This window comes from Solanum lycopersicum, chromosome 10, assembly GCF_036512215.1.
Source record: "Solanum lycopersicum chromosome 10, SLM_r2.1".
NCBI lineage: Eukaryota > Viridiplantae > Streptophyta > Magnoliopsida > Solanales > Solanaceae > Solanum > Solanum lycopersicum.
Genome location: NC_090809.1, coordinates 7,595,404 through 7,667,492, shown reverse-complemented (window position 1 = coordinate 7,667,492; position 72,089 = coordinate 7,595,404). Strand labels below are relative to the sequence as shown.

The 72,089-nt window shown below is 32.0% G+C and overlaps 2 protein-coding genes and 2 long non-coding RNA genes across 6 annotated transcripts; 2 read left to right on the top strand and 2 right to left on the bottom strand.

The window, feature by feature from the left end:
• Positions 1-25,114: 25,114 nt before the first annotated feature.
• On the bottom strand, positions 25,115-26,312 carry LOC138338691 (uncharacterized). Its single transcript, XM_069289771.1, has 2 exons — positions 26,129-26,312; positions 25,115-25,515 (listed from the first exon to the last, which is right to left on the bottom strand). The coding sequence occupies exons 1-2, from the start codon at positions 26,310-26,312 to the stop codon at positions 25,115-25,117; spliced, it is 585 nt and encodes a 194-aa protein (XP_069145872.1).
• A 4,891-nt stretch (positions 26,313-31,203) lies between these two features.
• Positions 31,204-35,275, bottom strand: LOC104649551 (21 kDa protein-like). Its single transcript, XM_010329015.4, has 3 exons — positions 35,244-35,275; positions 34,748-34,908; positions 31,204-31,778 (listed from the first exon to the last, which is right to left on the bottom strand). Exons 1-3 carry the CDS (start codon positions 35,273-35,275, stop codon positions 31,204-31,206), a joined length of 768 nt encoding a protein of 255 aa, XP_010327317.2.
• Positions 35,276-37,710: 2,435 nt separating this feature from the next.
• On the top strand, positions 37,711-39,240 carry LOC104649552 (uncharacterized). Its single transcript, XR_743474.4, has 2 exons — positions 37,711-38,470; positions 38,566-39,240. It is a non-coding gene; the product is annotated as an uncharacterized lncRNA (long non-coding RNA).
• Positions 39,241-44,765: 5,525 nt separating this feature from the next.
• Positions 44,766-70,664, top strand: LOC104649553 (uncharacterized). 3 transcript variants are annotated; one of them, XR_011211980.1, is made up of 5 exons: positions 44,766-47,361; positions 53,311-53,830; positions 62,012-62,075; positions 64,775-64,800; positions 64,910-70,664. It is a non-coding gene; the product is annotated as an uncharacterized lncRNA (long non-coding RNA). The 3 variants fall into 3 exon arrangements; XR_003243961.2 differs by having other exon boundaries at positions 44,773-47,361; positions 53,375-53,830; XR_743476.4 differs by lacking the exon at positions 64,775-64,800 and having other exon boundaries at positions 44,776-47,361; positions 53,375-53,830.
• The last annotated feature ends 1,425 nt before the right edge of the window (positions 70,665-72,089 follow it).

The following is a 72,089-nucleotide window of genomic DNA, read 5'->3' as shown; positions in this document are numbered from 1 at the left end:
TTGTTGATGCGCAAGGTAAAAGTACTATTTCGATCAACATGAAAGGAAGCGGTAAGCAAATTCATTATGTTCTTTATGTTCCTGACTTGGAAGAAAATTTGCTTAGTGTGGGTCAACTCATGGAAAATGGTTATTCTCTTGTGTTTAGAGATAATTATTGCAAGATTTATGATAAAATTGAGCCAAATCAAGTCATTGTTGAAGTAAAGATGATAACAATAAACTTCCCTTTGCAATTTCATTACAATGCATTAAAAAATGAAATTATAGATGATTCATGGTTTTGACACAAAAGGTTTTGTCACTTGAATTTTCATGGTTTAAAGCTTCTCAAGCAAAAGGACATGGTGCAAGGTCTTCCTGAGATACATACTGAGGTGGATACATGTGAAAGTTGTATAATGGGAAAGCAACACAGGAAGTCTTTTCCAAAAGGGGTGTCTTGGAGAGCAAGTGTATTTTTGAAACTAATTCATACCGACATTTGTGGACCAATGAAGACTCCATCTCTTGGAAGTCAAAGGTATTTTCTAATCTTCATTGATGATTTCTCAAGAATGACTTGGGTTTATTTCTTGAAACAAAAGTCAGAAGCATTTGCTACATTCAAGAAATTTAAAGCCCTTGTTGAGAAGCAAAAAGGTTGCAGCATCAAAACCATTCGCAGTGATCGAGGAGGTGAATACACAAGTCAAAAATTTGAAGAATATTGCAAAAATGAAGGCATTCAGAAGCATCTTACATCAGGGTATACTCCTCAACAAAATGGTGTATCTGAAAGAAGAAATAGAACAATTGTTGAAATGGCCAGAACTATGATGAATGAGAAAGGGCTGCCAAAATATTTTTGGGCAGAAGCAGTGCATACAGCAGTTCACATCCTTAACAGGTGTCCAACAAAGGCACTAAAGGACAAGACACTTGTTGAAGCTTGGAGTGGAATTAAACCTTGTGTAAGTTATTTTAAAAATTTTGGGTGTATTTGTTATGCTCATGTACCTGCTGAGAAAAGAACAAAATTGGATGAAAAAAGTCAAAAATGTGTCTTTCTTGGTTATAGTGATGTTACAAAAGGATATAGGCTTCTCGATGTCAAAACTAACAAACTTGTTGTTAGTAGAGATGTCATTTTTTATGAAAAAACAACATGGAATTGGGAGGATAAAAAGATAGAGAATACTGCTATCATATCATCAAATCAAGAAGAGGATGAGAAAGATGAAGATGTCTCTCAAGGGGGAGAAATCCCAGATTCAAATAATGAAGAACCGCCTCCAAGGGGAACAAAAATGTTGAGTGACATTTATCAAAGATGTAATTTTTCCGGTGTTGAGCCAGAAAATTATGAAGAAGCAATAAAGCATGATGTTTGGAAGAAAGTCATGGAAGAAGAAATTCGAATGATCGAAAAAAATAATACTTGGGAGCTTGTGGCTATTTCTAAAGAAAGAGAAGTTGTAAGTCAAAAATGGATTTACAAAATCAAACTCAATCAAGAAGGAGATATTCAAAAGCACAAAGCAAGGTTGGTTGCTACAGGCTTCACGCAAAAACCAAGTATTGATTTTTATGAATTTTTTTCTCCAGTTGCTCGTCTTGAGACAATTAGAACTGTAATTGTTGTTGTTGCACAAAAGAAATGGAAGATATTTCAACTTGATGTTAAATCTGCATTTCTGAATGGAAAACTTGATGAAGAGATTTATGTTGAGCAACCTCAAGGATTTTTTGTTCAAGGGGAAGAAAAGAAGGTGTACATGCTAAAAAAGCTCTTAACGTGCTGAAGCAAGCTCCAAGAGCCTGGTATAATGAAATTTATACATACTTTCGGAAAAATAATTTTCAGAGAAGTAAAAGTGAAGCCACTTTGTATATGAAGAAAGAACATGAAAATATTATCATTGTTTGTCCCTATGTGGATGATCTGCTCTTTACAGGAAATGATGTTAAGATGATGCAAAATTTCAAGCAAGATATAATGCAAGCTTATGAAATGAGTGATCTTGGGTTGCTAAATTATTTCTTGGGCATTGATGTTTCTCAAATGGAAAAAGAAATTTTCATTTCTCAAAAGAAGTATACTAAAAGTATTCTTTGAAAATTCAAAATGATGGATTGCAGGTCTGTGGCCATACCATTAGCAGCAAATGAGAAGTTTAGAAAAGATGATGGAAAAAAGAAAGCTAATAGCTCAATTTATTGGAGTTTGATTGAAAATTTATTATATCTTACTTCAACAAGGCCAGATATTATGTTTGCTGCTAGTTTATTATCCAGATTCATGCAAGAACCAAGCCAAGTGCATTTTGGAGTTGCAAAGTGTGTTCTACGCTACTTGCAAGGAACAATGGATTATGGGATAATGTACAAATTTGGTGGAGATTTGAACTTAATTGGTTATTCTGATAGTGATTGGACTGGAAGTATAGATGACATGAAGAGTACTTCTGGTTATGCTTTCTTATTTGAATCAAGTATCTGTTCTTGGTTATCAAAAAAGCAAAGTATTGTATCTCAATCCACTGCCGAAACAAAATATGTTTCAGAATCCAAGGCTACTTCTCAAGTTATTTAGCTTAGGAGAATATTTGAAAACATTGGTGAAAAAAAAGGGATTGTTCTGTATTGTGATAACAAATCAACAATTGCAATTATCAAAAATCTAGTCAACCATGAAAGATCAAAGCATATTTCCATCAAGTATCATTTATCCGAGAAGCACAAGAGAAAGACGAAATTCAATTGAATTATTGTCAGACAGGAGAACAATTTGCTAACATCTTCACCAAAGCACTTACTAGAGAAAAATTTTGCTATCTTCGAGAACGCATTGGAGTTATCAAGCATATGTATTAAGGGGGAGTGTTGGAATTAATGCATCAATGCTTAGTCTTTAGAAATTGTCTCTTAGTTTTCAAGAAGTCTCTTTGGAATTTCGTAGCACACGTATCTAGTAAATTGTGATACATGTATTTAGTTATTTGTCCAAGACTTTTTGTTTTCTATTTTGAGTAGTATAAATAGTGATGTAATTGATGATTGTAATCATCTCAAATGAGCTTAAGTAGCCTATGATTAACTTGAGCATTCTCTAAATATAATATCTTCCTTCAATATTTGCAACATGATTAATACCAAAAGCAAATTTTAAGGCAATGGCATCCTTGAAAACAACTATCTCTTTTTCTTTAAAATGGCATCCTTTGAACCTCCTACCTAAGCAGGGCGTTGCAACTCGAGTACCCCAACAAAAGTATCTTTTGATACATTAGCTAAGTGCATTCTGGTTATTCTTCATATTGAAATTACTAACTTAATAAGCAGAAAATAATGTACTCATCTTGAAACCTTCTTGAGTAGATCTTTTCCCTGATCACTTCCATTATTAACCACAAGTTGAATCAATTATCAAGGGATAATGTACAAGTACCCCCTCAACTTATGTCTGAAATATCAGAGACACACTTATACTATACTAAGGTCCTATTATCCCTTAAACTTATTTTATTAATAATTTTCTATCCCTTTTCGACCTACGTGACACTAAATTGTGGGTCCAACGTTAGTGGACTTTTTTTTCCAAAACTCATCAACACTCATCAAAACAAAATAATGAATCAACTAAAATCGTATCAATTATTGAAAGGAAAAGATCACTTAAATAATATATCTCTAGCCTGAAATTCCACAATAAGACCATGGATCATCTACTAGACTTATATCATGACTTCAACTATCGGGCATGCAAACCCCAAGAAAGAAAGTCATAAGCTATAAATAGATAGAGTTGAAGCACTAGCCTCCACGAACAATGTGAAGGCTCACCTCAGTATCAGAATTCACACGAATTAACTCATCAACCACTAGTCTCACCCTCCGCAATAGTATCTACATTAATATACAAGTAAGGAGTGAGCTATATATAAAGATAACCCAGTAAGATCCTCGACCCGCTACTTTAACATCCCTGGAACATGTGTTAGAAAATATATCTTCACAACAAACACATAATAATATGCACATGGATTTTGTTTCTTAATATAATGATCAGTAAATCCAAATAAATGTACAAAAACAAACACTAAATGTCTCTAACTCAATCGACACTCAAAGTTTGTCATAAACGACAAGGAAGGAGATCAACCAAGCACCCCGACAAGTTCACCACGACATATATAATGCCCCAAAGTATACTACGACAATAGGTACAAAGCTCCCAACATCTTACGACAGCATATACATGCCCTTAACATATTACGACATCTATGTATGCTCCTAGTAACTTTGTCATGATAATGAATAATAAGTATATCTGACATCACGCCACGTATAAATTATAGGAGAATAGTTAGTATTTTGTGTGCTTGTCCCAACACAAGGACCTGACTGATAAAACACATTTTCAACGTAGGTTTGTATTGATTTGGAATGAGCGAATGCTTCTGTCTCTAATGTAGATTATAGTTATGGCTGGTGATGGAGACGAGGGTCAATACACTATGAATGAGTATGTTTTCTCGTGAAAATGATCAAAATGATTCTTATATCTGTGTAATGCTTTATTACGGTCCTTAATGTATTTGGCTTGATTGAAATGTATGATAAAAATGTTTATTTTGGTGCTTAATGTATTTGAGTTGATTGAAATGATACTTAATGTATAACAAAAGATGTTATTTTAATTTTGTTCTTTATCCTAAATTCAATTGATTTATCAAAAAAATGTTAAATTTAATTATGGATCCCACATGGCTAACAAAGTTCACCATTGTTGTCTTCATATTTAGCTAAAAAAATCACATAAAATCTAACAGTATTTTCTTTACTGTCTCTCTCTCTCACACAAAACTTTTCTCTTGCTTAAAGCAGAAATGGGTGTCAGTAGATTAATATTTTAGAAAAGAAAAATAGTTAATTTTGTTGGAGCAACTAGAGAAAATGATGTTAGATTTTATGTTCTTTCTTTAAAGCTAACCAAAAATAATAATGATAATAATAACAATGGTAAAGTTTGTTAGTTAGGGTCTCAATAAAATGTAACACTTTTTTAAAAATAAATTTGTATGGTTTAGGATGGATGATCAAAATGAACACTTTTTGTCATTCATTAAAGTTTCAATCAAGTGATATACAGTATGGACCAAAATGAATAAACTTATTATACGTTAAAGGCTATTTCAATCATGTGAAATATATTAAAAAACAAATTAAAACGTTTTTCTTACATTAAGGACCATTTTGATCATTGTCTCGTGTTTTCTCCTGCTCCCTCCTTACTTAAATGCACTGTCATATTTTTTTTTTTGCCAAAATACATACTTAACCCTCTCCCAACTTGTTACTAAATTTTGTTTTGATTTCAACTCAATCTTGTCGCTATTTTTAACGTATCATTTATACACAAAATTGATCTAGTTAATAAAAATTGCAAGTAAATTCGGATTATTTAGAGATAACACATGACATTACTTTATTGGAACTTTTTTAGAAGTTTTTAATGTTTGTCTAAGATGTGTTGAACACTTATACGGTATAAAATGAATTGTATTTAAAATGAAACAAGACTTACAGTGTTTTTAGTATGAAGGAATGCATTTTTCGGAAAATGTTTTTCAATTTTCTCATGTTTGGTTGGGACAAAAGTTTTAGAAAATTTTTTCTAAATCAACTCATTTTCTCCAAAATTGAGAAAAATGAATTTCATTCAAAAATTAAGAAAAACATTTTTCAAAACTTTCATCTAACTTCAATTTTTTTTTTCATTTTGAGAAAAAACATTAAGAATAGTTTTTAAAAAATATTTTCAATTTCAAAAATTCACTTTTTCACCCCCTATCCCTCAACCCCACCCACCCACTCCCTACCAATGCCCTAACCCCCAAACCCGTTCACATTTCAACCTTCATACTCAACTGGAGAGTTCATTTCACTCTCCCCTCTCTCTTTCAATTTGGCATGGAATATTGATCCAAAAACCCTTACTCAACTCATTTTGTATTTTTATCGGATACTGCAACAAATTGACCACTATATAATGCTTTAATTTTAATTATTTCTGAAATATTTTGAAGTTAAGAGTCGTAAATCGACCAATTTCACTACTTAAATTACAGGTATTTGTTTAATTGTTTCATATTGAATTTCGATAAAAAAAAAATTCAGTTGTAATTGAATAACACAGTCTTAGTCCGTAGAAACTGTCTTTTAGGTTTGTTGCAGGCGAAGAATTTCATCCACGACTAGCTTTTTATTTTTTTCAAAGGAAAGAGAACATACAAGGGGGGCTAGACTATACCTCTTTTATTACTTAACAAGCATGAAGAAAAAAAGAGTAAAGAAGACTAGATATTTTGTGATCATCATAGAGTTTATAATATTCTCTGTAATGATTATTACAAATGAAGATAATTAAGTAAGACAAGAATATAAAAGTTAAGAATAAGATTGAATTATCCCTCAAACTTTGATATATATGTATAAACTTAAAAAGATAGTTTGCCCATCAAAAGTAACCTGAAGTATTTTCTTCTTCTTCTTTTTCTTCAAATCTGCCCAAAATCACTTGATAGTTCATCAATTCTTCTTAGATTTATTGGATCTTGTTAAAGCTATTGACACTGTCATATGATTTTTCTTTAGCTAGTCGCATTGATAGGTGCCTTGGAACAAATACTCCAGTCACCTTACCATCCCAACTATGCTGCCTTCCATGTGCCTTTTTTTACGATTTTGTTGTTTCCACTTGTTTGTTCCCTAGGTGAGAGATGTCCTTCCTTGGACACCTTATTATAGCATATGTCAAACATCTCTTCCTCATCATCCCGATCAGACATGTCATTTCGCAAGTCAATATCATTAGCTATAGTTGGACCAAGTTCTGAAACTATAACTTCTGGATCATGACTCTTAGCCAATACTCCAGTATTCTTGATGTTTATGACCAAACTCTTTTTAAAGCTATCAATTGTCATTGCCATAGATGAATTTGACTTACTTGTAGGCACACATTCGGTGCTTGAGGACTTAACTTATTCATAGGAGGTGAAATAATGTTTTCCTTTTTCTCAACTAAATCTGCCCATTTAGAAGCATTCTTTCCTTTTTTTTCTCTTTAGAAACATTCAAACTATTTTTAGCTTCATCTGGATTCGAAAACAACCATGATATGTGTATTTGAATTGATTTCTTTACCAACTATCTTCTTTCTGTAACAGTGAAATCCTTTTCATGTGTCAAAAAAACTTGTTGATCAATATACTCCTTATTCCTGTTCAATTCTCGAGTAACAAGACCCAAATTGTTAACGCCTTTGTCAAACTAGGAAGAATTTCGTGTGTGATGAAGTATACTAGTAAAGGCTGGGATTTGCCTAAAATACTCCCAAATTCAGTAAATAATTTATACGTACCATGTACTCTTTCTTGATTTCCAATATTCCCATCTCGTTACATGTCAAATTGAGTACATTCAAGTACAATGTTATTTCTACCAAACTCAACCTTAGTAGAATTTTTTTGGTGCAAAATTTGATTGTTTGAGGAATTAGAGCAACCATTTTTTTAAGTGAGACTAATTAAAGTCCATTCGCTATTGGAGTTTCCTACAATGGTGTTTAGCCACAACTACATTAGGTGAACCTAACACTCCATCTTTCCCAAAACTCGCCTAGTGACCTCAATCATTTTGCCTTTGTTCTGCAGATTCTCTTCATTATTAGAGTTAAAAGTTGTAGCATCCCTAGCATTCTTGACAACCCCCAAATTGTTTCGAGAATCTTTTCCTTCACCAGAATTATCATCAGGCCGATAAACACACAACAACTATCTTCATCGTGCCTTTGTCGTTTGCAGTGTAAACAATATCTTGAGAGATTATCATGAGCGAACTCTTGATAATGCTCAATAACTTTGCCTGAATCTTTGTTCATAAAGAATAACGTTATTTTTTGGATGCTTATCAAGTAGATCTAGAATGATCTTAACTCTAGCCGTACTTGGCCTAATACGTTCTTGAGTGGCTTTATCTACAACAATTGGTTTCCCTGCGGCTGAAGCAATTGATAAAAGTGTTTTTTTTGGCAAACATATGTAGTGGCAGATCTTGAAATGATATCCATGTCAATGCTTTCAATGTTTCTTCCTTAGGATTGAACCATATAGTCCAAAGAAACGTTCTAAATAGGAACTCTTCACCATTGAACTTTATATAACCAGAGTTCCTCAATAAAACATAAACAAAGTCTTCATAAAAATCAAACCCGATTAAGAGATGACGAAATTCAAGTTGTCCAATGTTACAATGACCTTTAAGAGTTGCTTATGCAATTCATGTAAATCAGATTTTCCATAAGAAAATTTGAGGATAATGGCTTGATGTTGTCCTTCCTCTATGTTGAATTCATCAACTTCATCCATGGTGAGTTTTAAGATACAGGCCTAGTAGATGAATTGGTTTGAAGTTGTTCAACATAAGTTGGTTTATGTGTTGAATCAGTTGTATTTTGGATATGTTGTGGTGGTGTTTTGTCTCCAGCAGGAGGCTGGAGACACGACGAAAATAGCCGTAAGACTGCTGCTCTCAAACCTCCATGAGAGATCAGGAGAAGAGTGTGGGTTTATCCACGACTAGTTGATTTACTCTATGACAAATTTTATTGTTTCATATCTTCCGATTTCTTCTTTTCCATCGGCGGTTGAGCAATGAATTCACCAATATATACATATATGTTCTATGATAATCACCGATATGTTGATAACCAAGAGTATTGTCAACTTGAAGTTGAAAGATATCATTTAAGATACTATCATGATTTTGAGCAATACTAGTTCTCATATAGCTCATTGTTTAAGAGAAGCAAATGATGTGGCTGACCATTTAGCAAAATTGGTTGTTATAATAGGAGATGAAACTTTCTACCTATTGATACTAGCAATTACCAAGGGAGGTTAAAAGTTTAATACTATTGGACAAGGCCTAATACATAATTGTGTAATTTAACTTGACTTCGAATCACATTTATGCCCTTTAACTTTTGGTGTGCACAAATACACACTTAAACTTGTATAAAGTTGAACAAATAAACACACATGTACGTCCTACATGTCATCCTACATATCATTTTTTGTCCTACGTGTATTGGTGTCATGTAGGACTCAATGTGTTTATTTATTTAAAAGTTTGATTGTTAGAGTGTTTGTTTGTGCATTATGAAAGTAGGAGGTTAAAGTTAAAATTTGAAGTCAAATTGATAATCTAATATACGTATTATGCCATTGGACAAATATCAATTTCCCTCAATGCGAAGGGGATATGAAAAGTATAATTTTTTTTGATTGTTAATATAATATTATACAATTTTGATATATATAAAAAGGAACTTGTATAGGTTAATTATTTCATCATTATTTTTGTGCGGCTTGTTTCACATATACCATCAACAGGATAAAGGTTAAGTCCATATCCCCTTCTAACTAATTATAACTTTCTTTTATGAATGGGTCAAGCCTAACCCCCACATGACCTCAAGCCCGCAACCTAGGTGACAATTTATTAAAAAAAAATATAAAAAAAATCCTCTCCTACTTGAAAATAATCTATATTGATGTTTTCATTTCTTTACTTGTATAAAGTCAATACAAAAATTTGTGTTTACAAATTCAGTGAAGTTACATTATTAATTCTTGTTTGCATTGGACCAAATGAAAAGAAATTACATATGTTGTGACATACATAACAAAAAGAACTAAAAGCAAGACAAAGACAATTAATTCTATCATAAGTTTTATGGTTTGTTTTTGCCATAGCCAACATGATGAGAAGCCTTGTGTCTAGCAGCAAATCCATTAAACAAAGCCAAAGCATTACTTGTAACTTGTGCTACATTAAGAACCTTAGCTTTAATCATAGCCTTCACCTTATAACTAACCATAGAAACATGACCTAAATTATTCATCCCTTCCATACAAGTGTATGCATCTGTTAACACTGTACTTAGCCAAGTTTGAACATTACTTTGATGCCATTCAAATGCTCTTTCGCCGTCTAAACTCAAATGTTGAAGCTCTTTAACAGAATTTGTAAGTTGGGAAACACCATCTGAGATTTGATCTAAACAATCTTTTGCCGCTTGATTATTATTCTTATGATTACCCTTGTTGATTTGATTGAATTCTTTGCATACCTTCATGATGTAGTATTTTGTATTTATAGCCTTAGCTAAACTTACCTTTAAAGCAACTTGAGCTATTTCTTGAGGATCTTGTGAGGTAGAATTAACATAATTAGATAAAGTTCTCACACAAAGTTCTTGATATCGAGTACGTCTACATTGAGCCTCTACAAAAGTCATAGTACGAGGATTCATCAAACGATTAGTGTTGATACTCCCTGTTGCACCCTTCATGGAGAATATCGATAGGACAAGAATTAAAATGCAATGGACGATTTTCTCCATTGATGTGTATATAGTTGATGCGTTTTCTGTAATTGAACTGATACCAAACCAAATTAAACCAAATATTATCTGTCTGAATTGAATGAGGGGAATACAAAGAAGAAAAACAGGTTTGAATAGAGAATGGCTTGTAAATGTTTGCTACAATATGTAATTAAAGAAGGCATTAGTCTTATATATAGGGTTTTTAATTTATTTTTTTTTACATATAAGTATGATAGTTTGACTTTTTTTAATTTTATTTTACGTGTGGCATATGCATAGATTAATGAGACGTGAGTGTTCATTAATTAACAATTTTTAAGTTTCTGATTTATTTGATTTGCACGTGCAAGTAGCTTCCAAGAAGTGGGGTGGTGGTGGTCACTAGTCAGTCAAGTTAGGGTTACAACTTAAAAATAGGGAAAATATGTTTCGTGTCTATTGGGAGAAAGTATTTACACCACACAACCAGTGGCGGAGCCAGCATATATTTAGAGGGTTTATTTAAATCCTATTCGGTGAAAAAATATATTATTTTAATGTAGTTAAAACAATTTTTTAGATATATATAGTAGATGTCGAATTCCTTCGGCTACTTTGTATATTTATTTCTTTCAATTTTGAATTTTCTTATCAAAAATTCTGACTCCATCTCTGCAGTGACATAGACTATGGTTGTATATAATTAAGACCTTAATTAGGTTTACACATTATTATGTATAATGTTTTCTCAAACATAATGTTGTACTTCTTTTGTATCATTTTATATGATGTAATTTGACGTGATATTGTTCGTTAATGATGGAAGCTTAATGACAATAAGAATAAGAAGAAAACCAGCTAAGAAGTAGCTAAGACGAAGAAGAAGAAACAGTTTAAGAAGAAGAAGGAAGAGTAGTATATTTATTTATTAAGTCTTAAAAATCATGTACAAGAATGAGCTATATATATAGCTCTTTTACACAAACTATTAACAACTTTTGTAACTAACTAATTGAAGAGTAGTTATAACTAACTTTAAGTAAGAAAGACTATCTACCCTTTCTAGATTCTACAACTTTTCTATATTACAACACTCCCCTTCAAGCTAGGAGGTGAAAAGATATTCAAAACCCCTAGCTTGGATAACAAATGTTCATGTTGTAGTCTAGATAACCCTTTGGTCAATACATCAGCAGGCTGTTCTTTGGTATGAATATACTCCACTTTAATCAGTCCTTTTTGTAACTTTTCTCTTATGAAATGGCAGTCGATTTCAATACGTTTGGTCCTTTCATGGTATACTGGATTGGCAGCTATCTGAATAGCAGCCTTGCTATCACTGTAAACTTGGACTGGTACTTGAACCTTAGTACCTACTTCCTTCAACAATCCCAGCAGCCACACCAATTCTGAAACAGTTGAAGCCAAGCTTCTATACTCAGCTTCAGCTGAGCTTCTTGACACTGTTGTTTGCTTTTTTGCCTTCCATGATATTAATGATCTACCAATCTTAACCATATACCCTGTCACAGACTTCCTAGTGAGTGCACAAGATGCCCAATCAGCATCACAAAATGCAGTAACTTGTCCATCTGAATCACTTGCCAATAACAGTCCTTTACCAGGTTGATTCTTTAGGTATCTGATTACCCTTAATGCAGCATCCAGATGAGAACTTTTTGGTTGCTGTAAAAATTGACTCAGTGTCTGAGTACTGAATGATATATCTGGTCTTGTCATATTCAAATACAACAATTTGCCTATTATCTTCTGATATGTTGTTTGATCAATCAAAGGATCATCTGATTCTGCTTGCTTCACCTGCTCATCATATAGTTTAGATGTTAGTTTGACATTGATGTCAATAGGTGTTCCTGCAGGCTTAGCTGTTGTCAATCCAACTTCAGTTATAAGTTCCAGTGTATATTTCCTTTGATGCATTACTATACCAGTTGCTGATCTAGTAAACTCAATGCCTAGAAAGTATTTTAACTCTCCTAAATCTTTCATCTTGAAAGCTTGTTGTAGAGCCTTTTTTGTTTCTTCTATTAGTTTAAGACTACTACCAGTAATTAGCATGTCATCAACATACACCAATACTAATATAGTTCCCTCTTCTGACTGATTAATAAACAAGGAATAATCATGTTGGATTTGTTTGAACTTGAGATTTCTAAGAGCTTCAGTAAGCTTTTGATTCCATTGCCTTGGAGCTTGTTTCAGCCCATATAGGGACTTTGTTAGTCTACAAACTTTCTCCCCTTGACCAACAAATCCCTAAGGTAGTTGCATATAAATTTCATCATCCAAATCACCTTGAAGAAAAGCATTGAATACATCCATTTGATGAATATGACAATGCCTAGCTGCTGCAATAGAAACAATAGTTTTGACTGTCACCATTTTAACCACAGGTGAGAATGTCTCCTTGTAATCTATTCCTTCTTGTTGAGAATAGCCTTTAGCTACTAGCCTTGCTTGAGTCTCTCTATCTCTCCTGATGATTTGTATTTAACCTTATAAATCCATCTACATCCAATAGCCTTCTTCCCCTTTGGCAAATCAGTAAGCTCCCAAGTATGATTACTTTCTAGTGCTTGAATTTCCTGTTGCATGGCTTCTATCCATCTTTTATCTTGAGCAGCTTCTGAATAGGACTCAGGTTCTTTAATAACATAGGTGGCTACTATATAGCTTTGATATGTAGGAGAAAGATGAGCATAGCTCATGTACTTTCCTAAAGAGTACATAACATCTTTGTTAATATTCAAGGATACAAAATCCTTCATCCAAGTTGGTTTGAGTTTCTGTCTAGTAGATCTTCTATTAGTAGTTGCAGATACTTGATTCATCTCATTGTCTACCACACCATCAGTTTGAGCTTGTTCTGTCTCATCAACAGAAGACAAATTATGAGTCTCATGAGATACACTATCATCATGAGACACAGTAGTAGAAGGATACCTAGGAATCACAGGATTTATACACTGTACCTCACTACTTAAAATGTCTGAAATTTGCATAGGATCTACAAACACTCTTTCTTGTAATAAAGAATCTATCTTTGTAAAAGGAAACACATCTTCTCTAAACACCACATCCCTACTTGTGAAGAATGATTTATCAGTTAGATCAAGAAATAGATATAACTTTTGTAACTCTGAATAACCCATAAGTGCTGTTGGTCTTGATCTAGACATCAACTTATCATGTTGTGTTAGATTTTTAGCAAAACACAAACATCCTAGAGTTTTGACATGAGATAGTGATGGTTTACTACCATACAACCTTTCATAAGGGGTATTAAACTGTAGAACACTACTTGGTAACCTATTAATGATATATGCTGCAGCTAACAAACACTGACCCCAATATCTGATAGGAATATGAGCATGAAGTCTCAAAGCTCTGGTAACTTCAAGTAGGTGTCTATGCTTTCTCTCAGCAACTCCATTTTGCTGAGGAGTGTATGGACATGATCTTTGGTGTAAGATTCCCAATTTTGTAAATAGCTTGTGACATTCTGAGTTTACAAACTCAGTCCCATTATCAGTTCTCAACACTTTAACTCTCTTACCAAACTGAGTTTGAACATATTGTAGAAACAATCTAATGGAAACACACACAATAGATTTATGTGAGAGTAAAAATAGCCAAGTTACTCTTGAAAAATCATCCACAATTGTAAGAAAATACTTCTTGCCATCAACAGGTTGTGTATTATAAGGACCCCAAAGATCAACATGAAGTAGCTCAAAACAAGTAGTACTCTTAATGCTACTATTAGGGAACACATTCCTTGTTTGTTTAGCAAATGGACATACAAGGCACTTAGAAATGCTACATGCACTTTGCTTATTCACTGAAAACATTCTTGCAAGTACTGTTGATGATACATGACCCAATCTTCTATGCCATAACACCATATCAGTCTCCTTGACATCATGAGCAGCAAATGCAGTCTCAACTTCCTTTTCTTGATCATTATATTGAGTAGTCAAATACTTTATTAGCAAGTACAATCCTCCTTCCTCTTTACCAACTTCTTTCACCTTCCCACTGTAGAGTTCCTGGAAGACACAAAAATGAGGAAAAAAGGTAACAGAACACCCTAGTTCTTTAGTAATCTGACTTACTGATAACAAGTTATACTTGAAATCAGGTATGTGAAGCACATTTGATATAACACTCCTTGTTGATAGACTACAAGATCCAATGTGAGAAACCTGAGTAGTAGTACCATTTGGTAGATATACAGGCTTAGAGACTTCAAGTTCATGCACAGTATTTTTAGTCAACATATTCAAACTAGACACCATATGGTTTGTTGCACCAGTATCTATAATCCACATATTACTGTGTGCAGAAACAAAAGATGGTTTACCTGTATTGTTGACAGTATTACACACAGAAGTTGTAGGCTCAGCCTTTTGTTGAATCATTTGTAAAATATGATCATATTGATCCTTTGTAAATGTACATCCTTGAAGCAACTGTTGAACCTCTTTCTCTGCTGGACTCACTGTTCTATTAACACTAGGAGTTGAATCTCTGATGAAGATTGATACTGCTCAGGTACATTCCCCCATCCTGGTGGAGGAACATTGGTGTTTATTCCATAGGTGAGATTTGCACGAGTTGATTGTGCCTGACTGTAGTTGTTACTACCAGTATTACCATATGTAGGAGAAGTTCCTTGCACTTTCCTTTTGGACTTAAAATCAGGAGGATAGCCTACAATCTTGTAACAAAATTCTTTGTTGTGGCCCTTACATTTGCAAAAATCACATATCAACAATGTGTTTCTTTTCAATTTCTGACTTACATTGGAGCTGGTACTTGCTTTAGAATATAGAGCAACTGACTCCAAAGCAGCTGAAATGCTTTTAACACCACTAACTATAGCCTTTTGACTCTCATCACCTACTATCATAGCATAGGCATAGTTAATTGATGGTAATGGATCCATCATCAAGATTTGACTTCTTGCTTGATGATAGGAGTCATTTAAACCCATTAGAAACTGATACAACTTCTGCCTATTCATATGAGCAATAAAACCTTTGGATATTTCACAATTACAACAAGGCGATGGCACCAACACTTCAAACTCATCCCACAAGCTTTTCAATTTTGTATAATACATAGAAACAGAAACAGTACCCTGCTGTAGTGAAGCTATATCTTTGTGTAGACTATAAGTTCTAGAATCATCTACTCTATCGAATCTTTCTTTTAGATCCGTCCAAACATCAAAAGCAGTAGAAGCAAATGCAATACCACTCAGTAAACTCTTGGATGCAGAGTTCATTAACCATGACAACACTATAGCATTCACTCTTTCCCATTACCCCCATATTTCCTTACCAAACATCTCCTTTCTAGCAGTTCCATCAATCAAGCCCATCTTATTTCTTCCTAGTAGAGCTATCTTAATAGATCTACTCCACAAAGTGTAATTCTCAACACCAAGCACTTGAAACGAGATAATACTCATACCACTAACATCAGTAGGATTAAGAAACAAAGGATGGTTATAATCGATACCTTGACTCTCTGCCCAGAGATGGCTTGTGAAGATCTGGCTGACTCTGCATTTTCCTCTTCAATTGCCATTTAAGATTTGAAACTTAATGATTCAACAACTTGAACTTAAAGATCTTTTCAACAAAAAAACCTTGAGAAACTTGTGAATCTGTGAATCAGTAACTGATTCTTTGATTTTGTGATTTCTCAACCAAAAATTTTTTTTGAATCATGAATCTATCGTGATTCTTTGATTCTGCGGATTCTCCAACTTCATCAGTGTTTACTGAGAAGAAGAAGCTCTGATACCATGTTCGTTAATGATGGAAGCTTAATGACAATAAGAAGAAGAAGAAAACCAGCTAAGAAGTAGCTAAGACGAAGAAGAAGAAACAGTTTAAGAAGAAGAAGGAAGAGTAGTGTATTTTTTTATCAAGTCTTAAAAATCATGTACAAGAATGAGCTATATATATAGCTCTTTTACACATCAAACTATTAACAACTTTTGTAACTAACTAATTGAAGAGTAGTTATAACTAACTTTAAGTAAGAAAGACTATTCTACCCTTTCTAGATTCTACAACTTTTCTATATTACAACAGATATGCAATTTAAGAAAGAAAAACTATTGAAATTTGTGGTCTAAATTAGTAATATATAGATGTTTGTGTGACGATAAACAATTTCTTCAAGGGTAAAATGAATATTTTAAAGTTAATAAGATTGTTACTAAATATAGAAATGTGTCATTTTGTTTTTATACTTACTGAAAAAGGAAAGTGAGTAATATAAATTCGGAGAAAGAAAGTATAATAACATGACATAATATTATGTGTTCAACCTATATTCTTGAATTTTCCTCTAAAACCCCTAAATTATTGAAGCAAGAACCTCTTATTGAGATAATGGTTTGGTTCTTCACTCAACCATTTCAAAATTAATTGGGAATAAATCTTAATCTTTAGACAATATACACTTTTTTATCTTATTTTACAAGATATGAATTCAAATATACATATATTTTCTTGGACCAATTCATCAATATAAGTGACGGCTAAGGAGGATTGAATATCACTTAAGGTTTGATTGCAAAGGGTTGTAATTTTTATCATTAATTCATAGGATATCAATTACTATTTTCGTCCCAATTATTGTGATGGTAAAGTGTCTAGCCAAGTTTAAGAAAAATAAGATATTAGAAGTAATGGTCTAAAACAAGGTATAAATATTTGTATAATTACAAATAATTATACTAAGAGTAAAATAAACATTTTAAATCAAATAGTTTCAAATGTGGAAGCATGACATTCTTTTCGTGACGGTAAATAATATATCATATAAATTGAGACAATTTAGTACTTATAAGTTTAGGGTTGGTAGAATTGTTGGACGGAAGAATTGATTAAAAAAACACGCACTCAAGGGCATGATTAACAAGCCAACTAACTAAAAAAGAACAAATTTCTTCAATAATAATATACATAATTCTAATCAATTTGTAGTTGAGTTAAACTTAGAAACGACGAAGACGTTCTAATAAGGATAGTCGATACAAGTGGACAGTATTGTGACTGCAGAATCAAGATTTCACTAAAAATATTTAAAATATGAATAAATAAACACAAAAACTAGAACGAAGGAGGTTCAATAACATCTATTTTAAACATAAAAATTAACTTTAACCATATACATAATTTTCTGGTGAAGTTGGCTCCGCCCTTGAAAGCAGGGCCAGCTCTTGCCTTCAAAATTTAAGGCATTGGCCTTAGGCCTCCAATTTTTGGGGCCTCAAATTTTACAAATAAATAATTATATATTTTAACCCCATTAAAATAGAAGAAATCAAGGAAATATTATTTTGGATTCTTACATTTTTTTTTGCTAACTTTCACATTATTTATCCCTTTTAATTCCTTTTACATTCTATTTCTTTAAATCTTTGATAGTTAGAGTAATACACTCTCAAAAATATGAATCAGTAGTCGAAAAGTGTTGAACAAAGTGCATTAAATTTTTCTTTTTAATTTCTTTGTTAATTTTTATATTAAAGTGGGTATACCAAGTTATCAACTTTTTGAATCCGATTCTATTTCTAACTCTTATCTTTAAAGTTTATTAACTTATTATTTATAGAATTATGTTAATAACTCATATAATAATGTTTTAATAAAAAAATGTCTGAAAAAAACATTTATATAAAGATATTAAGTAGTAATTTATATCTAGAAATTAAGAAAAATAAATAAATATTGATAAAATTTATTTAGATTTTAGACCTCTAACAAAAATTTCGCTTTAAGCTACAAATTATATTGAACCGCTCCGAATTTATTTATAGTTGATTACCTCCCTAGATATAACCTATTTTTCTCTCGAAGAACTTGACAATATAGCTAGCTTAATGCTATTTGATCAACTTGTGTGAAGCAGGGCGCAGGCTCCCTAGTCGACGCCTGCGGCAACTTGTCTCCAAACATATTATAAATAAATATTACAATAGGGAACAACGTTGACCAACATGCATGCTTGGTTTTAAATAAGTATAACTTACTTAAATACTAAATGGATAGTATAATAATTAAATTACATTCTATCTTTACTCTTTTCTATTTTATAAAAAAAATTTAAAATATCAATCATTCAAATACATAATTGGTTGTCCGGATATATTAGTATTGCCCTGCAATAAGTGTCGATCTGTTTCCCTAAAACATGAAATAAATTTAAAAATTTAGTTAAATCCCATAAGTTACACTTACATTTCTTTTTACTATCAATCAGACAAATTTAATATATGTATTTAATGTGCTTCATATTTATCGTATCAAATACATACCTGCAAGATCTTCACATTTTGCCTCAAATTAAACAAACTTTTGATATTACATTTTTGTATCACTATTTATGAATTTAATAAATACTTGTGTTACACTTTAATGTATTATATATACAAGTTATAAGTATCAGATGCATTATTGCGCGTCAAGATCACTATTATGTATTCATGACATGTTGTTATGTATCAATTTGTTATTCACTTTATTAGATGGCTATCTATAATAGAAAAACATAGTATCGACGAATTCAAATACAATTTTTTTACCACATAGTTAGCTATAAAAATAGTAAAGTCTATGTATCACACATATGATTTAGTAGTGTGTATAGATGGACGTCTTTTTTAATTTGAATACGGTAGAAGATACATAGTCACACTAGATATATGATAATTAAGTGACATATTTGATAGAAGTTTTGTATCGAATATCAAAACTAATTAAGGTTATATATCAAAACAAATATTTGAACATGATACATGTGCGATAAAATTGTAATGTATAGGAGTGTTGAAACAAAGACATTATACATTAATTAAGAAACAACATTAACTTGATACAATAAAAATCTAGTTAATGCATCTCTAACTATCATTGTCAGATAATTTAGTTATTTGAACACGACACATTGTATATGATGAAGTTGTAATGTATCATAACGTTGAAACAAAATCATTACACATTAATTTGATAAATAAATTTTTTTTGGAAATATTAAAAATTTGAACCCATATATATCAGCAAATGAACAAGAAAAAATAAAAAAAAATCAACAATCCGCTATGTTTCGACTTCTCCTTCTCAACATTCACTTTAGATGACGAATGTACATCCACTTTTTTTTTCTACATTCACTTTAAATATGAATGTACACCCTTCTTCTCTTTCTCCTTTTCAACATTTATTCTTGTATCATTGTTTTACTCTTAATAATGAAGTCGCATATGGATCTCGATCCGAAACCCTTACTAGAGCCCACCAATAGATCGACTGTTTTTCTTTTTTTTTTCCTTTTGAGCCCTTTTTCATTGTCAATTTAGAAGTCGAAGATGCTTCCTTCTTCAAGTAATTGGGTAAGCCCAATATTATAATATAAACTTTTATGCATGTGTACATAACAATTTCAACAAAGTATATATCTACAAGAAAGCTCAAACTTCATAGACCACGTCAATGAGTAATTGATTAAATACTCATATTTATAATCATTGGACTGCATCCATTTACCATCATTCTGGAGATTAATTGATATATCCTATACTACTTTCATATCAGCGTATGATTGCCTTTTTAATATAACATCATATGGAAAGAGATTTACCTCTTGAATAACTTGAATTCATTAATTAAAAAGAGAAAAGATTTGAAATTCATAAATGAATTGATGTGATAATTGTGAAAAGAGGAGCAAAAAGCAGTGGGAATAAAAAGTTGGAGGAGAAGAAAAGGATGGGAGAGATTTATGGAGTGAAATCAGGAAGTGATAAACATGAGTTTGGGGAATGAGAGTTATGTATTTGGTAGTTTTGTGTTACACTAAAAAATAAGGGATATTGATTTTTTTTTTAGAACCGGTAGGAATAATTGAAATTATGGAAAAAAAGTATGTATATAGGTAACTTATCCATGGAGCTTCACACCAGCCGCGAAGTAGCTCGTGAAAGAGCCTTGACAAACTTTAAGGTTTGGATCAATTTTAAATGATCATATCTTTCAACACAAAATGATTTAGGTAGGCCACGACCTATAAAATTAAAGGTATTTGAGTCCTCTTTCCAATGCCACTTTATGGATTGTGGTATCATGACGGTCTGTGAAGCCTATCTTGAAGTCAATTCGTCATCCTTTAAGTGAGATTTCACCCCCAAAGCCACTAGTTAAGCGCTACAGACGTCTAAACGGTCTGTGGAGCTCCACACGGACCATAAAGTCGTTCATGAAGGAGACTTGTTTGACTTAGACTTTAGGTTAAACTTCAAATGGCTATATCTTCTAGTACAAAATGAATTAGGTGGCCCATGACATATCAAATTAAATATCTCTGAGTCCTTTTTCCAATGCCACTGAGTTTGCGTAATTTCAAGCTACGAGTAGAAAGTTATTTCCGTTTTAGTGAAGCCTTGACGGGCACAACATCTTCACAAAATGCAAGACGGGCCTCATGATCATGACAGCCCGTGAAGCCCCTATTGAAGCCAATTCGATGGCATTTAAGTTAGAGTCACATCGATCTTTTCCTATATGCATTAGATACTTAAACCACATCGTATAATGCTTTAACTATGTCGTTTTACTCAGTCTAAGCTTAGCAAACTAGTCAGAAACTACCTAAAACCCTCATTCTCCTAAAATTACCTAACTTAGAACAAAGAGAAGAGAAATGAGACGATAGTTTCCCAAGAACAAGCATAGGTTTTCTTGAAGTTTAGCCCCAAAATTAGAAGGATTTCTCTGTAGATTTCATCATTAGGTATGTGGAATTTCACTAGTGGATTCCTATCATCCACTAGATTCCTAGAATTCAATATGTTCTTTGATTCCACATAACTTGTTTAGACCTAGGGTTTGTAAAATCTTCGAAATTTTGGTGATTTCATCTGTTACAGTACTCATAGTCTAAATAACACGTTTTCTTGAAATCCTTGTATAAATTTCAGAACCCTAGTTTGTGTAAATTCTCTTAGTTCATGATATATACTTGCTATATCAGTTAAAAAGAAAATTATGCTCCAAATTTGAATGTCACATTTATAGTATAAAAATTAGAACTCTCAGTTAGCACGTCAGCATTTTGAGCTATTCAGTATTTAGTCATTTTAGCTTCATATGTATTTAGTTGGAAGTAGACTTAGCACCGAGTTGGACTAGGGCTTAGTGTATCCTTACAGTCCCATAATTACATGCCCGTGTAGGATTATAAGTCCTCTATGTTAGACATCAAAATTAGTTATGACACCATGATTGTGCCTTTATACCCTTGTCAAGGTATATTGAATCCTCTCGATAGAGTATATACATCGGTCTCCACGATTAGCTCATGTGGTTTATGTCAGTTAATAATAGCTTCCACAGTCAGACTCTCATTGCATTGACCATGTAAATAATATATAGTAGAAAAGTGCCTTAAAATTATCCTTTGGAAAATAAATGTGTCAGGTAATTCTAATTGGTCCATATTCTACTAATAAGTCACCTTGTATCAACAATATTTCATTGACTAAGATCATAGATATTTTTAGAAGCATGATTATTTAATTTATTTATAAGTTTTGATTTTCTTGAAAATCTACGTTCGATTTTTCACTAATTTCCTCCCCTTCTTCCTTTTGAATTATACTATTATCTAAATTAACTTCACCTAAGTTAGTTACTTGTTTTTCTAAAGAGTATCCAATACAAAAAAAATAAATTTAATTTGACATCATTTTTCATAACATTTCAAGAGCACCTTTTTGAGATTTTATCAAGTTATCGAGTTTCTTTCTTTTAATTTTTGAATGACCAGATTCATATTTTCTAGTTGACATATTAAAATTGTAACAAATATTTTAAACATTATCTACAATATTAAATAATATTATAATAAATACAAGACACAAAATAAAAATAATATTAGAGATTAGAATGATATTACTCGATTCAAGAACTAGAAAGACTTGATCTCCAAACAAATTTGGGCTGCTACTATAGATTTTTTTCAAAATTTAAAACTTAAATTTACGCTCTTTTCAAGTTGAAATTATCAATAGAACATATAAACTTTTAATTTTTGAATTAGAGAGCATGGAAGATTAGAAAAGAACAAGAGAGAAGGAATAGATGAGAGAGAGAATAATAGAATATATGAAAATAATCAGATAAAAGAATAAGGTTAAATAAAAGTACAGATTTCTTTTTATTGAAAAGGTAATAAAAGGGAATACTCATATCAAGTTCACATCATTAATCCGTTTAGAATTGGATTCCTAGTTCTATTTTTTTTTCAAGTCTAATCCTAACTAATAAACTAAAATATAGGAAACTTATAATTGGGAGCCTAAAGCGAAAGACTTTTCTTCAAACACGTGACATTCACCTCTAATTATAATTTAATAAAATTTCACATATATTTGTGTTCGTATTGAAAATATTAAAGTAAAATAAATTTGATATCGTTTATTTGTTTCATGAGACTCCTAACCAAGATATCATTTATCATTCTATAACCCAATTTCTTTTTGTATCCATTTCATATTTTTTTCCCATCTACATTATATATTGTTATGATTTAAGTCTTAAGAATAATGTGTATGTTATATATATATATATATATATATACACTTTTGTTTTGACTAAAAAAATTTAGTGCAAATTCTTGAACTTTTAAGGTATTTATATTTTTTAACATGAAATACACCTGCATTGCACACTACAAAAAATATCCAAATTGCCAATAGATTTTATTAACAATTTAAGTTGATTAGTATTCCACTAACAAATTACAAACATATTTTTAACTGAATAACAACGAAATTCTAACAGATTACCAACCAAAACCTTACTAACTATTTTAGTCGGTAAATACGGCGGTGAAAAATGGCGTTAAATTTAGCAACATTTTATCAATGGATTACCAACTAAAATACTACTAACGCACTCCTTTGTTGGTATTATTACCAATGAAGTATATACCGGTTAGTAAATTTGATAAAAAAAATTATTTATACAATTTATGAACATATTACCAATGAATTACTAACCAAACATTTACCAACAACAAGATTGTGTTGCTAAATTTACCAACTAAACATAAATTTGTTGGTAAACTAGTAAAGTAATATAATTTGAGAGAATATTGATTGTTCAACCTATATAATTTATTTATTACCACCCTCAATTTGTATAGAACCTTACATGATGTTCTGGAAGATTATAGGTTGAACAATTAACATGCTCTCAACATACTTTTGCTTTCTCACACATTACATTGAAGAGGTTGATTGAATAACTACAACTCTTTCTCATACATTATTTATTTCCACCCCCAATGTATGTGGACCCTTAAATGACTTGGTTAAACTTATTTAATTGAATAAATTCCAATAATATAGTTTAAATTAGTTAATCACTCTCCCTTTTAAATTATACTAGCCACAATCTATATTAAAGCGTCATATTCTAGTAGGTGCAGTATAGATCGTTTGAGGATCACACTATCAACCCGTATATGCCTTATTATAGTTGAAGTGTAGATGTTGTTGTTAAAATGTACACCAAGCATATGAACAAGTATCGACTGTCTTAATTATCTATTTTTTTTTTATCAAAAGTGACTATACTCAATTATTCAAATTTTAGAACGGTAACAAAGTAAAAAATGATATTTTTTTCAACGGTAACATTTGATATTTTAGTGTATAAAAAGAAGAATTCATGAATTCCTCTATCTTATTCTATTTGAAAATACTTAAACATCTTTTTTAATTATGTCTCAAGCATCTCAAACATCTAATGCAAAAGTGACTTATGTTTATCGTTGTGGTAATTTAGCTATTTTGAGGACTTCACACACCGATACAAACCCATGTCGATAATTTTTTAATTGTGCAATTGGTGCATGCTCTTTTTTTAAGTGGCTTGAGAATGATTCTTCAACGATCAGCCCATCAAAATTGAGCCTGAGATTCGAGACATCAAGTTTTTAAGGCGTTACCAAATTTCAAATATTAGAAAGACTTCGAAACTCCGAAGAAAGTAGAGATTTTCTATTGAATTTATACAAAGAAGCCGAACAACAGGGGATAACTTTAAAGGATTGCTAAGAGAAACTGAAACAAAAAGGGATCGACTAAAACAAAGGTTGATATTGGTTGAAGAAAAAGCAAAGGGCCTAAAAATAATGTTGTATGGTCTGTTGTCAGTAGTTGCTTTTTGAAAGTGTGTAATAGAGATGCAGTAGTACAATTTTGTATATTTTACTCATGTAGAATTACAGTCTATTGATAAAATGAAGTACTTCTTATATTTACAATTTCATGTCGGTAACTGATAGCAATATTCATCAAAACAAAAAAGGCACTTAAAAACCTAACTACATCAACAATCAAAAATTAATTTATCTAAAAAAACCAACTGTCTTAGTCATCAAAAACCACCGATTTAAACAACCAATTGTCTTAGTAATCGACTGCCAAAAAACAACCATTTCAATCTCCAAATGTCTTTATCATCAACCATCAAAAACCAATCATTTCAAAAATCAATATTTTAAAACCCACTTAAAAACAAATTGTCTTAAGAAATCAATATCTTATACATCACCATTGAGCTACATAACAATTTCATCACATCCACTTCAATTCCTTCTTCTATATCCTTCTCTTCTTCTGTTTCTTGATCTTCTACCTGCTTCTCTTCTTTTGTTTCTTGATCTTCTACCTGCTTCTCCTCTTGTTTTTCTTGATCTTCTACGTGTTTTTCCTCTTCTTTTTCTTCTTCTATCTGTTTCTTCTCTTCTTTTTCTTCTTCTTATTTTGTTCGATCTCCGCTTCTTTGTTCCTTTTTCATGCTTCTCTTCCAGCTTTTCTTCTTTTTCTTCAATCTTCTCCTCCTCTTGTTTGTTCTTTTCTATATTCTCTTCCTCTTGTTCTCTCTCTCCTTCCTTCATCTCGTCTACAACTTCATCAACTTTTTCTGCGAAGTACTCATCAAATGCAACGAGATCATCATCGACTATTGCTAATGGAAGGACTTCATCTACATCAACAACATCACCATCTTTATCAACTATTGGTGATGTATAGTCTTCTTAACTGCTGATAAATACATAGCTTAACATTCTTACAAATTTATTTTTTTACACAAAACTATATACATTAGTCTACCTTTATTTTTCTTGTTCTTTTGAGCTCTCAATTTCTCATCTCATATGAAAGTAATAACTTTCATCATTGATAGTTCAAGGGATGCAACACAGTCACACAAATTATCATTTTTATTATTATGTCCACTCGAAACAAAATTATCATAAGGTTGGTTGGAATTGTTCTCACCCAATATTTTATCCTTCTTGTTCTCTATTGGAAAAATCAAGACAGTGACACCTTTCAACTTGGCCTTTAAGGTATCAATGGTTTTGTTCTTGATTTCGTTCGTATATGACTTTAATGTTGCCATATAATTTTATTTTGTTTCACGAAAAATAGGTATAAGGTATGAATGAACAATTTTAAAAAAATATAAATAATACAAGACCTGAAACTAAATTACAAATAGTGTTAGATAATAATAAATAAATTTATGCCTTTGTACTTCTCCCTTCATACTTAAATGGATCACCTTTAACAATATTATTGCTCTTTGTTGTGACAATCCAATGACTTCTTTTCATACTTCCCACTAACAGCCTGACTCATCATTCTAATAGCCTCATGGAACTCAGCGTTGCTATCTTCCCCTTGAGGTTGCACTTCAGGTGCATTGGCTAACTCTTGCTCCTCATTTTCAATATTTCTCCTAGTTGGGAGACCTCGTGCTGCTCTTCGTGGAGGCATACTTATCTGAAATACACGCAAGAACAAATTAGAGAGAGACTTTTAGAGATAAACTCTAACGCACGAAAAAGGAATATGAAAGAAGTGGTGAAGACCTAAATATTGTATCCTCCTAATCATAAATGTAGAGCTCTTCACACCAATGACTAAGACTCTACAGACACGACTTCATAGACTCCTTAGGACTCTTGAACTTTGTGCTCTGATACCAAGTTTGTCATGTCTCGAGCCTACACCCTAGACGTGGCCACCACCCAATGACCATTGCAGATCTTGAACGAACTCTTGATTTATCTTAATTAATTCAGCGAAAGACTTAACTTAATCATAAGACGAGAAACATTCTCACAAAAATGCCTTAAATAATTGTCTTGGCCAAAATGGCACTTAAGTCAAAATTAGAATATCTGAAATACAAGATAAGAAGAGACTCAAACTAAATAATCTGACTGACTATCTGTATATGAATCCTCTTTAATACTTATATGAATGTTGAGATAAATCCAACAACATTCTATAATAAAAAACATGGAAAGCAATAAAAAAAAGTCCTCTGGAATGAAAGAAGACTCACCACTGACTTTGAGTGCTCAAAGTGGATCAACGAGGCACAGGATGTTGATCCTAGTTACATGCGTCTGCATCATAAGACATTACGGGCCAACTGGTATTAGTACATTGAATGTACGAGTATGCGAGTTGGAATGCTAAACAATAACTTAAGTTTGATAGGAATAAGAAAGAGCTTACCTTGGTTCTGCTCAACTCATGAATGACTGAACTTAATATAAAGCAATAAAGACACATGTGATATTCTTAAAGTTTTGTAAAATAGTAAAAAAACTTAGTTCGTTAAAGAAAATGCAATAACAAACTCAACTTTACTTATATATGAAAGTAATATAGTTTTTGTGGGAGATTCTCTAACTGACAACCATCACTATGAGCCTAAGCGATGGTACAACGTCTTACCTCACATTGTAAGAGGACCGTCTTATACCTTGCTGTCAGTATAGAACCTGAAATGCTAAGTGGATCCACCAGTCTATGCTAAAAAGCATCAAGGAATCATCTAAAAAGTATGATACTTCTTCTGTCCATGTTGGCTAAATGGTTTATGTGAGTTTGAGTTAATATGAACTCCCGTCCCCATATCGGTGTTCAATACTACTCCTAAAATACTTATCTCATATGTTTTAGAAACAACTACTTCTCTGGTTTGAGGTAATTGCTCAAACTTAACCTTAAAGCTCTCTTGGAAATCATAGTTTCCTCTTTACTAAAACTAGCCAAAAGGCTTTGTTGGAAGTCTAATTCCTTTTATGCTCAAAATGTGAAAACATTTGTAACTCTTAGGGAATACTTAGTTCTCTTATGACTTTTGAGAAATGAACTCAATTCTTTACTCTTTGCTTAACTTGTAACTCAACTCTTAGGGAATACTTAGTTCTCTTATAACTTTTGAGAATTTAACTCAACTTATTACTCTTAGATAAACTTGTAGCTTGAGCCTTAAAACAAAGTTAAAATATTTATTTTGACTTGCTTCTTAACTTTTAGATTCGACTCTTATCTTCTTTGACTTGGATCTTAACTTTCCTTGAATTGAATTATGGATTCAAGGTTCAAAATCTCATGTTTATGGATGATTTCATGATGTTTAGATGCACCTTCGAGTGTTGGAATCAACTAAGAAACGTGGTACATTACTTAGGAACTAGTACAAAAAGGTGAAAAATGAATGGGAACTCAAGGCGTCCTTGGCGCTCTGGCTGGTGCGCCGCGCCAGGGCCTGACGGACAGAGTCTGTCCTGATGGGCTCTGGTTGGCTGGCGCCCCAAGGCCTACAGACGGGCGTTTCAACTTTTCTTCTCCGTTCTTCATCTCTAAACCCTCTAAACTTCCATGGATCTTTTTCCAAACACTTAGAATCACTAATACCATCAATACCCAATAGATACGACTCGAAAAACAATCCGAAAACACGAATCAAATCAACTATAGGCATGCAACAACTCAACCAACAAGAATTCAATAAAATTCTTCACAAACTTCAATTTTTATCAATGAAGCTACTCACAATCGCTGAATTAAACAAGTTGGTGTGTGAGTGAATTAATTCAACACGGAAAGATCTCTCATACCTTGATAAGAATCACCCCCGACGAATTTCACTCTCAAAAACCTTAGCGTTCTTGATCTTTCTCCCTTCTCCCAAGCCCTAAGCGTAAATTTATTCTTATAAACTGACTTAAGGCTTATTTTTACCCATAATAAAACTTTAAAACGAATTATGAAATAGATGGGTGAAAAGACTACTTTGTCCTTACTTAAATCCGAATTGAACTTTTTTTACTTCAACAACCCAACTTTCGGAAGGCATATCTCCATCATACGATATCAAAATCGTGCAAACTGGAGTCGTTGGAAAGATCTTTCAGGGGCTTTCCAACCATATAAGAATGTACTCTAACTCATCCTCAGCTAGAAGTTATGACTGTTTGAAAATGACCAACAAACTCACTTTCTTAACTTTAGAAAATTTTCCAAATTTTCCTTTTTCTTTCCGATAAGTGAAAATTTTAGTTTCTTAGCTTATTCTAGGCTACTACGAGTTACAAGATGTTACAATTTATTTGCTTATCATTATCTAAATACTTTATTTTTACTTAATTTTTTATTTTGAAAAGGATTAAAAATAAAAAGAGAGACTGAGAATGGAATTAAAGGGAGAAAGAGAAAAACTAAAATTATTTTCTTTTGTGATCATGTTTGTAATTTTCTTATAGTTATGAAAAGATCGACACGTCTTTGATAGAATTTATACGAAGATGAGTTTGAGTTAAAATTATTTTAAATTTAATTTTATGAGTAAGTTTATTTTATAATTAAATTTTAAATTTTATAAATTTTGTATTTTAAGTATCATTTTAAACTTCTTATTCTTTATAGATTTTTTATCAGAAAATTAAGGGTAAAAAAGGACATGTGTATCGGCTTTCTAAAACAAAATTAAAACTCATGTATGTATAAAAGTTAGAGAAATTTAAAAATTAGTCAATTCACTATGTATTGAAAAACCTTCTCATTTATTGAAGCATGATTAATGAATAAATTTTTCAAAAAAATATAAATTAACAAAAATTGGTATAATTATGAAAAAATAAATCAGTTTATAGTGTGAATATGTATTTGGGCCATTATGACCAAATTTTGTGGCAAAAATTTTTTTTCCTTTACTTTTTTTTCCATTCACTTATATATACCATATTTTAATAACACTAATAAACTCATGTATACAAGTAAACACATTAATGACTTGCAATAAATAAATACCGCAGGCACGCGCATCAATATTTGTTTCTTTGCCACATCTTACATTAATACATTATTAAATCAAGAAATTATTTATTACTCATTTCATTTCAACTTAATTTAACCATTGAGAGTATAATAAATGTAGTTTATACGTCATCTTTAAATTTAATCTTCAATTATATTAAGTTTTAAGTAGCTACTATTATTATTAATATTGATTTTTATTAATTACGTATTACTGATTTCTTCAAAATTTATTGTACATATTTATAGTAAATAAAATAATATTATAATTTTTTAATTTTATTGAAGTATTGCATCATTTAAATTTACAAACCTTTTACAGAACTTTTACAATAACATAGCTTGCTTTTATTCGATTATCCTTATTAACTTGACGCATAACAAATTGTAAATATTCAATCAAAATTTTATATATATTTTATATATTTTTATAAAAAATAATTTCTTGATATTTATTTGAAATAATAAATGTTCCTCATCTCACATATTTACTTACAATTATAATAATAAATTAAAAAAAATTAACTTTAACATTTTATATTATTCACATAACGCATGTATACTAGTTCTACATCAATTATAAAGGTGATAGTAGATGGGTTTCTACTTTTAAGTCCAATATGTTGATTCCTTCTTCTCCTTCCCCCTATTTATTTACTATATAAGTGCCTGAAAATATCATCTAGAATATTCCGGATACAAATCAAATATGCCCAAGTCGATTATAAAATTAACATGTTGTAGACATGTGAAATTATCAAATCAACGATATGATATAAAGTATACCACATTTCAACCTCATCTTCCTCAAATATTAACTTTAGTTAAATTAATCAACTTCTCAAATAGAAAAACTCTTTTAAACCATGTAAACCACATTAAAACTACGTAAGAGGAGATAAAACATGAAAAACACTCAAAAACCACAAAATGACTATGTGAATCGTTACATCATATCAACTATTATTGAAACTAGTCGTCTAAAAAATAATTAATATACTATAATATAAAAAATTACACCGACAATACTAATCAAACTAAGCCATAATATAGAGTAATTTGCCAAAATAATGTATTATTCTAAAATTTTACAAAACTAGTATAAACGTATTTCACAATAACGTTTTAGGATATATTTCGTTTTAAAAAACTAACAACGTTTAGGTCGATATACGTTACTTTAAGTAATGTTTCACTCCTAAAACGTCATTTTGAGTAACGTTTTACTCCTAAAACGTCATTTTGAGTAACATTTTACTCCTAAAAGTAATGTTTTAGGGTTATTCTGAGTAACGTGTATCAATCTAACGCAATCAGTTTTAAAAAAATATAATATATACCTAAAACGTTACTATGAAATAACGTTTATACTAATTTATAAAATTTTAAAAAACTTATTATTTTAGTAAATTGCTTTATATTATTACTTATTTTGGTCAAAACCTCCAAAACCATTAAACCCATGAAATCAATGAATAATTAAATGACAAATACACATACCATATATGACAACACTATATCATTAATGTTTATTTTTTTTATAGCTAGTCTAGCCATGATGAGAAGACTTATATTTAGAAGCAAATCCATTAAACAAAGCCAAAGCATTGCTAGTAACTTGTGCAACATTAAGAACCTTAGCTTTGATTGTAGCCTTCACTTTACCACCCTTGGAATGGCCTGAATTTAGACCATTCAAACAAGTGTAAGCATCAGTCAATACTGTACTAAGCCAAGTTTGAACGTTGCTTTGATGCCATACAAACTCTTCTTGTCCATTTAAATTCAAATTTTGAAGCTCTATGACTGAGTTTGTGAGTTGGGAAATACCATCATAGATTTCATCTAAACATTCTTTTATTGCTTGATGATCTTTAGCCTTCATTTGCTTATTATGCTCCTTGAGGACATTTTTTATGTACGTTTTTGTATGTATAGCCCTAACTAGGCTTACTTTCAAGGCCGCATGAACTATTTCTTGAGGATCTTGTGATGTTGGATTCACATAGTTGGATAAAAATGTCACACAAGGTTCTGGATAACGAGTTTTTCTACATTGAGTCTCCACAAAGGTAGGGAGGCGTGGATGTAGTCGACCAGTACTAGTACTCTCGACTGCAACCACTATAGAGATAAAAAGGAGCAAAAGGGAAATGCTAATTTTTCCCATAGGTAAAGAGGGATATTATTAAAGTTTATGTGCTTCTGAGGAGCGAGAGAAATTGTTAGAATTCTATGAACGAGTTTCGAGAGCGAATGAGATGATAAAAGGGTTATTGATGGAAAATAGGAAGAGTATGCAAGGTCTTTTATACAAGGTTTTCACATACATGAAGAATTTGACTTCTTTCATGGAACATGCGCATATGGAGACTACCATGAGAGAATTACGGTATATTATTTTATTTGTCACAATTTATATAATACAATTTGAATTTAGACTCTGAATAATTAGGATATGAATATTACAATATTTTGAAATAAAATTTACAACACATTTACAAACTACATAAACATTATCATAAATTATAATAACTAACAATTCAAAATATTAAAAAAATATATTAGAATTAAAGTTAAAGAAAAAATTATTTGGATCTTGAGGGAATAATATTATTCCCTCCCTTCTAATTTTGTGAAATATCTTTAATTGAACATGAATATCGAGTATCATTCTTTTATGTTTCTAAGAAAAGGAGTTTACAAATAATGGTGAAGTCATTGTTTGTGTGATATATAAGTTATAGATTTAAATGAGACATATAAATTGAAATGGAAGAAGAACTAATTATAAAAGAATACGTATATTCTTTTTTTAAAAATTTAATAAATAAAGGATATTATATGAATCGAAAAGAAGAGAGTATTATTTTATTATTATTTTACTGTTAGCTGTAATCATCCATCTCATTGACAGAGTTACTACTAATTAATTGATTTTAGTTATTGCTTTAACGTGCAAGTAACTTCACAGAAGCAGCCGTCTAATTTCGTGTCTCATGAACAACACAAACCTTAAAGTAAGCATATAATTCATTTTTATTTGTTATTATAATTTGATATATTCATTAAGATATAATTATTAATATAGTTTTATTATAATATCCCTACTAATTAATGTTTATATTTAATTTTGAAAAATGATAGGTAAAATAGTCTTTAATGTTAAGGATAAAACATGAAAAAAAAATTGTCTTTTATTGATTTGCAAACCAACATAGATTATTAACCAATAATGAGAAGTCCCCTAAAGCAGTTGAGAGGTAGCAAGAAAATGCATTGGGTGATTATTGAAACTTATTTCTAGAAATCTGATTTCTAGAGTCGTATTAGAACATAAAGTAAATAACATTTAGTTTATAGTCGAAAACTTCTTCGTTTAAGGAAATAAAAATCACGATCTACACCTCCTAGAATTTCACCAAACTTTACTAACTTCAAAGAACAACATTAGATTACAACTCTATAATCAAAGGAACTAACTCTAGTACCTCACCTCAATAGTTCACTCAAAATGTTCAAGGATTAACAATAATATGTGCCACAATATTTGATGTATGTGAATGAACATGCTAATTTTAAGTTTTAACTTTTCATATGACATGTATAAAATTATAAAATTAAAGGACCATTTTGATATATTTTATGTATATATATTTAATTTAAGACTATAAAATTTAAATTTATTTAATTTTGTAGAAGTTCATTCCACATAAAAATCAGATAAACAAACTGAAACTGAAGAAATATATCTAATTTAAGTTTGAAGGAAGGAAACGGTTTCCGCTAAGGGAAGGATTTCTTCAACCGACTAATTATTCATAAGAAATTAATTAATTTTGTAAACCGTTAACTAATCCAGTAATCAGTATCATTACTATATTATGCATGTGCTTAAAACTTGTAGCAGCAGATATCATGGCCCATGCATAACGCATCTTGCACCTTACACTTATCTTTTGATTAATTTAACCTATTATACTATGCTTAAATTTTCATGTTAGCACATATCATTTTAGTTGTTGCAGGTACATGTTGTATATTTATTCGTGTCAATTAATGTAATACAGTTTAAAATGACAAAATGTTTAAGAAAGAAATAAATAAGACTTTCGAAATTTATGATTTAAAATAAAAATTAGATATTTCTTAGACTATAAATACTTCTGTTAAGGATAAACTAAACAAAAAATTTAAAGCTAAGTTGTTTCTCATTGTAGAAATGCGATTTTTTTTTAGATAAACTACATAAGAAAGAGTGTCACATAATTTGAGAAAGTATACTTGCTTAAAATAAATTATTTATCTAATTTTTACATGAGACGAAATTTAGCTTCTCAAGTAAGAACATGCATGTGCTAACCATAACTCAGTCCCTGTTTATTCTTTTCCGATACAAAGTGACAACTGATCAAGGGGTGGCTCAACGTAATTTTAGGTCTAAAGAGAAATTTTAATTTGCGGCCTTAAAATATCAATACATTTCACATACAGATTTATTCAAAAAATAATAATTTTACATTATTTAGATGAAAATTATTAGTGCTTAATATTGTTTTTTCAGTTACTAGTTTATGTAAGATTTTATCAACTCAACATTGAAAAACATTCTTTAAGTGAGACAATTATTATTTGTATTGATAACATAAAGATCTAAGTAATAAGTTGATAAAAATTAGAACCATAGAATTTGACTCAAAAAGTTGATGACTTGGTATACTTCATTTAAATATGCTTAGAGTAATGCTTGAAACTAAAATTTAAAAAGAAATAAAAAAAATTTTGTAATTCACTTTGTTCAACACTTTTTACTCTTGATTCTTTTTTTAACAAAGTAAAAAAAATGTTAAAGTAGATAAAATAATTTATTTTTAAAAAAAATATACTTTTTATTAGAAATAATTAATTTTTTTATAAAAATTTTAACACATAATTTATTGTTGACAAAAATTTGAGACCCCAAATAAGACAAAGGCCTTATTTTTGATAGCACGGAGCCGACTCTGATTACTGATCTCGATATGCTTACCGTGCCCATGAATCATAGGATTCACATCTATTTTAATGATAACACTCAATATCCTTAAGTCTACCTTTGGATTTGCTCCTAGTTTGTTCTCTATACTGAGAATCACGAGTTATTTCTCTCTGGGACCAGTTATCAGGACATCCAACGAAGAAGAATCTAGAGATTTTCTTCTCATCTCTTCGTGCAAGAAAGTACTCTTGGCTGAATTCATAGAGACCACACCATCTGGAGCAGAATTTGACAATGAAGTTCTAAATGTTTCCGAAGAGTCTGGTAGGGAACCAAGTAGAATCAATCCTTTAATTTTTTCTTCATCAAATTTGATGCCCATAGTAGATAATTGGTTCATGATCCCTAGAAAATTATTCAGATGGTATGCTATCGGAGAACCATCATGGTACTGCAAACTCAAAACGTCTTCTTTATTACGAGTATTTGTTGTTACAAGTCTTTCGAGCATATAAACTTTCAAGATGTTACCATAGTGTTCGAGCATGTCTCTCTCTAAAAATATTGTTCAACACATTATCATCGATCGATTGTCTAATGAATCCACAAACCTGTTTGTGTAACAGATTTCACTCTTTATCATTTTATTATCAGGCTTTACAGTGATAAATATTTATTTGTAAAAATTCTTGACATAAAACAAATCTTCCATTTCCCCCTTTCAAATAGAATAATTAAGACCATTCAAAGTAACAATTCTACTTGTGTTGGCTTCCATCGTTTTCCCAAAAATATATTTATTGCAAATCAAAGTAAATCTTTTATATATGGAGTTCAGATTGTGCTGCAACCATAAGAGCATACTCAGCAAAACCTTGGCTCTAATACTAGTTTGCTGGAAAAACACAGACAAGCACAAAAATACATATGGTAAAATTAATGGAAATTAAAAAAAATGTCATCAACAATTTTACGTGGAACCCTTCTACATAAGGTAAATACCACGGGCCAAGAGGAGCAACTGATATCAATATACTAAGGAATTTTGCACTTGTAGTCATAAATACAATACTCAAAGTGACTACTACACACTCAAAAGGAACAACTCTCTTTTGGTTTCCACCTTACTAAAATATTGTTCACACTCTATCTTTCTTCAAAACTATTTTTCTTGTATAGTTTGTGGAATACCTCACTTGCTCTCACAATGATTTTCTCTCTCTAACTTGGTGTGTTCTACAAATGATCAAGAATACTTTATTTATTGAAGGAGAAAATCATATCTATGTCACTAACGACATAGGTAAATGTAACAAAGTCAAAAAAAAAAAAAGGTTTGCAAATCTTACCAATTTGTCAAGTACCAAATCTTTAATTTCAACTCTTCTCAATATTCCTTTTTAACACGTAGCAATTGTGTAGTAAAAATTGACCAAAAAAATATGGGATGGACTCCACATGAATAGTGTTACACCAAATTTGGTGTAACACTATTCATAACACCAAATAGCTTTTTGAATATTATAATATTATTTTATTATACAAATTTTTAATTAAATATATAATTTGTATGTTTTAATTAATTCTCTTGTATATTTAATTATTTTTTATGTAATATTTTTATAATATTAATTTTAGATATAAAATTTATCTTTTTACAAATTAATTTTTCTATATGTGACTTTTTTGAAAAATTAAATTTATGTTAATTCTACTATATATTATATAAACTACAATCTCGTTTTGCAATTATCGCAGGACCGTCTTGTTTTTGGAGAAAAAAGTGTTACATGATATATTAACTTGATGTATTATAATGCACCACATGATAATTGAGGGTGAGCGTGACCTTAATGCATAAATTCAAGATGCGTCGGAAGGTCTGTTGCTCCCAATTGCACGCAAGTGTACGTGGTTGAACAAGATTTTGGCATCACTGCCGGAGACTTAGAAATTAACTATTCTTTTAGGTTATACTTCTTTTTTTTATTTACTTTTTTCAATTAGTTTTTTTTTTTCAAAAATTATTATTATTTCTTCTTTCATTGAATATTTTGGTACTCTTACTGATATGGATGATTGGGGTTAATTGTGGTTGGGTGATGAAAGTCCTTTATGTTATATATGTGGTCGTCAGTATATTCATTGGATTTTTTGTCCGAAATTTGATTCCGTTCCCCCAAACCCCTATTATAATTCTTCTCTTGTTTGTGATGTTGGTAGGGGCAGAACACAAAATAAGTTTCACTTATGAAATGTACGAACATGTTGGACAAAGTTAATTCTAAAATCGCTAAACAAATGTTTGAATGTGTGGAAGATGCGCTTGACGCTATTCAATTAGAAATTACTGGCCTAGAGATTGCATCCCAATAAAGAGAAAGTTAAGAAGAAGCGGAGATAGTGAGTCCAATCTTGGCTACAAGAACAAACTCAACTGCTAAAGTTCAAAGAGTTTATCCAGTGATGGTCTGACATACATGACAACCCAAATGATTGAAGGAAGAGTTGAGATCACACAAGAAATAGATAAATTTGGCTCAGATAATGATGTTTTAAAGTTAATACTTTTGAGTATTTTATACTTTATTCCTTAATATCGATGATGAGAAAGAGTACAAAAGTGAAAATATTGTAAATAATGATGTTTTAGAGTTGAGGGTGTTGACACCAAATTCTGGTTTGATAGTTTTATAGTTCATACTTTTGAGTATTTTATTTTAAATCGTTCAAAATACACGTTTTATCATTTTAATACAATTTGTAAGATAATCATTATTTTTCTCGAAGTATTAGGATTTATATCGGTTGTTATGTTTATATTATTTTGTCACAACCAAACTTTCAAATATTTGTTCATTTTTTATAAAATCATTATTTCTGTTAAATTGCATTTTTCACATGTAATTAATTAAGTTTATTATATATTTTTTTCATATTCATTTTTTCTTATTAATTAAGTTTATTATATATTTTTTTCATATTCATTTTTTCTTTGTTACGTTGTTAATATTCATTTTGATATTTTCTGCAGTCTAAACATTAATTTAAATATGAATATAATTTGTATGCACAGATACTTGAGCTACAATTTCATGCCCATAACTTGGACCCAATGTATTACAATTCCTATTTGAAGAAAAAAGTCTGTCCATTAGGTTAGGTGGTGGATAAAAATGTTAGTGGTAATTTTCAGATTTCTTTTGATCTTGAAAGACTTCTTTTAGTGTTCATATTTTCCGGCAAGTTACCGGAATTCAGCCGAAATCCGACAAGTCCACCACCCAAAAAGACCCCGATTGCTCTAACCCATTACTTTTTCCATTTCTTCCCGGTGAAAAGTTCACCCAACGCTTCTCCTCTTCGCTGTTGCTGCCAGCAGCTCTCTCTAGCAGCAGCAAACAACAACAAGGGACCCATTTTCCCCGGCCAAACCACCACCTGAAACCCCTCAAACCGCCAGCAAACAACAACCAAACTAAACCCCAACCTCCCCTTTTCTTCCCTTTTGAGTGAGTTTTTGCAAACAACCAAAATCCTCATCGCTCTTCAGCTCTAACCGGCCACAAAATCGCTGCTAAACCTAGCCCCGTTCCTTCACGTACAGCTAACCAAACAGAACCCTTCCCCTTTAACCATTTTTTCGTATTTTTCTACTTGTTCCTTTGGCAGGTCTCAAGTGAGCTCGACTCCGGCCCGCACTACCATGTGAAATGGATCTCCAACCAATGCCATCACTGGCCGACCAACATCGAAAAATAGCAACGCCAACTCTGGCGAACAGAATTAGTGAGCTCACAAGTCCAAATCAGCAACACAACTTCATTCCGACAAATGGGTATTCTTCTTTGTTTTATCTTGATTCCAGCAATTGGGTATACTTCTTTGTTTTATCTTTTTAATACTTCACTTTGTTTTTTCTCTATGTTGCAGATCTGGCCGAAGGGGTTCAAACTCCGGCCGTTGTTATTTTTCGATAGAATCTTTGTTTTCTTTGATTAAGAAAAATGTTTGGTTTGCTACTCTACTTTGCCCTCTTTTTAACTTTTTGAGTCATTTCGGTTTTGCTTGTATTTATTTATGGACTCATTACTCGCTTCATCCAATAGTTGCTGCTTTATTTTTGTTTATATGATTTTAGATTTATTAAAATTATTACATTTCATTTTCTAAAAAAATTTCAGCGAACTGTGGTACTCTTGTTTTTATTAGTTTGTTATGCAGTTTATATTATTATCATTATTTGTTAATTTCATATGATTATGTGGGATTATTTTATTTTTCTATATCATGTTATTTTTCTCATTATCTTTGTTGCATTGTTTATTTGGTTCATAATGTTATTTTATTTTATTTTTTTTGTCTCTCAATATTTGTCATGATTACAAGTTAAAATTGACCGATAAAGAAATTATCGTCGATTTTCAAGGTTTCTTGTGTTGGTAAGATGAGTTTTTATTTTTAAGTTATTATTTCATGTATTCAGTTTTATTCATATTTATATATTACTAACACTTTTACTAAGTGTGTTTACATGTACCAAAGACTTGTTTCCTTGAAGTTATTCGAAAGGACTTCGAATTATATTTTTCAATTCATTATTTTGTATATATTTATTGCATGTTTATTATATTTGTACATTATTTTATTCTCTTGTTCAATTTGAAAAAATAAACTCAATCGGGAACCACAATTGTGGATTTTGAAAGATGCCTAACCCTTACCCTTTGAAATAACTTGAACCTCTTGCTTAGAATCAAATTGGTTTCGTAGACTCTCTTTTAAGCTAAATAATTAATTGGTTTCCTAGTTTTCCTTAAAAATTAGGCGGCGATTCCCTTTTTCCCTTTAAAGCCCTTTCTAAAATCCTTTTACCCATTTTAAAATTCTTTTAACTAATTCTTTTTTAATTGAGTCATCGTGACATTGTTCTATTTAAAGGATGTCAATAGAATGACGACTCTGCTGGAGACTTACAGGTTCTAACCATTATGCGTTTATTTTTTCAAATTGAGGAAATTGTACTTTCATTGTTTTATTTATTATATTTTGTATATTTTGTTGATTATTTGCATATTATACTCATTAATTTTTGTACATTATTGTTGCATCCATGATATATTCTGACATAAATATAGTATATTAAAGAATGGTATTGCGAAACCGCAAACAAACATTTTATAATCAACCTTTTTTCGGAATGATCGACAATTTATTGGTTCGTCATGCGTCCAATGGTTGTCGTGAGTTCCAGCCTAGGTTGTCCACCTAGGTTCCTGGTCTTTCAAAATCCACTCTTGGTCATCTCTTTTTAGAATATTCATAACTTCAGATCATTCTCCCTCCAAGTTATACTCTGTTGGAACTACGTTTGACCTGATTCCTTTTCAATGGGATACATAGGCGCTATAAGGGCTTGGTCATGCTCCCTGTAAGCTTTCTAAATTTTAAAAACGGAAACTTGGGCAAAATATTTTGAGGATGTCTCCAAAAATTTTACAAAGAAGACAATTCGTACAAGATTGAATATCGGAGGTTGTTAAAGCTGAAACAGGGGCAAAATTTGTAAGGAAGCCCCTCAAAAATTTCATCAAGGTTGTACTCAGACTCAGATTTGGGAGGCATCACTCCGAGTTTATTTGTATCTTTTGTATTAACTTTTGTACATGATGTTATATTCATTCTATATCTTTGATTTTATTTATTTTACATTTCACTGAAAATATTGTTTTAATTTATTTTTTTTAAGTTGGATTGTCCGCCCTTCAATGTGACTCATCCATTTTTTACTTTTGTTATTTTTTATATAATTAATAAAATTTGTTTTTTTGTTAAGTTTGGGTAGTCCGACTTTCAATGTGACTCATTAATTTCTTATTTTGTTTTTGTTACTTTTTTGTTAAATTTTGGTGGTCGGCGCTTCAATGTGACTCACTGATTTATTCATCCTTGTAAAATTTTCTTTAAATAGTAAAAAAAATATTTTGTTGAATTTGGGTTGGCCGCCTTTCAATGTGGCTCATTGGTTTTTCTTCTTATTATTTTTCCTCTCAAAAATTCAGTTGTTGTTTATAGATTTTATGTCAAATCTGAAAGAATTGTGCAAACCTGATTCTCATCAATGAGATACGTAGACAGCCCTTATTGGGTTCGGTATTCTTTACTCAAAGATTTTCTATTTTTTATTCTTTTAATGTTTATATTTTTGAAATCATTTTTGACTTGGTTGGTGCCAACACAATTCAAGTGTGCAAGTGAAAAATAATTTGTACAATAAAGAATATTGACTTCTTCTTAAATTAGATTCTTTTGGTGCCTCTCATTCATACTTTTGTTACACTCGTAAATATTCTCTTGAATACATTCAAGATTAGAATAAAACTAGATTCTTTGTTTCATGTGCATTGTGTGGTAAATTTTGAATCAAATTCAATTGTTTCGCATTGTTGATCTATAACTTGGCCTAAATGTTATTGAGGCGAAATTCTGAGTAATGTTTGATTTGTAAATGATTGTAGGCCTCCTTTGACCCGTTTAAGACTTTCAAAGCCAACTAAATGACATAAATTCTTAGTGTGACCCATTTTGATCCTTAAGCCTTTTCTTTGGACAAGCACATTTAGCCTACACCTTTTCTGAGTGCTTATACGCATTAATCCTCTTTTGGACTGACTTTCGTGAGCGCACTGAATACGTGCAAGTTACAAAGAAAATCCAAAGTTCAAAATTTATCAAGGTCCCTGAAAATTGAGAGTATAAAAATGACTTCAAAGAAAGAAGTAAAATTTCAAAAAAAAAAAAGAAGAAAAAAATGCTCTAAACAAAAAGGAGAAAGTTCAAAATATGATGAAAAGGGAAAAACCTCAGATAATCAAAGTTCCAAAGAAGTCAAAAAGTGCAAAGGAAGGGACAACAAAGAGAATCAAATGTTAAAAGCGTAACAAATGTTGAAAGCATCTATTTAGTGCAATGCTCAAGAAGAGAATAAATCACTTTTATCCCAAATGACATCCTACCGACCCTAAGCCTACATTACAAGCTATTAACAAGCCCTACATTATTTCAATTCAAATATTCTCACATTAGTGGAGATTTCCATGAAAGTCAAGCCTATGGTATCACAATGCATGTGTTAAACTTTTTTTCGGAGTGTGAGTGTACTTTTGCAGATGTTCCCAAATCAAAATACTTTAAATGTGTGCAAATTGGGACCTTTATTTATAGTTAGAGCACTTGAAACATGATTTTAGGTGTAGTTTAAAGTCTTTGTTTGTAGCAAGATGGAAAAATCTTGTCGTTACTTAAGTACATTTGAGGTACCACTTAAATTCATAGGATTTACCATGAAATCAATCTAAGTTAAAAGATAAAGAATTGTGAAATTTTTTTGTACAATACTATTGTTGGTGCTAACCAAGTTAAAATTTGTTTTAATGTTCATAAATAAAAATGGGTGAAACTCACTTTTCGTATTTGTCCAAATAACTTTATGGACCGCTTCAAAGTTCAAATTACATTTTTGGTAGTCATATCCTTCAAAATGACATCTTTTCATTTTTCGGTAATCATACCTTCAAAATGACATCTTTTAAATTTGGGTTGTCATACCTTTCAAACTGACATCATTTTAAATTTATGCCCCATATTAATCCAAAGTAACTTTGTGGACCATTTCATAGTTAAAATTATATTTTGTACTGTTATGTATCTTTTTTATTTTTGGATCGTCATATCCTTCAAATGACATTGTTTATTTTTTATTATTTTTCGGTCATCGTATCCTTCAAAATGACATCTATTATTTTTGGACCGCATATCCTTCAAAGTGACTTTTTTTTATTTTTTGGGTCGTCATACCCTTCAAAGTTACATTTTTTTTCAAAATGACTTTTTTATTTGGGTCGTCATACTCTTCAAAATGACATTTTCTTAAATTTGGGTAGTCATACCCTTTAAAATGATTTTTTTAGGTCATCATACCTTTCAAAATGATATCTTTTAAAAAATTAATTTATTATCTCAAATAAATTAATTTTTTTCAAATTGATTTGTCATGTCATTCAATATGACACTTTTTATTTTGTTACTCCATTTTAAATTAGCATTTTATTTTATTCATGGTGTTATTAAGTTTGAATTATTGCATTGTTCATATGGTCATGTTTGCATAATTTATGTTATATTTGCTACTAACATTTTGATATTGTAGATTTTGTGATACGTCATTCATGTTAAGTTCAAGTTGGGTCGTCCACCTTTCAAAGAGACACGTTGGTTGTCATCTACTTTCAAATGACACGTTAAGTTCAAGATTGGATTGTCATCTCCCTTCAAATGACACGTTAAGTTCAATATTGGTTTGTCACCTCCATTCAAGTGACATATTATGTTCAAGTTGGGTCGTCCGCCTTTCAAAGAGACAAGATTGAGTTGTCATCTCCCTTCAAATGACATGTTAAGTTCAAGTTGGGTCGTCCGCCATTCAAAGAGACGCGTTGGGTTGTCACCTCTTTCAAAGTGACATGTTATGTTCAAGTTGGATCATCCGCCTTTCAAAGAGACACGTTCGGTCGTCACCTCGTTCAAAGTGACATGTTATATTCAAGTTGGATCGTCTGCCTTTAAAAGAGACACGTTCGATCGTCACCTTGTTCAAAGTGATATGTTATATTCAAGTGGATCGTCTGCCTTTAAAAGAGACACGTTCGGTCGTCACCTTGTTCAAAGTGCTATGTTATGTTCAATTTGGGTCGTTCACCTTTTAAAGAGACACTTTGGGTCATCATCTCGTTAAAACTGACATGTTATATTCAAGTTGGGTAGTCCGACTTTCAAAGAGACATGTTGGGTTGTCACCTCGTTCAAAGCGACATGTTATATTTAAGTCAGGTTGTCACCTCGTTCAAAGTTACATGTTAAGTTCAAGATGGGTCGTCTGCCTTTCAAAGAGACACGTTGGGTTGTCACCTCGTTCAGAGTGACATGTTATATTTAAGTTAGGTTGTCACCTTATTCAAAGTTACATTTTAAGTTCAAGTTGGATCTTCCGTTTTTCAAAGAGACACGTTGGGTTGTCACCTCGTTCAAAGTGACATGTTATGTTCAAATTAGATCGTTCGCCTTTCAAAGAGACATGTTAGGTTGTCACCTCGTTTAAAGTGAGATGTTATTCACGTCAACCTCCTTTCAATAAGGTACACCACCTTCATTTTGAAATTCTGAAAGTAACATCTAATGTATGTGAATGTTCCCAGTGTACAATAAATCTTTGTCTTTATTTATTATTTTCAGCCCAATCGACGGATGTAGAATATTTCTCAAAATCTCTACTAACATCTCATTTTGTTTTGTTCAAAGTTTACCAAATCAAATTTGGGTTCATCAACTTTGTTTGATTAGAATCTGTTTCATTGATCCTAATAAAACAAAGGGGCAAGTTGTTGACATCAAATTTTGGTATGATAGTTTTAAAATTAGTACTTTTGAGCATTCTATTTTAAATACTTCAAAAATACACATTTTGTTATTTTAATGATATTTGTAAGATAATCATCATTTTTCTCGAAGTATTAGGATCTATATCGGTTGTTATGTACATATTATTTTGCCACAACCAAAATTAACATGTAATTAATTATATTCATTATATTTTTTTTCATATTCATTTTTCTCTGTTATTTTATTAATATTCATTTTCATATTTTGTGAAGTCTAAAAATTCATACTTGAGCCATAATTTCAAGTCCATAACTTGGGCGCATTTTGTATTACAATCCTATTTAAAGAAAGTAAAAATTTAAGGAATCCCATAGTGTAATTCAATAATTACATTCTGTCCCAACAAATTTAGTATTTACAAAAAATCCCTTAAATTTGTAGTTCCGTAATACTTTAGACTCTAGTGATACATGGTAAATGATACATGGTAAGTTTAAACTGTTGAGAAAAAATGGGGAAAAAATGGTACAATTAATGTTGTTACTAAAACAGCTTAATTTTAAGGTAACAGATCATTAATCACCATAAAATCAGCACGTAACTGGATATTGATTTCAAATTTTGAAAATCAAAATTATATCATCTATTTTGAAAACATTTTTTATGAACAATCATGGCGGAAAGAAATTTAGTCGTCAGTGGAAACACAGATGTGGGTCCTCAATTGCAAGCTTCTTAAGCAAGGTTAGTCCCAAAAAAATCAGTTGTACAACTCGACAGTGAAACATTATTCGAAATTTAATTTTGCTCTACGAAATCTCAATTTTTTTTTCTTTAAGGTACGACCCTAGACAACCCAGCAGCAGACAGGCAGCCTCTTGTTACTGTAAATTTTTTGCTTTGTAGGTGGCGACATCAATTTTTGTTTTCTTATGTGTATTGGTCTACCCAGAATACAAGTATTTGTCATAGTAAGCCATAAGTTGAGGAAAAGGTTTGAACTAATTGAAAGAGCAATAAGAAGAGGACAATATATATAAATGCATATTTACTCGTTAGTTTCTGCTCTTGTTGTATTGTATTACTTTTTTCATAATCTGGGAAACTGCTACTGCAATTAAAAACAAAAAGTAACAAAACTAAAAAAAAACATAATTATTTTTCACTCATGCTCCTCTTGTCATTGGATCTCTCCTATTCCTAAGTCCTAACAACATAAAATAAAAGAATCTTGGAAACAAAAATCATTGTCATCTCCCCACTTGGCGTTACTCATTTGGTCTTTACTTCATCCTGCAAATACATTGACAAACGACAACGTACATGTATCAGTGAATCAACTAAAACATTATAACATGTGATTCATATCTAATACATGTATCAGAAACATCGACTATAATATACACACTAATTTTATATGTATCATCAAGTACAATGGATGACGCATTTATTAAACTTAGTGAATGATACATTATAACAATTTTCAAAACATGTATCAGTACATCAACTAAACAACTAATACCTTACTGATACATGATATCAGTTTTCAGAAATTCATACTACACGCAAAACATGTGATACATATCTACTACATGTATCAGTGCATTGACTAAACACTGTACACACTGATTCTATATGTATCATCAAGCACAGTTGATGACGCATTTACTAAACTTATTGAATGATACATTATAACAATTTTCAAAACTTCATGATACATATAAAATATTATGATACACAACAAATTCATGTATCAATTCACCATCTAAAACACTATACACACTTATTCAAATGTATCAGCAAGCACACTTGATTCCTTAAAATTTTTACTAATTTTAACAACAGTTTTAAGTACCAAAATACTAACCCGAGACAATTTTAATTCCTTAAAATTTTTACTAATATCATATATCCTTCTATTAATTGACGGATCCATTACTATGATGTAATTAACAAAAACAAAAAAGAGAAGAATATACGAATTGATGATGGATTAACTATAAAAAAGGTCTGGGTTCTTACGATTCAAGATTAGGAAGAAATAGTCGAATATGGATTAAGAATAAAAAGAAGAAAATAAAAAAATATGCTGGGTTGAGAAGATTCAAAATTATGAAGAAATAGTCGAATGAAGACGATTAAGGAAAAAAAAATAAGTGAAAGTTGACTTTGGTAAGAACAAAACGGTAGAATGCATGGGAAGTTACCCTGCTTCCTAATTTTTTGAATTTTGAAATTCAAAATTTCAAAATTTGTTCTTTTATTTAAATTTAATTAAATTTAATAATTCAAAATCAAAAAGCTGATTAAAAGGTTGAGTGTTTAAATGGATAAAATTTAAAATTCAAAAACTGATTTAAGAGGTTGAGTGTTTTAATGGAGAAAAAATAGGCATTAAAATTGGTAAATGTGTATTATAGAAGAGAGTGTAATATATCTAAAAACTTACACTAAAATAAAAAAAATAAGAAATTATGTAATATTTAAAAAAAGTAAGAAAAATTAGAGAATATAAAAATTATAATTATGTATTTAAGTTATTTTTACTTAAAGAAATGTTTGTCCATTAAGTTAGGTGGTGGATAAAAATGTTAGTGGTAATTTTCAGATTTCCTTTGGTCTTGAAAGACTTCTTTTTAGTGTTCATATTTTCCAGCAAGTTACCAAAGTTCAGCCGAAATCCGACAAGTCCACCGCCCAAAAGACCCGGTTGCTCTAACCCATTTCTTTTTCCATTTTTTCTGGTGAAAAGTTAACCCAACGCTTCTCCTCTTCGCTGCTGTTGTCAGCAGCTCTCTTTAGCTGCAGCAAACAACAACAAGTGACTCCCGGCCAAACCACCACCTCAAATTCCCAAAACTGCCAGCAAACAACAACTAAACTAAACCCCAGCCTCCCTTTATCTTCCTTTTTCAGTGAGCTTTTGCAAACAACCAGACCCTTTATCACTTTATTTGCGTCCATTCTTGCCATGAAAATCATCTACGGTGAAAGCCTCATCGCTTTTCAGTTCTAACCAGCCACCAAATCGCTGCTAAACCCAACCCCGTTCCTTCACGTACAGCTAACCAAACAGAACCCTACCCCTTTCCCCTTTTTTTTGTATTTTCTACTTGTTTCTTTGTAGGTCTCAAGCGAGCTCGACTCCAGCTACATTGCCGGTGAAATGGATATCCAACCAATGCCATCACTGGCCGGCCAACATAAAAAAATAGCAACGCCAACTCCGGCGAACACAATCAGTGAGTTCACAAGTCCAAATCAGCAACACAACTTGATTCCGGCAAATGGGTATTCTTCTTTGTTTTATCTTTTTACTACTTCACTTTGTTTGTTCTCTACATTTCAGATCTGGCCGGAGGGGTTCAAACTCCGTCCATTGTTATTTTTCCATAGAAACTTTGTCTTGTTTGATTAATAAAAATGTTTGGTTTGCTACTCTACTTTGCCCTCTTTTTAACTTTTGGGTCATTTCATTTTTGCTTGTATTTATTTATTTGTTGACTCATTACTTGCTTCATCCAATAGTTGCTGCTTTATTTTTGTTTATATGATTTTAGATTAATTAAAATTATTACATTTCACTTTCTAAAAATTTCCAGCGAACTGTGGTGCTCTTGTTTTTATTAGTTTGTTATAAAGGTTATATTATATCGTTATTTGTTAATTTCATATGATTATGTAAGAATATTTTATTTTTCTATATCATGTTATTTTTCTCATTATCTTTGTTGCATTGTTTATTTGGTTCATACTATTATCTTATTTTAGTTTTTTTCATCTCTCAATATTTGTTATCGTTACAAGTTAAAATTGCCGATAAAGAAATTATCGTCAATTTCCAAGGTCTCTCATGTCAATAAGACGCGTTTTTATTTTTAAGTTATTATTTCATGTATTCAACTTTATTCATATTTATTTATTATTAACGCTTTTACTAAGTGTGTTTACAAGTAACCAAGACTTGTTTCCCTGAAGCTATTCAAAAGGACTTCGAATTATATTTTTCAATTCATTATTTTGTATATATTGATGTTAGACAAACCTTAAGTTAATATTATTATTTTATTTTATTGTGTGTATTGCATGTTTATTATATTTGTACAATATTTAATTCTCCTGCTCAATATGAAAAAATAAACTCAGTCGGGAACCACAATTGTGCATTTCGAAGGATGTCTAACCCTTCGGAATAACTTGAACCCGTTACCTAGAATCAATTTAGTTTCTTAGACTCTCTTTTAAGCTAAATAATTAATCAGTTTCCTAGTTTTCCTAAAAAATTAGGTGGCGACTCTCTTTTCCCTTCAATCCTTTTCCCTTTAATTCCCTTTCTAAAATCTTTTTACCCGTTTTAAAATTATTTTAACTAATTCTTTTTAATTGAGTCACCGCGACGTGGCTTCAATTCAAAGATATCAACAGAGGGAACTTGAATCTCATTTAAAACACTTTTCTATAATATCTGAATTAATGGATGAGTGTATTGATGAAGAACAAGGCCCCTACATTCCACGTAGAAAAAATAATATTCCTCACTTGAGGGCCAAGAAGTACAAGATGCAACATATATTATTTGGTTCATTCATCTTTATAACCCCCCCCCCCCCCCCCCGAGAGTAGTAGAAAAATAGATGCAAAGTTAGGGGTAAAATTTATTGGGAGGCAACCCAATTTATAGTGTAACTTCTTTTAAATTTTTTCAGTATCATTTTTTTGGTTTGTTTTTACAGGTTTTGGATAAGTCTGAGTATCCAAAATTTGAAGCTAAGGAGCACGTTTGAGCTTAAGTGTGGATGATAACCCGTGATAAAAAATTGAGAGAACATGCTACTAGCCAGGCCTAAAGGCCTGAGAGAGTTTTTCTAACCCTTGTTTTAAATTTTATTTCATGCTTTGGGGACATAACATCTTTTTAAGTGTGGGGTGGAAAAATAAATTCCTAATTTTTATTGTTTTATTGAGTCTTTATTTTTTTTAGGATGAGTTCCTTGGCTTTTGTTTTTGATTCTTTTCCTAAGGATAGTCCCTTTTGAATCGAATGTCTTTTAATTTTTGTAGGAATATTTTTTTTAGAGAAAAGAACAAGACCCTTTTTAGTGGTGTGATACTTGCTATCTAGATTTAATTTTTGAGTACTACTTTCTTGTGAATCTTGACTGATAAGGAAATTGCATACTTGTTTACATCTAAGCTCATGATTGTGATTTTGTATATAACTTATTTTATTTTGTAGTTTGTTATGATCCTATATCTTTTAGAAGTGAAATTGGTCTATCTTGATTGATACTTATGCCATGTATGGTGAGAATTTATTTATTCCATGTTTTGCATCATAATCTAGAACTTGCCTGCATGTTATTGAAGCGGAATAAAAAGTGTTGCTTTGTTTAGGAGATAACAATAGATTTTCTTTGGTTTGTCTGGTAAATTTTAGCCTTTTCAGATATTATATCACTAGTATGTCTTTTTGAGTCTGTATCCTTTTGTTGGTAGTCATATTTTGTCCTTGACTATTTATAGTCCCTAGTTTTTGCACCTTGCTTCCTTGAGCATTATAGCATAGACTTATTCTAATTATCAATGCTGAGAAAAAGGGATGGGGATGGTTGAATGAAAAGGTAATTAATAATAGTTACAAAGTGCTTAAAAGCCCCTCTTTGAAGTAATGTGATGTAGAAAAAAAGATGAAAGAAAAGGTTACCTTGATGAGAATCATTTGTGCAATAATTGTTCAAGAGAGGGCTGAAAATAAAGCGAAGGAAATAATGGGTGATGAAGTCTTAAATTTCAAAGTGCTAAAGGAAGTGTAAGTCACTATTATATAGTTTTCCTACTCGTCTCCTAACCTACATTACGACCCGTTATAGCCCTATTTGATTTTATTCAAGCATGCTTAATTAGTGGAGATGTACATAATGGGTAAGCCTATGGTTCTTTGTGCATACAAATGAATTTTATATGTGAGTGAGAGAGTTGTTCTTGATATGATGTCCTCAATTTATATTCAATATTTTTGAATTGATTTGTGAACTATTTATTTTTGTGAGGGCACTTGTTTCATGACGGATATGTGATTTTATTAGTTTTATTTGATAAGAGCAGGTGAGTTTTATTTCAATTGAGCTTTTTTCAGTCATCTTTCTTTTCATCAAAGTTGAAGTTCCAAATTTGATCTGGCTGTGCGAATGTTCCCTTATTTTTCCATTTGAGATTCTTATTGATGCTGGATTATCCTTTAAGTTGGGTGATTAAGTTTGATTTAGGTGTGTGAATATATGAAATTTGATTTGGGTATGTGTGGTATGGAGGTTTATAAGAGATGAATTAGAAGGAATAAATGTTTTGTGCGTCAATTGGATTCTATTTCCAATGTAAGAACTATTTTTTAATTTTTTTTAAAGCTCTCTGCTTGTTTATTGTGTGAAAACAAAAATGAAATTGGATTTCATTTTTAATATAGAAATGGTGGATAGGCGTAGTTTATAAATTTCATTTCTGTGCTTAAATGGATTTTTTGTTTCCCTTTCAAAGTTTGTATCTTTGATTAGTTTTGTGTTTGTTTGAGCCTCTGCTCATATATGAAAAAATCATATATTTTCACATGCAATAGATTTTGGTTGTCTTTTATTACATGTATAGATTGATTTTCTTTATCAAAATTCTTTTCAACTTCCTCTGCTCATATATGGGTTTTCCCCATCTGAATTAATTTTCTAGGTTTTTTTGATGTTTGATTTTTCTTGTGTTTGGAGTCTTTTTTGGTTCTGAAGCTCATCTCTCATCTCACATGGCTGAATTCAAAGAATTATACCACTTATTAATACATATGGAATCTCCGTAATGTGATTCTATTTACCATTTCAACCCAGGATGAGGTAGTTTTACTCAAGATAAGTCAACCCAAATTGCTCCTAAGCATATTCATGTAACCCTTTTGTTTATTTGTTTTTTTTTCTTTCTTGGATTGTCGGCATACAAATTGAAGAGCTTCTGTGTATTTCTTATTGGTTCTGATAGGGAAAAAAAGGAATGACAAGTCACGTTGTCAAAGAGGAGTTTCTCTTCTCTATTTCTTTTTTCCTATTTTGTTTTTTTCCACTTTAATTTGTTTTGTATGGTTAATTTGTTGTTATGTTGTTTCTTTTCTCACCTCTCTTTCTACTGTTAATATTTCCGCCTCATTTTCCATATTTCTTTTCTGGTAAACTTTTGTTTATCAGAATTCCTAACAACTATTGTTTGATGAATGCAAATTACAAAAAATACTAAATTCATTCTACAATTTTTTCACGGTGCGGGGTGAAGTTAAGAATTTGCAGTTATTACAATTAAGGCTTCGGCTACATGTATGTCCTTTCCTATTCGTTATTATGATTTCTTTTTCTCTCATTCCTCATTTTATCTCCTTCGTTAGTGTCTTTCCAGTAACCCTGTTCTGTTCTATTTTGATTGATAGAAGATTTGGGTGTGTTTGAGGAGTTTAAGGATACAAAGTTATTGTTTTGCTACCGATGAAGAGGAAAATTACTAGAAAATTAACAGAAATGTATCTAGACAAATTAAGAAACTATTAGTAGCTGGTATAAATGGAAACATGATCTCACAACCATAGTTATATCACTTAAATGAATTGGATGTTTAATATTATTTTTCCTATCAAACTTCTTACTTTCGCAATATGGATTAGGCATTTCTTGATTTTTGAATGGGCTGAAATTTCGCAAATCATTGATGTATTGTTCTTACTAGAAGTAGTGATAGTATTATCACAATCTAATACATACTTTTCATGCGTGTCTATTCTATTTTAGTGTCTTGACATATATGTATGTGTATATATGTGTGTGTGTAGGTATAGATTATAGATTATAGTATAGTAAATACTAAGTAACATTAGAGATGAAATTGCATTAAATAAGATTTCTGAAAAAGTATGATTAGTGCATATAAATGGAATGTTGAAAGTAACTGGTTATGACTGGCATTAAGATGACAAATATTTTCAGCAGAAAAAAACCTTTTGAGGGACTCTATTACCTAGATAAGTAAGAATTACTCATGGCCATGGCTACAATCCATTCTTCCAAACTTGGTAGGGGTCCATTAGTATGTACACACATTCATCATCCACCACTCCTGTCCCCACTTTTCATTTTCTTTTATAAAAAAAAATATTGCTATTTGTCGAATTAGCTTTACACATATTTCAATTATTTCACATTATTACTTACAATATGAATTTTATTGATTATCTAAAGAGCAAAGCAGAAAAACGAGTTTAAATATTGATATTATAGGCAGTATGGCAAATTGTGCTTATGACTTGATAAAAATTTAAGAAAATGTAATTTGTACATAGCCGCTGTTATTTTCTCCCAACTTTTAAAACAAGTCTAGCATCCTGATTAGAGAACTTCTATCAACTATGCTATAAGAAACTATACTCATTCTGAGCTTATAGAAACTGCAATATGTTAACAATGTCATTATGATTTGTCGCATGACACTTATATTTCCATTTGAGTATTTAAACCTAATAAGTCTGTTGTTTTGTTTGTCTAAGCTTCCATATACTCATATGGATATGCACTAATTTCATACATTTAAGGTGAACTATTAGATATGATATTTGATTGATACAAATTGTAGAAAAAACTAAATTCATTTTACAATTACTAAATTGTATGTTCTTAAACAAGTATAATTATCAGGAATTAAGAGTTATTTGGATTGGAATACTCAGGTTGGGTGTCTAAGTTAGTAATACAATTTGTATCTTTGTGCTAAATAGATCAAGTGATCAACTTGATAACTCTACTATGGCTACGCCAGAAAGCTTGGTTTAGTTTCTCCTACTTTTGAGGAATTTTCTTCCGAGACCTTTTCAGTTACTACTATGTACAAATAAAAAAAAGGAAAAAGGAAAACTTGTCACCACAATATAGGAATCGATTTCGAGATAAAGTTCAACCAATAAGAATAAAACATATCTAAAAGAAAACTATATGAGGTAATTACCATTTATCGTGCCCTTAAATTGTCCAATTTATTTGTCCAATGAGTTGAGTGAGCAGCAACATAGCCCTATATTGACTGAAAGGTGTGTGGGATAACATTTTAGTCGTTTCTTCTGCTTTCATTTGTTGATCTTTTTTTAAGAAACAGAAAAGTTATGATATAGTCTTCTAAAAAATAATGCCTTAGATTCTTAATTTTTAAATGTCTTCTTCTTTTCAGTCGTTAAGACATCATGAATGAGATTGTGAAGGATGCATTTGAATTATGTGAACCTGCTTTTCAGGGTAAGTGTAATGACATGAGTAAGAGGAAAATTAAGGGAAAGAGTAAGGGAAAGAGTACGGAAACAAGCTTATCTTCCCTGTTCCAGTCACTTGATACTATTGATTGTAAGGCTTTACATTATTTTTGATTTAACTGAATACATTGATTTAACTATTTAGTTGAGTTAATGTACTTTCTTGCAGTAAATCCTTCATACAACTAAGGGTGATCATTCATTTATAAGGCAAATCTCGTGTTAGATATTCAGCTTGATAGTTTTTTATTAGTTGAGCTTGTCATTTTCAATCACTAATTTTCTATTGAGATCAATAACTTTATTGCCTTATATCTTTTGTCTTCTTATTAGCTTATTCTCAATACTAAAAAAAGTTCAACTGGAGTACTTTAAGAAGGGCCGTTGAAAGAGCTAAAACTTTGATGAACCTATATACTTTTGGCTGAATAATTCTTGAAGGTTTGTTATCTCCTCAAGTATTTCTATTAGTTGTATGATTTTGTGGAGTTTAAGTTGAGTTTCATTGTTGTGAGTTGCTTAATCTTTGTATCTTAGGTAGGTTAGGAAACTTGATGCCAAATCCCTACAGATAATCAATGACTATCCTATCTATAAGCACATTCTTTTTTATTATCCTTGGTTGGTAAGGTGCGTGTTAAAGTCATTCATTTATATTGAATTTGTTGCATCAACGGAGAAATCTAGGGTAATTAACAGGGGAAAAAGTTAGATTTGGTGAATTCATAGCAAAGAAAGAAAACAAAGGGTCATATTTGATATACATTTGTAGTAAAAAAACTTGAATGGAAATAGAGGAGGTTGTTACCACTTTAATCATCCTTAGTCTTTCTTCTTGGCTTCGGAGTCAATAAGATATTCCTGAGATTGTAAGTTTCAAAAATGAAACAAATGAGAATATAGTTGAGATAGCAAAGTTGAAACTCAATATGGATATAACTGTTATATATACTTAAACAGTGACCTAGCATGGAAATGTAAACGGTAACAAGTTCATTGAGCACTTATATTTATTCTTTCTAATTCTATGTTGTAGTGAGCTGTCTTTCTTTTGTTATGTTCTTTTTTCCCACTTTTGAATTGACAAGTTCTTCGACCTTCTTGATTTTATCCTTGGTATTAAAGAGTTTGTTGAGTTGTAACAGCCAAACTTATCATGTATATGACTCATTGTTTATTGATTGTAAAGAGTTTGTTTGATAAAGAGCCTAAAAAGGTGCAACTCAAATGTGAAATCTACTTGTACTATCATATAAGACTTAAGAAGAAAAGGACTATTTTCACTTATATTTTTTGTAAAATAATGAAATTATACAAGACATTTGTTAGTATTTTGAAGGTCTATTTGCCTCATAAAGATAAATTACAAATTTGAAAACAAGTAAAATCCATAAAGTTGTTGGGCTCGTGTCTACATGGGCAAAATTTACCTAGTATAATAATATATATATATTTAAGTTGTATATTGGAACGCAATGCCTCACGCGGAAAATAGAAAGGAAATTAATTTCTTTTTGGTTTTGGTTTCTTAATTTATTTTGGACTCAATTATTTTATTTAGGGTTTACTATATTTATAAATAGTCCGTACAAATAATTATTGGAGTCATTTGATATTGGGGAAAATCTAGAGGAGGTACTTTTGAAGAAAAAGTCGTTAATACTTTTCAAGTTCTTTTCTTCTTCTTGTTTTCTTAGAGATTAATAGCTAAAACCTTTGTTTTGGGTTGTAGCTACGAATTGAATGTTGATTATTAATGGTGTTTTGAATCAATTTTTGATTGTCATTATAAGTTACTTCTACAATATGAAATAAATCTATTGTCTAATCTTAAAATTGAGAGAAATGAGGTTAGATAGACGAAAGAATATAGAGAGCTCGATTGACCCATTAGATTGAGGTGATTTGTGTTTAGAATTGATGCCCGGACAAACAATTTGCCTGGTTAAGAAATAGGATGAAATATAAATGCTTGCTGATTAGTTCACTTATCCCCGCCCAATGATGTAGTTTGGTATCTAATTGGAGTAGGCGAAAAGAGCTGTGTAGCCCGACTCATATAATTAATCCTATAAACGAGTAACTTGACAACTAAAATTAGTTCTAAGCCAAAAATATGATACATGAAATCCAATATATGTTGCAGCCCAGGAATTTTTCAACTATTGTAAGTAATTTTATTATTTTTATTTCTACATTCTTTTCTTGTGACACTCTTAAGTAAATAACTAGACTAGTATAATTAATAAAAATAGTTAATTGACAAGTCCTTTGGGATCGATAATCTGATTTTTTAAGAGCCACTATATTACTTGCGCGACCAGATTATCCATCCCAAAGGACTTCTCAATTAAATATTTTTACTAAATTATATTAGTCTAATTATTTACATAAGAGTGCCAAAAGAAAAGAATATAGAAATAAAAATAATAAAATTACTTACAATGGTTGGAAAATTCCAGGGATGCAACATATATTGAATTTCATGCATCATATTATTGGCTTAGAACTAATTTTAGTTGTCAAGTTACTGATTTATAGGATTAATTGTATGAGTCGAGCTCCACACCTCTCGTTGCCTACTCCAATTAGATACCTAGCTATATCGTTCAGTGGGGATATAAGTAAACTAATTGGCGAAAATTTATATTTCATCTTATTTCATAACCAAGCATGTTGTTCGTCCAGGCGTTACTCGTCAATACAAATCACCTCAATCTAATGGGTCAATCGAGCTCTCTATATTCTTTGGTCTATCTAACCTCTCGTATCTCGATTTTAAAATTAGACAATAGATTTATGTCATGGGCATCAAGCACGAAATTCTAAAACAAGAATATAGAAGTAACTTTTAATGACAGCTAAAATTTAATTCAAAAATCTATTAATAATCAACATTCATCCGTAGCTATAGCGCCAAAACAAGTGCTTTAGCTAATAATCTCTAAGAAAGCAAGCAGAAAAGAGCCCTAAAAAGTATTAACGAATTTCTCTTCCAAAGTACATCCTCTAGATTTTCCCCTATAATTAAATGCCTCCAACAATTATTTGTATATACTATTTATAGATGTAGTAAACCCTAAAAAAAATAATTAAGTCCAAAATAAATTAGGAAACCAAAAGAAAAAAGGAATTAAATTCCTTTCTGTTTTCCGCGTGATGTATTGCATTCCAATCGTGCCTATCTTCAAACTTGTCCACGTGGCAGCAGTTGCAATTTTGCAAATTTACTTTGCGCAATTCGCAACTTATATATTTATGTATTATTATATTCAATTTAATGTATTAAGCTGTCTGTTTGATTTTCTTCTTTAATTTTTCATATTTAATTCGTTTTTATTTCAAATTTTTTTAACTTTACGCCAATTTATTCTTACAAATAAAATACACTATTTAGAACGACCCATAAAATTAATGCTTAAAAAATAAAATATAAATAATAAATATGAGAAAAATAATAATTAAAAATATGTTTGGCCTCACATCAAGGTCTAACTCCTGTAGAAATCACAATAGATGAAAATTATCAATTTCAACAATTTCTAGCTCAATACAAAAAAATCAAGGACAAAGAAACTCATTTTGAACTACATAATGAATTAGTAGGACATTTACGGGAGCACCGTAGTATCCTTGAAAGCTGAATATTTATGTAGAATTAGAAATATTTTTTCAATTATGTAATATTTATTTAATTGTATTTCATTAATGATTACACTTTTATTTGTATTATCCATTATTATGCATAATGTATTATTTGCTAGCATTTTATATTATATAAAATGATGTTACAAAATAATTTTATATTAGACGATTATAAAAGGAAATAATATGAATTATATATGATAATTGTTTTAGAAAGAATTTTTTTTATGAAATAAGAAAATATAAATGAAATAAGAAATAATAATGTAATAATAAAGAGAGAGAAAAAGATTCTTTTTGGTGTAAAATTTGGTGCAGTGGGTTGAAGATTAAACCAAATTTGTTATTGGCATCAAATTTTGTGTAAATTTGATGTTTGGGTTGGAGATGCCTTTAGAAATGACTCGGGTATCAAAGCCTTTGTGAATATGTAATTAACTTGCTCTTCACTTCTGCAATAGACAAGCCTGATCTTGCATCCTTGGTGAGATCACGCAAGAAGTTATACCTCACATCTATATATTTACTCCTTCTGTGTAGAACTTGATTCTTTGACAGGTCAATTATGGATGTATTGTCACAGTGAATAAGTGTTGGTCCCTTCTGCTTAAAACAAAGCTCTTCAAGGATATTCCTCAACCAAATAGCTTGTCAAACACATGATGTTGCTGCTACATACTCTACCTCAATAGTCGATAAAGTTACAATAGGTTGATTCAAAACATATCCAAATGTTCTTTTTCTATATTCTACATTTCCAGCATAGTCGCTGTCGGAATAACCAACTAAATCTCCAGTTTCTTTCATCCGATGAAAATTCCTCATGGTAGCTTGTAGATACATCTCTTTTGGACATTCCATGAGCCTGCTAATGGGATTTACATCGTGCATGATATCAGACCTGGTTGTTGTCAATAACATCAAGCTTCCAACAATTTGCTTGTATAAAGTGTTGTCCACCTTTCTACCTAGAGGCGAATCTAGGATTTTTCGAACATGGGTGCACCAAGTAAGATGTATTGAAGTGTGAATTGATCCTTCATCCTCATGGTCGATAGCTCAACATTAATTAACCATATGGACAGTTTATACTTCTTATAGTATGGGTGCTAGAATATAATATTATACAAATTTTAGTAAATGTATATATAAAATATCTAATTTTACGAAAAGACCATGAATGCCGGTGCCCTACTTTTTGACTCTAAATTCGCCACTGTTTCTACCTTTAAGTTCTTTGATGAACTTAAAACCCTTTTCCATTAGTATGCTCACAAAATTGCAATTTTTCATCTGGAATCTATCCAGAATATCTTGCACATACTTTTTTTGAGAAATAAAAATACCATCAACATACCACTTTACTTTTAGATCAATAAAATAATGTATCATACCCACATTCGACATGTCAAACTCAACCATTATGAACATCTTAAAATCCTCAATCACAGCTATATCACTTTCGGTATAAATTCAGTCATCCACATATAAACATACCATTAAGACCCTTGCACCCTTCTTTTTTATGTAAAGGGTATGTTCATATGGACACTTTCAAAATTCATCCTTTGAAACATAAGCATCTATATGACTATACCAAGCTCTTGGGGATTGTTTTAGTCCATATAAAACAATTTTCAATTAAACACATTATTCTCAACACCATATTTCAAATATCCAAGAGGTTGTTTAATAAACAAATGTTTTGCAGTTCACCGTGTAGGAAGGCGGACTTCACATCCAACTGAAAGACTTTTTAAGCATTTTAAGCAGTCAAAGCAATAACCAGTACTATGGTATCTAACCGAGCAACATGAGAAAACACCTCTTCATTGTCCACACCATATTATTTCTTATACTTTTGCTACTAAGTGAGCTTTGTACTTGTCGACCTTTTCATTTTTCTTCAGTTTTTTTGGTAAACCCACTTGACAGCGATGATTTTCTGATTTTCTGGGAGATTTGTCAACTCCCCAGTGTTATTTGCTTCAATTACTCTAATTTCCTCATCCATTGATTGCTTCCACTTTAGATCTTTGATGACATCAAGAACGATATAGGATCATAGTTTGAAAATAAAGAAAAGTGACTAACTATATTTCAAGATTTATAAATCCCATATACTACATAATCTCCCATCTAGATTAGTGCACCTCTGCTATGTTGAGGACATGAGATGTGCACCACCAGAGTCATGTTTAACATCTCCGACATCTTGTATGTTGGACTTGCTTTTGAACTGATCTCCAAAGATCATTCTGGTTCCTCTTCATCTTCAACGGAAAATGGAATATGTTGAAATGAACTATTATCGCACCAATCCAAATTGCTTCTTCATCAAAATTAACATCTTGGCTAATAACTATTTTCTTGGTAATATTGAACACACGATAAGCTTTTGATTTATCACTAATATCAAGGAAAATTAACTTCTAACCTTCATCATCTAGCTTCTTCCTCGCTGCATCTGGAATGTGTGCATATGTTATACACCTGAAAATTCAAAAAAACTAAATATTTGGTTTACTCCCGCTCCAAGTTTCATGAGGTGTTTATTTCGAATAGAGATGGTAAGGTATCTATTCAATATATGTATGCTCCAATGAACTACTTCTACCCAAAAATCTTCTAAGAAGTTGCTTGTCTAGTTGTCTTTAAAAAACTTCACACTATATCAAGAATTCTGCAATTTTTCCTTTCAGAGACACCATTTTGTTGAGGTGTGTAAGTTGTGTATTCCATCACAAATTCTGCAAATTCTAGTGAGTTGTATTCACCACCTCAATCGGTCCGCAAGCATTTAACTTAATAACGAACTTCATTTTCAGCAAGCACTTTAAACTTCTGAAAAGTTTCAAGGCTTCAAATTTTTCATTTAAGAAAAAGAACCATGTATTACTAATTTATCATTAATAAAGCTAATGAAGTAATGTTTACCTCAATTCGATGTGGGACTTATCGTACCACAAATATCTAAGTCCACCAACTCCAGCTCCTTCTTCCACTTCTAATAATAGTGTTCTCGAAACATTTCACGTTGTTTCTACAAAGTTAGATTTGAACAATTCATCCTATTTAAATTGGTGTTACACTCATATCAATAGTGTCCAGATCAATTGTAACACCTCAATATTTGAAAGAATTAGGAAGATTTAAAATTGGGAAGAATGGAAAATCTGGAAAATTGGTTAAGTTAAGTTAAGTTTGAATTATGTGTCAACTTCAAACAACCATAACTCATATCTCAGGATGAGTACGAAAGATCTTGTAATTATTTTTTAATGCCGCCGAGTTTACTCAATTTCGAGTTCGTATGAGAGAGATATGTCCAATTGAAGTTGGGTTGTCTAGTTAATAAAAGTCAAAACTTGATTTTAAAAGGGTAGTTTGGTCTTTTTCTAACCCAATTATTTTAATTCATTTTTGGTAATCACTTAGGGGTCTAAACTGAACTTTGTTTACGGTTTTGAAAATTGAGTTAAGGCTTTAGAGAAGAGAAAAGAAGAGGAGAAAAGAGGATAAGAAGCAAAATCATCAAATTCTTGAAGCTAAGATCGTGGATTTCGTCAAGGAGTGATCCCTAAAGGGCATGTGAGATCACATAGTGTTGGATTAGTTCACACATGCGCCAATCATGATTCAATTTAGTGAAGTTGTATCAGTTTTAAAGAAAATTATGAGCTCTTGATGATAAACCGTTTGAAATCATTTGGGTTCTTGTTGTTGAAATTTCTTGAGATTGATTCATGAAATTAGGTGTGATTTCGAGTTGATTCTTGCATAAATTTATGACATATTCGATTCTAAGTGTCTGGAGAAATAACAAGTGAAATTAGATGGTTTAAAGTTGAAAAACAAAGAAGTAAATTTGGGATTTTTGTGGGAGAGGGTTGGGGCACCATGTCTCCAAGAGCGCCCAAAGCCTCCGAATTTTGGCTCTAGGGCACTACGCCAGCCATAGAACCCCACTCCAAGCTCTGAAATTTCAGGGTTCGCCTCCAGAGCGTCACGGACGACAGTTCTCCCACTTTTCCCCCTTCTCTTTGTACTAGTTCCTTATCAACGTACCTATATTTTATAGTCGATTTCTACACTCTAAGGTACATATAAACATCATGCAATTATCCATAAACACGGGGTCATGAACCTTGGAAAGTTAAGACTCAATTTAAGAGATTAAGGCTTAAGTCAAGTGAAGTTCATAGAATTTTCTAAAAGTCTTTTACAAACATATTAATTTTTTTTTAAGACTTAAGTTTTGTGTTGAGTAAAAAGTAAGAGTAAATTTTATTTATTCAAAGATTATATGGGAACTAAGTATTTTCAAGAGTTAAAACATTTTCACATTTGAACAAGAAAGGAAACATCGACTTCCAAGAGAGCTTTCGATCTATTTTTTGAGTAATTATCTTAAAATATAAAAATAATTTCACTTTTGAAACATATGAGCTGAGTATCTTGAGAGTAGTATTGAACACCGATATGTGGACGCGAGTTCATAATAACTGAAGTCTCCATAAATCAGGTAGCCATCATGGGTTTAAAGATCATACTTTTTAGATGATTCCTTAGAGCTTTTTAGCATAGACTAGTAGATCCAGTTAGTTGAGGCGTTCTATATGACGACAAAGTATAGGACAACTCTAGCAGCATGTGCAGAATGATGTATAATCACATAGACTTATTGTGATGGTAGAAACTCCCACAATATTATGTTTCTTTATATGTAAAGTGAGATGTTATTTGCTTTATTTAACAAATTGAGTTGCTACCTATTGTTTTAATGCTTTGTGTAAACTGCACTACTATTGATGATTGAATTTTCATTTATGTTGAGTTATTCATGAGTTGAGTAAAGCAAGGTAAGTGTTCTTTTCAGATTCATTTCAAGATTATGTTATGTTTAGTTTTCCTCTAACAACATACTCGCACATTCAATGTAATGATGACATTGTCCTACTTCATTTTATGACGCAGACACCGGTAACCAGGATAAATATCTAGTGCCTTGTTGATCCAATTGAGCACTCAAAGTCAGTTGGTGAGCCTTTTTTCTTTCTAGAGGATCCCTTATTATTTTTATTTAGTACTTTAGTTGTTAGGATGCTCGTAGGTATTGTCCAGACATTACTATTTGTTTTTAGAGGCTTCATAGACGAGTAGTTATAGTTCTTAGTCTTTTATTTAAGATGTTTTGGTATGCCACTTGAGTAGGTATCTTGGCTAGTTTGAATGTTTCTATAAAGACATTCAAAGTTTAATTCATAAATATGTTTTTTTTACTATTTCTTATGTTTAAGTATTTAGTTGAGTAAGTAAGCTAAGCCATGAATTCGCTTGGGGCCAATAATGAGTATGGTCTCGTCAAGGGTGTAGGCTCGGGGCTTTGAAAAACTTAGTATCATAGCACTAAGTTCAAGAGTCCTAGAGAGTCTATGAAGTCATGTCTGTGGAGTAATAGTTATCAGCGTGAACTCGCCACATCTATAATTAAGAGGCTACAACATTTATAAACTATCCCACTTTTTCACATTTATTTCGAGTAATAAAGTTAATCTCTACGAAGTTTCTTCTAATTCGTGCTAGTGCCTGTTTTTGTGTTGATCATGCCTCCATTAAGAGCTTTCCAAGGTCGTCCTACAAGGAGGAATGTTTTAGAACAAAGGGTAACTAATTCACCTGAAGTGCACCCTCAAGGAGAGGTCACAAACGCTAAAAATTGAGAAGCAATCTAAATGCAAAGTCAAACAGGGAGACCAACCAGGTTGGACAAATATAACATCTCGTGACTCGTAGTAGCCTAGAATAAGATAAGAAACTAAAATTTTTCACTTTTGGAAAGAAAAAGGAAAAACTATAAAATTTCCCAAAGTTAAGAAAGAGTGTTTTGGTCATTTTCAAACTGTCATAACTTTTAGCTCAAAATTAGTTAGATTCAATTCGTTATATGGTTGAAAAACACTTTGAAGATATTTCCAACGACAGCGCCTTTGCACAATTTCGATATCTTGTGACGAAGATATGTCTTCCGTAAATTGGGTTATTAAAGTAAAGAAAGTCCAATCTCAATTTAAGTAAGGGAAAAGTAGTCTTTTCACCCATCTATTTTCTAATTCGTTTTAAAGGTTTATTAGGGGTAAAAATAAGCCTTAATTCAGTTTTTAGAAAAATAAATTCACGCTTAGGGCTTGTAGAAAAGAGAAGATAAAAAGGAGAAGGGGCATAGTTCAAGAATTCGCCAACAACACTAAGGAATTGCGAGTGGAATTCGTCGGGAGTGATCCCTATCAAGGTATGTGAGATCTTTCCATGTTGGTCTAGTTCACCCATACACCAACTTGTTTAACTCAACCAATTTTGAGCAGACTGACTAATTAAAAGTGAAGTTCTAGAAGAACATTGTTGAATTCTTGTTAGTTGAGTTGTTACATGCCTTTAATTGATTTTATTCGTGTTTCTGGGTTTGTTTTTAAGTCTAATCTATTGGGTATTGAAGGTATTAGCGATTCTAAGTGTTTAGAGAAATATCCATGGAAATTTAGAGGGTTTAAAGATGAAAAACGGAGAAGAAAAGCCGAAACGCTTGTAAGTCAGGCCTTGGGGCACCGCACCAGCCAGAACCCCACAAGACAGACTCTATCCGTGAGTCTCTGACATGCCGTGCCAGTCAGATCCCCTCAGGACAGATTCTTTCCGTCAGGCTCTGGGCGCCCCACGCCACTCAGAGCGCCAAGGGCGCTTGGAGCCCCATTCACTCCCCATCTTTTCGTACTAGTTCCTAAGTGATGTACCCACATTTCTTAGTTGATTCCAGCACTTTAAGGTGCATCTAAAAATCATGAAATCATCCATAAACATGAGATCATGAACCTTGAATCCATAATCAAATTCTAGGAATGTTAAGATCATAGTCAAAGAAGATAAGAGTCAAGTATAAAATTTATGAAACAAGTCAAAGTAAGTTCTAAAAGTTTCCATGATTCTGAAACAAACATTTTTACTTTGTTTTTAAGGCTCAAAATACAAGTTGAGCAAAGAGTTATGAGTTGAATTAAATTCTTAAAAGTTATAAGGGAACTAAGTATTCCCTAAGAATTAAGTTACAAGTTAAGCAAAGAGTAAAGAGTTGCATTTATTTCTCAAAAGTTATAAGGGAACTAAGTAGATCATAAGATTTACAAATGTTTTCACATTTTGAGCAAGAAATGAAGATAGAGCCTTTGGCTAGTTTTAGTAAACAAGAAATTATGATGTACCAGAGATCTTTTAAAGCCAAGTTTGAGCAATTACCTCAAACCAGAAAAGAAGTTGTTTTTAAAACATATGAGCCAAGTATTTTGAAAGTAGTATTGAGCACCGATAATGGGAACACAATTTCTTATTAATTCAAGATCCCATAAACCTTGTAGCCAACATGAACACAAGAAGGGTCGTACTTTTTAGGTAATTTCTTAGTGATTTTTAGCATAGACTAGTAGATCCACTTAGTAGTTCAGTAACTATACAAACGAAAAGGTACAGGATGATCCTCTTGCAACATGAGGTAGATGTTGGACCATTGCTTAGGCTCATAATGATGGTTGCCAGTTAGAGAATCTCCCACCGAAACTATATTAGTTTCATATATAAGTAAAGTTGAGTTTGTTATTGCATTTTCTTTAATGAACTAAGTTATTTTACTGTTCTACAAATCTTTATATATATATTTCATATGCTTTTATTGTCTTATATTATGTTCAGTAATTCAGGATTTGAGCAGAGCTAAGGTAAGTTTTTTCTTATTCCTTTCAAGCTTTAAGTTGTTTAACATTTTAACTCGCATACTTTAAATTCAATGTTCTAATGCTAGTTGGCTTGCATCGTCTTATGATGCAGAGGCAATAACCAGGATTGGCATCCAGTGCCTCGTTGATCCTGCTTGAGCACTCAAAGTCATGGTGAACCTCCTTGCATTCGGAGGACTCTTTTATTGCTTTTAGTCTTTACAATTGTCGAATGTTGAAGGGTTTTCCCCAACATTCATCTTAGTATAATAGAGGCTTCATAGACGATAGTCAGTCAGATGATCAGTTTTAAGTCTCTATTTATCTCTTATTTCAGATATTTTATATTGAGACTTAAATGCCATTTTGTCTAAGACATTTATTTTAAAGTTATCCTTGTGAGAACAATTCTTGTTTCTCATTCAGTTAAGTCTTCCCCTAAGTTAACTAAGTCAGACCAAGGGTTCGCTCAAGGCCAGCAATGGTCATTGGATGCCGTCTACGTCCAAGGTGTAGACTTGGGGCGTGACAAACTTGGTATCAGAGCATAGGGTTCAAGAGTCCTAGGTAGTCTATGAAGTTGAACCTGTAGAGTATTGGTCATTGGTGTGAAGCGCGCCACATCTATGATTAGTAGGCTAAAATAGGAGGAATCCCTCACTTCTTTCATACTTTTTTTCATGCGTTAGAGTTTATCTATAAAAATATCTCTCTAATTCGTGCTTGCACGTATTTCAAATAACCATTCCTCCACTCAGAGCAGCAAGAGCTCGTCCAACTAGGATGAATGTTGAACCTCATGAACAAGAGTTACACAATGCACCTGAAGTGCAACCTCAAGGGGAAATTACCAATGTTGAGTTTTTGGAGGCTATCCAGATGTTAATCCAAGCGGTGACTAACCAAGTCGGGCCATTGAGAGGAGCTTAACAAGAGAAGGTTGACACTTCGATGATTTGCTTAATTCTAAGAATGAATCCTCCCATTTTCACCCGATCGAGCACTACAGAGGATCCAAAAAACTTTATGGAAGAGTTGAAGATGGTTTTTGATGTGATGCATGTCATTGATTTTGAGAGAGTCGAGCTAGTTGCATACCAACTGAAAAAGGTGTCTAGGACTTGGTTCGACCTGTGGAAGGAGGGCAGAGATAAGGATGCACCACATCCCTAAAAGAGTCAAAGGTACGAGAGTTCCTTACTTTGAAACATGACTCCTTGAGTGTTCATAAGTATGGGTTGAAGTTCACCCAACTGTCTTGCTATACTCCAGAAATGGTTAAGGATATGAGGAGCAGAATGAGATTTTTTGTCGTTGACTTGGGTCGTGCATCTAGCAAAAGGTCAGAGTTGTAATGCTGATAGATGACATGGACATATTCCGATTGATGGTTTATGTGCAGAAAGTTGAATAGCAGATGCTGAGATGCATAGTGGAGTATAGGTACAAGAAAGACAAGACTAAGAATGAGTCTGGGCAGCAAAAAGGTGGTTCGCATTGGTTACAATTTCATAAACAAAAGAGGCATGCACCATCATCTACTAGTGGACCCGCGCCCAGAAACAGAGGTGAGTATAATGGCTAGAATTCGTAGCACTTCAAGGCTAGACAACCCCTATAAAGTAGTGTGGCACAAGGAGATAGTTGGGCTACCACATGTGGTAGGTGTGGTAAAAACCACGCCAGTAAGTGTCGTGATGGCCAATCAGGTTGTTTCATGTGCAGTCAAGAGGGTCACTTCATGAAGAGTTCCTAAGTATAATTAGGGTGGTGGAAATTCGGGCAACAGAGTGTAATTTTCATCAGTTGCTCCACCAAACATGGTGCTCCTGGAGGAGCTACTTCTGGGTTGGTGGAGGGGAAAACCTCCTCTATGCAATCACTAGCCACCAAGAGAAAGAGATTTCCCTAAATGTTGTCACTGGTATTATCAAAGTCTTTAATTTTGATGTTTATGCCTTGTTAGACACAAGTGAATGTTTATCTTTTGTAACTCCTTATGTTGCAAATCAGTTTGAGATTCTTCCTGAGAAACTTTGTGAACCTTTTGGTGAATCTACCCCTGTTGAAGAGTCTATTCTAGAGCAAAGAGTCTATCGTGATTGTCCTATTTCTATCAATCACAAGAATACCATGGTTGATCTAGTAGAGTTAGACATGGTAGATTTTGATGTCATTCGAGGTATGGACTAGATTCATGTCTATTATGTATCAATAGATTGCAGAACTCGAGTTTTCAAATTTCAAATTCTTAACGAGCATTAATAGAATAGAGTAGTAGTTCAGCAGTGCCTAAGGGTCATTTTATTTTGTACCTTAAGCCGAGAAAGTTAGTTCCAAATGGGTGTATCTATTACTTAGTTCGAGTTAATGACACAAGTGCTGAGGTACCTTCCCTTCAGTTATCAAAAGTGTTTCTAGAAGTCTTTCCTGATGATCTACCCGGCGTCCCTCCTAAGAGAGAAATAGACTTCGACATAGATACCATCTCAGATACTCATCCTATCTCTATTTCGCCACATAGAATGGAACCAGAAGAGTTAAAAGAGTTGAAAGAACAACTCAAAGATCTATTAGATAAAGATTTTATCCGACCAAGTGTCTCACCTTGGGGCACCCCGATCTTGTTCGTAAGAATGAAAAATGGTTCCCTTAGGATGTGTATAAATTACCGCCAATTGAATAAGGTTAGCATTAATAATAAGTATCATCTCCAAGTATAGATGATCTTTTTGACCAACTGCAAGGTTCTACCTGTTTCTCAAAAACTGATCTCAGATTTGGCTACTATCAGTTGAAAGATAGAGGATGTGACATTCCAAAGACAGCTTTTAGAAACAGATACGGGCATTATGAGTTTTTGGTCATGTCTTTTGGTTTGAAATGCGCCTGCAGCATTCATGGATCTTATGAACAGAGTCTTCAAACCTTATTTAGATATGTTTGTTATCGTATTCATTGATAACATACTAATCTATTCAAGGAATGAAGAAGATCACGCTAGTCACCTCTGAGTAGTTCTTCAGACATTGAAAGATAAAGAGTTATATGCTAAGTCTCTAAGTGCAAGTTTTGGCTTAAGTCTGTAGCGTTCTTGGGCCTCATAGTTTCTGGTGATGGGATTACGATTGATACCCAAAAGATAGAAGCAGTTTAGAATTGGCCTAGACCCACGTCTTCAACTGATATATGAATTTTCTTGGGTTTGATTGGCTATTATAGACGGTTTGTTGTGGAGTTTTCATCTATCTCGTCTTCCTTCACTAATTTGACTTAGAAAACAGTTAAATTTCAATGATCTGAAGCTTGTGAGAAAAGCTTTCAGGAATTGAAAAAAAGGTTGACCAATGCCCCAGTTTTGACCTTACCAGAGGGTACTAAAGATTTTGCGGTCTAATGTGATCCATCTAGAGTTGGGTTGGGTTGTGTGAAAATGTAGAATGGAAGAGTTATAGTTTATGCCTCTAGACTGGTGAAGGTTCATGAGAAGAATTATCCAACCCATGACTTAGAGTTGGCTGCCGTAGTTTTTGCCTTGAAAACATGGCGTCACTATTTGTATGGTTTTAATGTTGATATATTCATTGATAATAAGAGCCTACAATATGTGTTCACTCAAAAGAGCTTAATCTCAGACAAAGAAGATAGTTAGAATTGCTCAAGGATTATAACATCAGCATTCAATACCACCCAGGTAAGTCTAATGTAGTTGCTGATGCCTTAAGCAGGTTTATATGGGTAGTACCACCCATCTAGAAGATTAGAAGGAAGAACTAACAAAAGATGTGCATAGACTTGCATGCTTAGGCATCCGAATAATGGAATCCGCAGAAGGATAATAGTGGTGTCCAATGGGACTGAATCATAGTTAGTGTCAGAAATAAAAGGAAAGCAAGACCATGATCCCATTTTGCTTAAATTAAAGGCAAATGGTCATAAGCAAAGGGTATTAGCTTTTGAATAAGGGGGAAATGGTGTATTGAGATATCAAGGTAGGTTTGTGCGTACCTATGGTGAATGGACTCCATAAGAGGATTATAGAGGAAGCTCATAGATTCATATATTCCATTCATCCAGGTTCCACAAAGATGTATTGTGATTTGAGAGAAGTATATTGGTGGGAACGTATGAAGAAGGGTATTGCCAGATTTGTCGCCAAGTGCCCTAACTATCAACAAGTTAAATTAGAGCACCAAAGGCCTAGAGGTAGGCTCAGAATATAGAACTTCCATAATGGAAGTGGGAGATGATTAATATGGACTTCATCACATGCTTGCCAAGTCTCGCAGACAACATGATTCAATTTGGGTGATTATCAATTGAATGAAAAAATCAATCCACTTTTTGCTGGTAAAGACAACTAGTTCGACAGAAGATTATGCAAAGTTGTACATTCAAGAAGTGGTAAGACTTCATGGAGTTCCGATCTCCATTATTTCAGTTAGATGTGCATAATTTACTACTTAGTTTGAAGTTTCTCTAGAAAGGTTTGGCTTCGAAGGTGAACTTAAGCATCGGTTTTCATCCTCAAACAGATAGGCAAGCGGAACGTACTATCCATACCTTGGAAGATATGTTGAGTCCTTATGTGATTTATTTGAAGGGAAATTGAGATGATCACCTACTTACAATAACAACTACCATTCGAGCATCCAAATGGCTCCATATGAAGCTCTATATAGGAAAGATGCAGATCTCTTATTGGGTGGTTCAAAATTGGTGAATCATGGTTGAGAGGACCAAATCTAGTTCACCAAGCCATGGATAAGGTGAAGGTGATTAAAGAGAGATTGAAGATGGCGCAGAGTCGTCAAAAGTTCCATACATATATGAAAATGAGGCAATTGGAGTTTGAAGTAGATAATTGGGTATATCTGAAAGTTTCACCCATGAAGGGCATTATGAGGTTTGATAAGAAGGGGAAACTTAGTCCCAATATATAGGTCCTTATAGAATATTCAAGATAATTGGTAATGTAGCTTATGAGTTGGAGCTACCACAAAAGTTAGTAGCCATTCATTCGGTGTTTCTTATCTCCATGTTGAAGAAGTGCATGGATGATCCTTCATTGATTGTGCCAATTGAGAATGTTAGGATTAAGGAGTAGCTTATCCTATGAAGAGATTCCGGTTTAGACTTTAGATTGCCAACTTCGCAAGTTGAGAACAAAAGAGGTTGCGTTAGTCAAGGTCCTTTGGAGGAACCAATTTGTTGAAGAAGCGACTTGGGAAGTTGAAGAGAATATGTAGAAGAGATATCAACATCTCTTTGAATCTGGAGAGAATGCATATCAAGGTACTAATTCTTTTCTAAGTACCTTATAAACTATGTGTAAACATATTGTACTTGCTTTTGATTTTGAGTGTTAAATTGATGTTACTATTCTTAGCATAGTGAAATAAATCTCATTTGAGGACGAATGTTCCCAAGGGGGAGATATTATAACATCTCATGACTCGTAGTAACCTAGAATAAGCTAAGAAACTAAAATTTTACTTTTGGAAAGAAAAAGGAAAAATCTGGAAAATTTCCTAAAGTGAGTTTTGGTCATTTTTAAACGGTCATAACGTCTAGCTCAGGATGAAATAGAGTCAGTTTTTTATGGTTGGAAATCCCTTTGATACACATTTCCAACAGTGCCACAGTTGCACGACTTCGATATCGTGTGAGCGAGATATGCCTTCCAGAAGTTGGGTTGTTGAAACAAAGAAAGTCCCAATTCGGATTTAAGTAAGGGCACAGTAGAATTTTGATCCATCTATTTCCTAATTCATTCTAAAGGTTTATTAGGGGTAAAAATAAGCATTAGTTCAGTTTTTAGAAAAATAAATTCACGCTTAAGTCTTCGAGAAAAGAGAAGAGAAAAAGGAGAAGGGAGAAAGATCAAGAATTCGCCAAGAACACTAAGGAATTACGAGTGGAATTCGTCGAGGGTGATCTCTATCAAGGTATGTGACATCTTTCCGTGTTGGATAAGTTCACCCACACACCAACTTGTTTAATTCAACGAATTTTGAGTAGATTGAATGATGAAAAGTGAAGTTATAGAAAACATTGTTGAATTCTTATTGGTTGAGTTATTCCATGCCATTAGTTAATTTGATTAGTCCTTTTGGGTTGTTTTTCGAGTATAATCTATTGGTATTGAGGTTATTAGTGATTCTAAGTGTTTGGAGAAAGATCCGTAGAAGTTTAGAGGGTGTATAGATGAAAACGGAGAATAAAAGTCTAAGCGCCCGTCCGTCAGGTCTTGGGGCACCGCGCCAGCCAGAGGCCAACAGGACAGACTCTTTCCATTAAAACCACGCGCGCCTCACCAGCCAGAGCCCTCAACACTGATTCTGTCCGTCAGGCTCTGACACCCCACGCCTCTCAGAGCGCCAAGGGCGCTTGGAGACCCCATTCACTCCACATCTTTTCGTACTAGTTCCTAAATGATGTACCCACATTTCTTAGTTGATTTCAACACTTTAAGGTGCATCTAAACACCATGAAATCATACATAAACATGATATCATGAACCTTGAATCCACAATCCAATTTAGGGAATGTTAAGATCATAGTCAAAGAAGATAAGAGTCAAGTCGAAAAGTTAAGAAGCAAGTTCTTAAAGTTTTCAAGAGTCCTAAACAAACATTTTTACTTTGTTTTAAGGCAAGCTACAAGTTGAGCAAAGAGTAATGAGTTGAGAAAAGTTCTCAAAAGTTATAAGGGAACTAAGTATTTCCTAAGAGTGAAGTACAAGATAAGTAAAGAGTAAAAAGTTGAGTTTATTTCTCAAAAGTTATAAGGGAACTAAGTAGTCCATAAGAGTTACAATTTTTTCGCATTTTGAGAAAGAAAGGAAGTTAGACTTCCAACAGAGCCCTTGACTAGCTTTAGTAAAGAGGAAACTATGATTTCTAAGAGAGCTTTTAAAGCTATGTTTGAGCAATTACCTCAAACAAGAGAAGAAGTTGTTTTCAAAACATATGAGCTAAGTATTTATGGAGTAGTATTGAGCACCGACATGGGGATACATTTTCTTATTAGTTCAAGATCCCATAAACCATGTAGCCAATATGAACAGAAGAAGGGTCGTACTTTTTAGGTGATTCCTTAGTGCTTTTTAGAATAGACTAGTGAATCCACTTAGTTGTTAAGGTTCTATACTGAAGGCAAGGTATAGTACTTCCTCTTGCAACATGAGGTAAGATGTTGTACCATTTGATTAGGCTTATAGTGATGGTTGTCGATTAAAGAATCTATCATGAATCTATATTATTTTCATATATAAGTAAAGTTAGGTTTGC

Bases quoted from the DNA above. Each gene is read 5' to 3' on its own strand.
- LOC138338691 (XM_069289771.1), bottom strand. From the start codon at position 26,312: ATGCCTCCACGAAGAGCAGCACGAGGTCTCCCAACTAGGAGAAATATT. The intron at 25,516-26,128 runs GTCACAACAAAG...TTGTTGATGTAG, and splicing joins TGAAAAGAAGTCATTGGATT to ATGAAGTCCTTCCATTAGCA.
- LOC104649551 (XM_010329015.4), bottom strand. From the start codon at position 35,275: ATGATAAAGAGTGAAATCTGTTACACAAACAG. The intron at 34,909-35,243 runs GTTTGTGGATTC...ATTCTGCTCCAG, and splicing joins GAAATCTGTTACACAAACAG to ATGGTGTGGTCTCTATGAAT. The intron at 31,779-34,747 runs GTAGACTTAAGG...TTATCTCTATAG, and splicing joins AACTAGGAGCAAATCCAAAG to TGGTTGCAGTCGAGAGTACT.